This window comes from Solanum verrucosum, unplaced genomic scaffold, assembly GCF_900185275.1.
Source record: "Solanum verrucosum unplaced genomic scaffold, falcon-dt-bn FXZP01000195.1, whole genome shotgun sequence".
NCBI classification, from domain to species: domain Eukaryota; kingdom Viridiplantae; phylum Streptophyta; class Magnoliopsida; order Solanales; family Solanaceae; genus Solanum; species Solanum verrucosum.
The window spans coordinates 206,099-278,187 of NW_026020164.1; the positions used below are offsets into that span (position 1 = coordinate 206,099).

The window sequence follows — 72,089 nt, forward strand, 5'->3', positions numbered from 1 at the left end:
TTTATAAATTTATATTTAATAAATTTTAAATGATTACAGTAATAACTAAGAGAATTTATAATGTTATAACTAAAGGATTAATGTGCAATAGATGTATTTCTAATAAATTTTATACTTACATAAATAAATAGGACTTTTAATATATGTTACTATTTTTTCTTATAGTTATTAGATATTAGTTTAGTGTAGAGGCAAAATGAAAATGTTTATTCCATATTACTGAATATAAAATTTATTTTGTAATTGATAAAATTTTAAATGATTCATATATATTCACACATTTTCACTCTTGAGAAGTTTAATAATTTTGAAAAAAGATGTTCATAAGCATATATTTACATCACAAGAGAAATTGTTAACAAAAACAAATGAATTTAGACTACATCATGTTAACTTCATATATTGGAACATTACATACTAATGCATATATTCAGCAAAAAAATAATTATTATATCATCAAAATTATTTTCCTCAAGTACTCGAGGTTATGGAATGTACCCTCTTAGGATAGAACGATTTACTTCCTCAGAATAGTGGTACCTCATATTCCGCTAAACTTCAAACTCACTCAAGGATAATAAATCACACGAAATTTTTTAAAATGCAAGAAGAAGAGTAGGAGATTAAAAAAAATTGTGGTTGAAAAATGAGAGGAAACCCCTCTATTTATAGTCAACAAAGAGTAGTATGAACAAGTGTTTTTTGTGTCTTATCTGAAAAGTCATGACCTTTCCGAGAAGTCACAACCCTTTTAGAAAAGTCACAACATATTGAAAAAGTCACAACTCTTTGGAAAAGTCACAACTCACAGAAAAATCACAACTCTTTGAAAAAAGTCACAACTTATCGAAAAAGTCACAACTCATCGAAAGAGTGACCTTTCTTAGAAGTCACAACCCTTTGGAAAAGTTACAACTAATTGAAAAAGTCACAACTCATCGAAAAATCACAATCCTTTGAAAAAAGTCACAACTTATCGAAAAAGTCACAACTCATCGAAAAAGTCACAACCTAAGTTAGGGATATTATAGTAATTTAACATTCAAGTTAGGGGTTCATGCTTTTAAGGGTAATATAGATATAGATATAGATATAAATATAGATATAGATATGATATATGATAATCTCATCCCAAATCAGGCCATATACAAGATTATATCAAAAATTTCTTATAATAAACATGTCACTTAAGATTTTTGTTTCAAGGCTCCCTTTGGCCTCTATCTTTCATCTAAGAATTTCAAGTGACTTTAAATTAATTGTTACTCGATATAATCACCCATTTACCATTATTCTCCATACATCTTAGTGATAGTTGACGTGAAACACAACAAATTGGCTCATCAAAAATTAACTTATTATTTTAAACATTATAGACTTATGTGGTGCCGCGTTACATCCTTCCCCCTTAGGAAAATTAATCAATCCCCAAATGGAAATCAGACTCATAAGATTAGGTCTTAAGTATTGCCAAAATTTCAGCAATCTTATTTATAAATGGGATTACCCAAAAACTTGAAACATGGAAAAGTAGAGCTCATGCACTTTCTAAGACGATGCAATGTGTCATCAAACTTACTCAATATGAACAACATTTAAGCAAGGCATATCAAATACTTAAAATCTAAATTTAAAAGGTCCACTCTACCCCTTTTCCATGAACTCGATCCGAAACTCAACTAAATCTAACCTATGTGTCTACAAGAATGTCCCAAATTATCATACAACACGATTTACAATTTAGAAGGGTCAACTTATCCTCTTCTACCTTCTCAAGCTGGCCTACCTCGAAAGGTATCTAGAATGCGAGCAATCCATTACACTAAATTCATATCGATCAAGAACAAAGACATATACATAACAACATTCATGAGAACTCACTGATGAAGCCCTTTTACATGGCACTCATGAAAGTATGCACACCTAGTTAGACCATACATAGGGACATATAATCTTATATTCAATTGAGTCCTAAACTAATTTCCTTGAACGGTTCTCTCCACCCTCACGCATGCTTCAGTTGAGGGATGAGATTAATAAATTTAGCCAACTACTGGATGAATCAATCCATGAAGTGTGGCTAAGATTTTTAAAAAAGTGGCCTTGTGTCTCAATCATGGGTTATCTGATGAATTCTTGCTATATAATTTCTATTGTTCTTTGGATGCGGTCAATTAGTCTGTAGCAAACAACTTAGCGGGAGGTTCTCTCATGGACCTAAATTATGTTAACTTTTGCTAGTGTTTTCTTTGAGCACATGACAAAGATAAATAGGGTATGTCATACAAGGGACACCAAGTTTTCTTTGGGTGTAGAAGTTGCGGGTACGACCAATGAGATGAGGAGAAAGAGATGAACAAATAGCGAAGGTGATGATGCAAGTTGAACTTTTGGCTCTAAGCTCAAGCAACTTTACCAGGAAACTTTAGCTACCATGCATAATGTGGGAATTATGGAAGAGGAGGAATGTTATTGTGTATGGGGACACAATATAAAGACAAGGTAATTCATGAGATTAATTACAATCTCTAGTTAGTAGCTACAATAAGATACCCTAGTCTAAAGAACATCCTCAAAAGTTGAAGTCACATAGTTCACTATTTTAAGGAGTACACACCAAACATTGCTTGTAAACTTGTAAAATAGATCTTCCTTTCCAAGGATGGTATAAGTGCAACACAGATAGAGCATCAAGGGGTAACCCTAGACAAAGTTCAAGATGACAAAGGAAATCTAAATTATGCATATGCTAAGACTATCCCTCATATTACAAGCATTTATGAAACGGAAAAAGCTATTTTGAAAGTTGTGTTGTCAATAATATTCTGTCAATAGTAATTGAAACACTCTCTTACCATGAAGAAAATCTTGGATGGGGAATGTGAGATTCCATGGAACATCAATATAGAGGTTCACATGATCAAACATGCGCTTGGAGAAGACAATAGGTTTAACCTATAGAAGCCAGACAAATTATAAATGCATATAAACTTAATCTTCCTTATCTTAAATTCAGCACACAAAAGACAAGAGAACCAGATTGAAGAACACAATCAAAAGCATTTACAACAGGGTTTAGTACTCATCACATTCCAAATTACTACAAGTTCCAACAAACAAATCAATAGATATTGTTGGGAAAAATACTACAATAATGATATTGGACTAAAATTGCAAAATAGTAAATAACTTATTACAAACACTGTGTCGTGGCAAGCCACTGCCTTGAAAGCGTTTTCGGCCGACTCCAATGCAAATTGTTATAGCCGGTCGCTCCCCAAGATTCCACAGTTACTCTCAAACAAGTGCACTTATGGCTGAGAGTTAGGAGGTTGCCCAAAACCAATTGCCCAAAAAATATTCTAAGAATAAGATAAGAAGAAAAGAGGAAAAAAAATTATCTTCTTTTTGTTTGTGTTGGTGTGTTATTTCTTATGCTCACCAAAGCCACTTCTTATATAGGATTGCAAGAAAAGGAGTTTAATTTTAAAAACATATTGGCAAGGTTAATGGCATTAAAATCCATTACATCACTTTTGTTTTTTGGAACGGATGTATCATATCCTTTTGAAACATATTTTGCATTTGTTTCTTTGCATTACACTTAGTTAATAAAGTCGGAATATTCAACTAAAAAATGTAGAGTAATTAAATTAACAATATAATTAACTCAACAATCCCCCACTAATGCAAAGATAAAGAGTAGGAAATAAATTTTGGACAAAAGGAAGGAACATGTACTTAAGTGTCAACATCTTTTGATTTGAATTAACACATAGTGACATGGGGCAACAACTTAATACCCACAAAGTGAAGTACTCTTGAACTAAATGGATATAAATTGAGACCCCCATAACACATACTATATCCTTAAATTTTAAGCAACCTCCGCGATACAAACAAAGTGTTTTTATGGTCATGCACACACACCTTGAGTCTTATGAGTGCTCGAGAAAGATGACCCAAGTCTTTCATAAAAGGCGACCATACCTTTACACTCACGTAGGTGATTACATCAAGTCTATCTCAAATAGACCACCTTAAGGCTATAGAATCATTAAGAGAAAAATAACCTCAACCTTATAAAACATTGCCTCACGCTATAGGGATAGAAAAATGTGGTGTATATTGAGGCCTAACAGGTACACAACATTACCTCAATCAATGGGTTTTAGCCCCATCCCCATCGACATTTCAAGGATTATTTTCCTTGTCAAGCCCTTGGTCATAGGATCCACCAAATTTCTTTCGGACCTTACATATTTCAAGGAAATAACACCCAGTTTCAACAATTGTTTAACTGCACCATGTCTGATGCGAATATATCTTTTTTTTCCATTGTACACACTATTTTTGGCAATTTCAATTGCTACTTGTGAGTCACAATAAAGAGAGATTGATGAAACTTGTCTTCCCCACAATGGCATATCCGTCAAAAGATTTCTCAGCCACTCAACTTCTTGCCCTGCCAACTCGAGAGCAATGAATTCTGATTCCATGGTAGAACGTGCTATACAAGTCTATTTGGAAGATTGCCACGAAATAGCACATGTACCCAAAGTAAATACATAGCCACTAGTAGAACTAACTTCATCATTGTCAGTTATCCAATTTTCATCACAAAACACTTCTAAAACAACAGGAAATTTATTAAAATGCAAACACCAATTCATAGTGCCTCTTAAATACCTTAGCAACCGATAAAGAGCATTCCAATGTTCACTGCTGGATTATGAGTATATCTACTCAATCTACTAACAACATAAGCTATATCAAAGTATAGTTCGTGAGAAACATTACATTCCAAATTATTTTAGCGTATTCAGTTTGAAAAATACTAAATTCTTTATTCTTCCTCAAATATATGCTAGAATCATAAGGAGTTCTCACTAGAACTACATCAAAAAAATCAAAAAATTTCAACATCTTTTCAATGTAATGAGATTGACACAAAGAGAAACCATTAGCAGTTCTTTTGATTTTAACTCCAAAAATCACATCTGCTTCTCCAAGATCTTTCATTTCAAACTTAGAAGATAAAAAGTTCTTAGTCTCATTAATGACATTCACTTTAGGGCCAAAGATTAACATGTCATCTACATATAAACATATAATCACACAATCTGAACCTATCATCTTAGAATAAACACATGTATCAGAAATCTGTTAATATGATATTAAATTTTTCATACCATTGCTTAGGTGCTTTTTTTAGTCCATGCAAGGACTTTCTCAATTTGCATACTTTATCCTCTTGTCCTGGAATCACAAACCCTTCAGGTTGAGTCATATAGATCTCTTCCTCTAAATCACCATTTAGAAATGTTGTTTTGACATCCATTTGATGTACCACTAAATCATGAATAGCGGCTAAAGCAATAAGAGTTCTAATGGTCGTTATTTTAGTCACAGGAGAATAAGTATCAAAGTAACCAACACATTTCTTTTGGTTAAACTCCTAATCACAAGTCTAGCCTTATATTTATCAATTGTACCATCAGGTCTCAATTTCTTCTTAAATATCCACTTGCTACTTAAAGGCTTACAACCTTTAGGTAAATTATATAAGTCTCAAGTGTGATTAGAAACTATAGAGTCTAATTCACTTTTAATAGCCTTTTTCCAAAATATAACATCTATTGATCGCATTGCTTCATCATAAGTCTTAGGGTCTTCTTCTATTAAATAGATAGACACTAATTCATCATTTAAAATATTTATATCAAAATTTTCAGTTAAGAAAGTAGTGATAAAATCAGGACCAAAACTTGTCTCAATTCTACGTCTCTTACTCCTTCTAAGTTCATTTTCATGCTCATTAGAAATAACATTAGAAGAAGGCACAACATGAGAATTAACAGACATAGATGTAGAAGCATTATTTTACACATTACTCAACACATTATTTTTCAAAGGAAAAATATGTTCAAAAAATTATGCATCTCTAGATTCACAAATAGAATGATCATTTAGAGACATAAATCTATATGCAACAATATTTTGAGCATAACCAATAAAGACAGTATCAGAAGTCTTAGAACCAACATTTACTCGTTTATAATCAGGTAAACCAACCTTAGCCAAACACCTCTACACTTTTAGAAATTTCAAGTTAGGAGCAAACCCTTTCCATAACTCATATGAGGTCTTGTCTAACTTCTTATGATGGACTCTATTAAGAATATAGCATGCAGACAAGGCTGCTTCTCCCCACATATTTTCAGATAGACCAGAGCTTAAAAGCATAGAATTCATCATATCTTTAAGGGTTCTATTTTTTTGTTCGGCTACACCATTTTGTTGGGGAGTATAGAGAGCACTGACCTCATGTATAATACCATTTTTCTCACAAAAATCTTCTAGAGATTTAGTACTTTATTCACCTCCCCAATCAGATCTAAATCTCTTGATTTTTCGGTATAATTGATTTTCCACTTCTATTTTGAATTTCAAAAACATGCTTTCAGCTTCATCTTTAGACTTAAGAAGATATACCTTAGTGTATCTAGAAAAGTCATCAACAAAAGCAATATAATACTTTTTTCCACCTCTGCTAACAGTGTTCTTGAAATCTGCTAAATCTGAATGTATTAGTTCAAGTAATTCGGTCTTCTACTAATAACATATTTGAAAGGTTTCTTGCCATGCTTTGCTTCTACACACACAAGACATTTAGAATAATCATTAGTTTTTATCATAGGAATTAATTCCATTTTTCTAAGTCTTTTTATAGAAACAATATTAACATGACCTAGTCTACCATGCCACAAATTAATAGACTCAACAATATAAGCAGAATTTGAAATACTTGCATTAATGACAATCTCTTGAACAATGTTCAGTACAAATAAGCATCCACTAAGATATCCCTTCCCAACAAAGTCTCCTCCACGAGAAATAATTATTTTATCAGCTTCAAAAACAAGTTTAAGGCCTACTTTGTTGGAAGTGCTCCGGAAACTAAGTTTCTACGGAGAGAGGGAACGTACAAAACATTGTTCAAGGATAAAGTTCTTCCAGAAGTTAATTTAAGTAACCTTTTCATTTACCCATAACTCCAGCAGTAGTGGAGTTACCCATGTAAACACACTCTCCATCAGTGGACTCCACAAAGTCATGGAATAAATTCTTATTAGCACAAAAATGTCTTGAAGTGCATGTGTCTAGCACCCAGTTAGTTTTGTTAGCCACCAGATTTGCCTCAACGGCTACAACAACAATCACTTCATTACAGCAAGATGAACTTGGACATCATTTTGTTCTTCCTACTTTGAGTCCTGCCCTTTTCTTTGATAGCACTTGGCAGCCCTGTGACCAAGTTTTCCACAAACAAAACAAGGACCCTTAGATTTTTGAATTTGGCTCTCCGGCTTGTTGAATTGATTTTTCTTCTTCATATGTTCCTTTTTCAAGACTTTCTTCTGTTTGCCTTTGAACCTGTCTTTCACAACAGTACCTGAAGATTCAACAAGACTAACTTTAGAAGAATTAAGAGAAAGTTCTTCAATCTTATCTTTTAGATGGTTCGCCTCTTCAGTCTTCATATGACTAATAAATTTTTGGAGAGTTAAATTCTTTTTCTTATGTTCTAATTGATTTCTATAATCACTCCAAGATGGTGGGAATTTTTCAAGCAGAACATTAGCCTGAAATATCTCACACATCTTCATGTCTTCGTTGAGAACATCAGCAGTCAAGTTCTCATATTCGTGAACTTGTTCCATTATTGGCTTATTATCAACCATTTGGAATTTAATCCATTGACTGACAACATATTATTTTCTTTCCTGCATCATCAGCACCATATTTCTTTTCCAAACTATCCCATATTTCTTTAGTAAATTTATAAGTAACAAATAAATCAAATAAATGATTAGTCATATGATTTAGCAAGTGTCCTCTTACAGTTCTATTATCCTTTTCAAACTTCTTTTTAGCAACATCATCAACAACCATAACATTGCTAGAATCAATAGTAGTATTAGGACCATTCATAGAAGGTTTGTTAAATAAAACACAATCAACTTCTAAAACCAGTGTTTAAAATTGTTTCCATCCAAAGGCTCAAGTTTTGACAAATTAGAAAAAGTTTTGTTCAAAGAAATAGCCATTTATAAATATTGTATGTTAGAGAAATCGCTTTCAAATTGTTGGAAAAAATACTACAATATTGATATTGGACTAAAATAGCAAAATAGTAAACAACGTATTACAAACACTGTGTCGTGGCAAGCCATTGCCTTGGAAGTGATTTCGGCCCGACTCCGGTGCAAATCGTTGTAGTTGGTCGCTCCCCAAGGTTCCACAGTTACTCTCAAACACATGCAATCATGGCTGAGAGTTTGGAGGTTGCCCAAAAAATATTCTAAGAATAAGAAAAGAGGAAAAAGTTTTTCTCTTCTTTTGTTTGTGTTGATGTGCTATTTCTTATGCTCACCAAGCCACTTCTTATATAGGATTGCAAGAAAGGAGTTGCAAGTAGGAGAGTTTTTTAGAAACGTATTGGCAATGTTAATGACATTAAAGGCCATTATATCACTTTTGTTTTTTTGGAACGGTGTATCATATCCTTTTGAAACGTATTTTGCATTTGTGTCTTTGCATTACACTTAGTTAATAAAGTCAGAATAATCAACTCAAAAATATAGAGTAACTAAATCAACAACAGAATTAACCCAACAGATACTAACTGAATCAATTTTCTCACCATTTTTAAGTTACTTCGAGGTATTATCTATAGTTATTGACTTATTGTTCTATACAACTATATTAACTTCCTTGAAGGTGCGGAGGTGTTTGGATTGGATTGAATAAAAGTTGGTCAAACGTCAGTTTTTGACTTCTGAAGGTGTTTGACAAATAAAAAAAAATTCTTAAAATAAGTCAAAAATAACTTACAACAAATTAGAAAGTGTTTGATAAAATTAAAAATAACTTAAAATAAGTTTAAAATGACATAAATTTAAAACCAAAAGTAGGTCTCCTCCTACCTTTTTATTTTTTGAATTAACATTCATTTAATTTGAATTTGAATTTTTTAACTTAGAGGGTATTTGGATTGACTTAAAAGTTGGTTTTTGACTTCTGGAAGTGTTTGACAAATATAAAAATGACTTAAAATAAGTTAAAAAGTGTTTGGCTAGGTTAAAAATAACTTAAAATAAGAGGGTTCTACCATTTTAAAAAACATTAAACGTATAATAGCTTTAGTAAAAAAAAAAATGTATATATATATAAGTGATATAGCAACACACGGGACACTATAAAAAGAATTATATTTTCAACATATATAAAAAATTTCTAAAAAAATTATTCATGCTAATTAGCACAACTTGAAAATAAGACAAATCTTCTTTCAAATTTTAACTATTAAGTAAAAGTTTTGATCAACAAAATTATGATAAAAAATTTATATATTTCAATTAAGAGAAAATATATCAAATCACATTTGAACTTGATATCTAAACCTTTTTTTTTGGTTAACTAGCATATTTCATTCAAAGCCAAATTGTTCTATACAAAACAAGCAGTAATAGACTAACTGCTTACTCATCAACGCTCCTACTCTTCTGATCTATAATGAACTATACAATCAAACTATATAGAGATTAGTGAGATCTACTACAAAACTGGCCACTATTTATGGATAGACAGGAAGGTGTTGTAATGCACACTGCCATGTTGCTCTAGTTTGTCCCTTAATATGCATATGCATCACAATTTTCTTTAATACGTTCTCAGCTTTCACCTTGCCATGTTGAAATCTGATTCTATTCCACTCCCTCCAGATGATATACCCCAGCATTCCAAAAACACTACACGTTATTTCAGCTCGTCCCGACTTCTTTTTGGCCATTAGACATACCCATCGCACTTCTGTCTACCAATCTTGAATGACTCTAGGATAGCCCATCCATATACACAGTCTTCTCCACAAGTCCTTGGTAATCTGACAATCAAAGTACAAGTGACTAAAAGTTTCATCTGTCAATCCACGATAAGCACATTCACGAGGAACTTGGATCCCAAACTTTACAAGTCTGTCCACAATTGCCAGTCTTTTGTGTATCGCTAGCTATATAATAAATTTAAATCTTGGATGAATACTAGGATGTAATGTTATACCCTTCCAATGGACTTTAGGATACTGGGCATCAATCTTTTATACATCATATGTGTTGAATATTTATCTCCAATTTGGGTTATTGCAAAAGCATTGTTCAAAGCACCATGCCTTACCCAGTTTCTAGCTGTCAGGATCTTCCTCACAACCCAAGAAGCACTCTTAGGTATTTGGAATATTTCAATGTGCTGCCTTCTTATAAAATAAGTGTGTACCCACCGGATCTATAAACATTCTTTGCTCCTAGCTATGTTCCACAATTATTTCAGTATTGTTGCTCTGTTCCAAAGGCACAAGTCCATGATATTAAGGCCCCTAGCTGCATGAAGCTTATATATAGTCTCCCAAGCCACTAATGCTTTCTTGGATACAGTTACAGATCTAGTCCACAAAAATGTTCTACGTACAGATTTGCTCTATGCTTTTCATAACTTTCTTGGGAATTAAGAAAATCTGAGAGCAATAGGCTTGTACCCCAAATGAAACTGATTTGATCAATTGCACCCTCCCAGCATATGAAAGTAACTTTGCATACCAACATGTTACCTATGCAGCAATTTTCTCTATCAGGGGTAAGAATTGATTAACACTAAGTTTTTTGGATACTAGAGGGACTCCCAGGTATCTGAAGGGTTGTACACCTGCAACATATCCAAGTTCTTTTAGCAGTTCTTCTTTGGTGTGGTCAGCAACTCCAGCTATATACAATGAACTATTCTCCAAATTTGCATGCAAACCTGAAGCCTTAGAGAATCTCAGGAAAGCTTCATTCAACAATTTAACATAGATAAGGTCTGCCCTACAATACATCAATAAATCATCTGCTAAGCATATATGAACATTGTTCAATTTCCTGCATCTTGGATGAAAATTGAAGTTGCCATTCATGCTCAGTTGGTTAAGCTCTCTTCCCAAATACTCCATAGCCAAAACAAAGAGGTATGGGGACATAGGCCCCCCTTGTCTAATACCTCTTTTAGCTTTAAAAGGCGTAGTCAAACCCCCCATTAAGTATCAAGGAGTAGGATACTGTAGAAACACAAGTCATGATCCATTGTATAAATTTTGCAGGAAATCTCATGTCAATGATCAACTTCTTTAGAAAACTCCACTCTAAGGTGTCATAAGCTTTTCTTAAATCAACTTTAAGAACACACCTAGGTTATATCCATTTCCTAGAATAACATTTGAATATCTCATGACTTACTTAAGTAATTTAACTACGTGAGTGTTTATTTACCCTCTTTAACATTTTTCAAGTGAATTCAATATCACTTTTAAATTATAATACCACTCTCACCCATCATGTCATAGTCATGTAAGCACCATGTCATTAATTTTTTTTAATTTCTTTCTGCTTATTCACCAATTTATCTTTTTCTTTAAATATTTTTTTCGGACTTATACACTAATTAATTAATATCTAAAATTATGTGGGCTCATTTGTTTAACAAAGAGCTTCATCATAAGCCCCAAATTGGAGGTAAATTCTTTCAACAATGGAAGTAAAAAATTAAAGCTAAATCTTTTCAACAATATCAATTAAAAATTGAAAGCTAAATATTTTCAACAATGCCAACTGAAATTGACGCTAATTTCTTTCAATAATGGTCTATTTAGCTATAGCCCTTCACATCTTTTATCAATAAGGTTTATGCCTAAATCACAAGTAAAATCTTGATGCTTACATTTTATAAATATTAACTTTCTTGAATTTTAAGTGATCTGTTTTTTGAGTTTCTAATCTTCATTCCATTGGTGAGATTGAAGTTGTAAGAACATTAATTGGAAATTTGGATCTATGAATATGTCCTCACACTGGGTATTGTGAAATTGATGTGACTATTGAGTATTGAATTCAATTATTTAAGAATATGTTTTCCTCATCACTCCATTCTTCTCCATTATTATTTTTATTAGTGGTGGGTGTTGTGGAATTAATGGTTGTAACAATGATATTGGCGTTGGATTATGTGAAATCAATGTCAACAATAATAAAGTAATGAGGAATAGAATAGTGAATTGCTAAAGGGCAGGTGGAATGAAAGTAATGGGTAGAACTGGGCATTTCTACGGATTAAAGGTAGGAGGAGGTGGGGAAGACAACAAAATAAAGAAAAAAAATATTAAAATTTTATTAATAGAATGGGATCGACAAATTTCATTATCTCTAAATAAGAAAATTCACATTTTAAAATAAAAGTTAATATATCATAATAAAAATTAAAAATATTATTATATGTTAGCCAATAAAAAAATGACATGTATAATCTTATAATTTAATTTTTCATTTTCCCTTCACACGCTTTTAGAAGAGTGAGCTCACTCTCCATGTCACGTCATATAGTTTAAGTGCCAAAATTATTAAAGGGATTAAATAAACATCACGTAGTTAAAATGCTAAAGTAAAATCTTGTTGCCAAGTAAGGTTGATTTGATGTATTTTCTTTTTATTAATAGCATAATATTATTGGACCGGACGAGCTATTTTTTACTAGTATGTATATGAAGAACCATAAGGTTATATTAAAATTTTAGAATAAAGTTAATTATCTAAAACTAAAAACTTATATTAGACAAGTAAGAGACTTTATAAATGATATATATATATATATATATATATATATATATATATATATATATAAAATCTTTTGGAAATATATTCATCAACAAACATATATTCTTAACTAATATTATAAAAAATTAATTATGTTTTTCAAATTAGTATATATTAATTAAATTAATAATAAAAACTAAAAGTACTAGATTTCTATGAAAAACATAAAATACATGTTTAAAAAAATATTAATATTATAAATATAATGTCATAAATTATGAAAATATTTATTAAAAAGATAATCTAACAAGTCTAACTAAAAAATAAATGGCATGCAATGTGAATATCAAGTCAATACTACTAAAACAAATTAAATTGAAAATATAACATAAGTTCTAAATTTGCAAAGAAATGTAATGTATGTCAAATTTCAACATAAACATACATAAATATAATTCAAAAGAAAAGAAAAACATAAATCTATAACCTTATTTAACAATGAATTTTCTTTCGATTTAAAATTAGAATACTAAAAAATAATGCTAATAAAAAAACATAGAATACATAAATAAAATAGATAATATGAAAAATTGCATGAACTCACAAGTCGGTAAAGGTTGAGAATGAGAAAGAAATGGGATATAAATAATATAAAATAAAATATATTTTTAGAATAATAATAAAAAAAAGAATTTAAATTAATAGAACTAAAAATAAATTAAAACAAACAAAAAAATTAAAATACTAATCAGCTTGTGATTACACTATTTAAATTACCAACAATTCACATCCGATGACCCCTTTCAACTACATCTAATTACCTACTAACCAAATAATTACATGACCAATTAAATATGTCAGTTTGTGAAATTACACCCAATTATACCAAATCTAATTAATAGAGTGACTTTCCAAACATGCCCGTGGTAAAATCAATCCTCCACAGGCCTTTTAATAAGAAAAAAACGAAAAGAAAATAATGAAAAGAAAGAAAGAGTGACGAGAGGAAGTTACTCGGATAAAGCAATCCTCACTTCCAACCTTTTCAATCCGAAGGTTACGAAGAGAGTAAAAAGGGTGGGAGTCAACTTGCGAGTTTGAGTGAGATAAAAGAGAAAAAGAAAACTATTTGTATCACTATTATTGTTATTATTATAATATACATATGAGAACCAAAACAAGTATATTCTAATTGGACAAATTACAGAAATCACATACTTTTAAGGCAAAATTACAATTTATCCCTTAAAAGTTTATAATTACAGAAATCCCTCATTTTTGCGCATCAGATTAGTGTATCAGCACTTATATTATTGTATCTCGCGCATCAAATTAATGTATCAGCGCTTATATTATTGTATCTCTCGCATCAGATTAATGTATCAACGCTTATATTATTGTATCTCGCGCATCAGATTAATGTATCAGAGTTATATAAGTGCTGACACATGCGCGAGATACAATAATATAAGCGCTGATACATTAATCTGATGCGCGAGATACAATAATATAAGCGCTGATATACTAATCTGATGCGCGAAAATGAGAGATTTTGGAGATTTATAAAACTTATAGAGAATAATGATAATAAGTAAACTAAAATGTGGATTTGTGTAATTTTTCCATGAATTTGACCTTTCGATAAGTTTGTCAAAGAGTATACAACTTGACCTGTTGGTGGTGGGGCGGCTTTGAGCAAATAGCAATGCAGAGTCGAATATTCCCAGTGAATCCCTCTTGCACACTGACACAACCTCATTCTCCCTCTCTTCGCCTTTCCATCACGATGAGTTCCTTCTCCCCTAAAGTTTCAACTGTTTCCATACCATATACCCAACTAAAGGTGACCTTTTCATTCATGGCGTTTCCTTTCAAAATACAATAACAATAACCAAAATATGATACTGATGTTCTTCGTTTTTGCAATTCAATTTTGTCAAATATGCTTATTTTTGTCTCTTGATTGTGGATCAAATAGGACAAAAATGCTGATTTATCGGCAAAAATAGAACAAGGTTTTGGCCCAAATGGTCTTGGAATTCTATCCATATCCGAGGTAACTTTTCACCGCTCCAATACGTTACTAGTATTCACTTCTTCTACATACTGCCTCAAACTTACTTTTCTTCTGCTATTGTGAAGTTTTCTGATTCACTTCGAAAATATTCGAATTTGACTATAGTAAAATACTTGATGGATTTCTTCATTGGTTTGAATTTCAATTGTTTGTTCTTTTGTGCAAGTGTTTACAGAAATTAAGTAATGTGTTTGTCCTTCAGTATCTTTTAAATTCATATCTATATACATACCTAGTACTAGTGGTGGAGCCAGGATTTTCGATAAGAGTATTCAAAATCTGAAGAAGTGAACACACGAACTAGTCCAAGGGGGTTCAACATCTATTATATATACCTAAAAATAATTTTAATCATGTATATATAGTAATATTTTCCGCCGAAGGGGTTCTGAACCCCTAAGAACATGCTGGCTCCGCCCCTGCCCAGTACCCACACACATTCTTATGGGTGATAAAATCATTTGTCTTGACATGTTGTCAGCAAATATACATATATATATATATATATTTTGACAAGAAGGAGTTGCTCGGATGGTAAGCAGCCCTACCTTCCAATCCGAAGGTTGTGAGTTCGAGTCACCAATGGAGCAAAAAGGATGAGAATTCCTAGTGAGGGGCGATCAGCAAATACTTTAAGTTCTTTGTTAGTGTGGGAGCTGTTTGGTCCCTAAATTGAAAACTCAAACCCTTAAAAGGTTTGTTAACATATGTATATTGTCAAACATGATGCATCTGGTGCTATTTTTGCATCAAAAGGGAAAGGATAAACTAACTAGTTGGTAAACGTAAGAGAGTTAATATCAGAAACATAATTAGCACGTAAAGAGGGATCCAGCCTAACCAACTCAAGATCTAGACAGATTCAAAATCTGAATATCGTAAGATCTGGACATCTTGTAGAAGTTGGTTGAAGTCTCATAAAAGCCCAGCCTTGGAGTTTTTGAAGAGTATTGATTATAGAAGTGCGTATTGTATCTGTTTCATGTTCACGACATGAATGTGAATTTACTTTTCTTCATACCTCTTTTGTTTTTACTATATTCTCTAGGTTCCTGGTTATTCACTGTGGCGACGGAATCTTCTCCACCTTGGTCCCAGGTACAAAATTCAGACATCAAATATTATTTGTATATCAAAGATAGGTAGACGCATGAAATTGTATGTGTATAGGAAAATATTAGTGAACTGTTCATATAATCAGTGTCTCTTCTTCAAAAGGTTAGCCAACCTTCCTGAAGATGTGAAAAGGGAGCTTGAAGACCCTAATAGCAGGTGAGCCATAATCTAATGCTTTATTTTTGTTTCTTTGATCTTGAATATCACCAGCTTTTTGCAATCTATTTAGAACTCCAACCATATCTTTTTTTAAAAAAAAATATGGTTATGCAGTTATGCTTATGTACGTCCATGTATTCTCTTTGACCCACATCTTCAACAACTTTTGGCAATGATGTTTAGGTACAACTTTGGATGGAGTCATGGAAAAGAAAAGCTCGAATCCGGAAAGCTAGGTAGGAGTTTGCCTACTAAAATTTGACTGTTTTGTTGTTTCATTCAGCAAATAGTCTAGCACACTAGATTACTCAAACAAACAAGGTGTGATTTCTAATGAAGATGAACTCATCATTTAGTCAAAGACTATAAAGGGGTCATTTGGTAGAGTTTATAAGAATAATGTTGTATAAGGTGGATTATTAGTAATGCTGGTAGTAGTTATGCGGACATTATTTCGTATAACATCATTTGGTTTGATGCATTAGAAATAACAAGTCTTTCATAACTTCTATGAAAATGTTTGTTTACCAAAATACCCCCCACACTCTTTAGCTTTGGAAAATGGGAAATGTCTCAGAGAGGGATTTGAGGGATAGTCATGTCATTAATCAATCTAATGCATGTGTTGAAACCCTTTGTATTACTAATACATGAAAATCCATGGTATTAGTAATACACACCTCAATACGCAATAGAGTGTACATAGGCTAAAACTATGTACCAAACAAGATACTAATAATACACAAAGCTAATGCATGCATTTTTTTTCTAATACACTCAACCAAATGATCCCTATAACTAGAAAAACGCCAAGTATAGGTTGGTGTTTTAAGTGCAATATACAATTCAAGCATGCTTTAGTAAAGAAAGGGACTGGTGAAAAATATAAATAATATCATGTGAAGAAAACACAATTACATAGATATAAATAAAATCATATGGACCAAGAAAGAAAAAGATGAAATTAAGTGAAATATATGGAGTTTACCATGTTAATCATATTCAAATCATTTTGAAATTGTTATTAGTACAATATTAAGTTTCTATTTGGATTAGCTTGTACTGAATCTTATATTATATTCCTAATTACTAACATGCTAATCTTAATTGTCCATGTTGCTTTTACCAACTTTATTTATTTTTCGGCGTTGGCCTTAAAACATGGAACTAATGGCAATTGAGGCACATACTTTGATGTTTGAACTAGAGTACTACCTTTGCGAGGAGAAGCATCCAACCTTCACTGCACCTAGCTTCTGGACTTTAGTGTGCCTCAAGTGATCCTTTAACAACATTGGAACTTAAAAAGATCCACAAAATTCAGCAGTTTAAATTATAATATCAACTGAATCCATAATGGGAATGATTGGTAAAACTGATATCTAAAGCTACTTGTAGATGTCCTCCTCTCCATGATGTTATTATATAACCCTCTGGTTCTATGTTCCCCTCGACTAGGAGGTCTCACAAATCATTCAAAAGGACATATGAAGGCCTTCACCTATGATGGGTTATAGGAGACAGATACTAGCTTTCAAAATCCGGATGAAATGGATTGCTAAGTTGTTTTATGGTCAAACTAGAAGTACCCATGTCACTGAATAACCCCTAATAACAATGAGTATCATCTAACAAGTGGCAAGTAACTTATCAAACTAAAAAGAGACTGGAGGTGTAGGAAGACAATTAGAGAATTTGGTATGACAATGCTTAACCAATGATCACAAACTGTTGTTCCAACACAGTGGACATGCCAGAAATTTTGGTATGATTCTACCAGGTCACCATTCCATGAGCAGTTTGATTGAAAGTTGTCAGAAAATGTGAGAACAGTGCAATTTTGCACTTTATTCCCTATATTTTCGTAGTTCTCATGCAAGTTGTTGCCTTTGGTGTTCAAAGTAAAATGGAGCATTCTCTGCATATTTGTTTGAACACAAAGTTAAGAAACTCATAAATTCGTCTTCTGTTGCTGGTGGGAGGTGGTAGGTATCTCGTGGAATTAGTCGAGATGTACAAAAGTTGGCCCAGACACCACGGTCCTAAAAAAGGAACTCATAAATTCGTCTTACTTATTCAAGTTGCCATATGAGTGTAATTGTTAATTTTGGAGTTAGATTAAAAGAACACGGGATTAACAAGTCAATTGGGACAAAGAAGTTTGAATAAACTATTGCTGCACAATGGTTGCATTTAGGGTGCTGCAAATTTGTTGTGATACATCTAGAAAAAGTTTACCCACCCTCATTGATTACAAAGACATTGCTTCACAAAGTAAAATAGAGCATTCTCTGCATATTTGTTTGAACACAAAGTCAAGAAACTCAAAAGTTTACTTATTCAAGTTTCTTAACTTTGTGTTCAAACAAATATGCAGAGAATGCAAATTGCTGGAGAAGTGACAATTACTAATAAGCTATTTGTCTACCATAACATTGATATCTCTTTATTGTATATTATGTGTGCAAATATCTTGGTTTCACTTATTTAACTTTTCCTCAAAAATGCAAATTGCTGTTGTTTAAATATATCATTCTGACGAATTTAAAATGTGTCATGGATTTGCCTGTGCAGATTTGCTGAAAGGATCTTTCTATGCAAATCCAATATTAGATGTACCTACAACAGAGCAATCCCTCATTGAACGGTAAATTTTTCACTGCTTCATTCGTAAAGAACTGAGTGAATATAGTGTAGAATTGAGAGCTGAAGTGAAGTCTAAGTCGTCACACTACTTAGGAAAAGAAAGATGAGATGTAGTTGTTATTCTCTCTGTTTCACTTTATTTGTCATAGTTTGACTTGGCGTAAAGTTTAATAAAGAAATGAAGACTTTTGAAACTTGTGCTTAAATATGCCATGACATTCGTGTGGCAATAGAACTTTTGAAATTCGTAGTCTTTATACATGTCATAGCATTTGTATGGCTATAAAAGCTTCTCATTAAGAAAATATAGGAGTATGTCATTCTTTTTGGAATAGACTAATAAGGAAATAGTGTCAAATAAAGTGGAATGGAGGGACTACTTTTTATGCTTTTACTTTTGAATTGAGATAAACTGCATATGCATGCTTAATTTTCATGCAGCTAAATTTTAGTTGTGTTGAAGGTATCCATCATATTGTGGGTCAAATATATGGCCACATAAGGCTCTGCCAGAACTTGAAACAGGTAGATACTAACCCAATTTTTGTCTTATTTTTTGTTAGTTGGTGGGTTAAAGCTTGTTCATAACTCTGATCAGATACCAAGTAGATGTTTTGTCCTATAATGTCCTGGTATCAATAAGAAATCTGATTACAGGGGAAGCTTGTGAATGCTACAAGTTATCTTTATTTTACTTAGAGGGAAGAAAAAATATTATTGTACAAGTGGAGAAGTGGATTCTATGCAAACTGTTATGGTTATGTAACATTTGGTAAGCAATTTTGTCCTTTTAGGAAGGGCAATTATTTGGGATAGCATGAAAGATAAGTCATCATGCAATTTTTTATGGTTGAATACATATGTAGCCGCTAATACTTGTTTGGATTTTTCATTTAGACATCTGAACTAAGGGTTGTACCTATTTAGTACCTGAACCCAAGCCAAAATATGTCTATTAGACATAATTCGTTGATGTGGCACTACGCTTGTAACATTAAGCGTGTGATACACTTTTTTTTTCCACTTCTTCCCCTTCTATCTCTTACCACCATTTGCACCGCCATCCTTGACACCCTATTGGCACCACCACCTCCCGTTCTCCTCTCTCTCCCCGCCGCAATTGTCACTGCCATCCTCCATTACTGGCACCACAACTTTCCCTTCTCCTATACCTTCTCTCTACATGCCGCCAGCCCGCCACTGTCACCACCATCCTCAACACCACTCACTACCAGGATCTTCAAGATTCATTTGAGAGCTTCTGGCATAGGAGCTTGTCACGTGCTAATACAACAACTTATCACATGCTAATGCAACCACTTGCCATATGATGATGAAACAAACTTATCACCTTATATTAGTTGTCAACCTTACAACAACATAACCAGTGTAATCCCACAAGTGAGGTTTGGGAAGGATGGTGTGTCCCTACCTTGTGAAAGCAGAAGCTGTTTCTGATAGACCCTTGGCTCAAGTAAAGCGTATAAAATCAGTAGGATAGGAAATACAATAGATACAATTGTGAAATTAATGGAGAAAAGACATTTGTTCTAGCCTTAGTGGATAGAGTTACGTAGTACATGTTGGTAGACGAAATTAGTTGAGGTGAGTGCAAGTTGGCTCGGACATCAATGTCATTAAAAAAATAATGAAGAAAAGAAATAAGTAGCAAAAATCAATACTCTCCCCGTCCCATTTTATGTGTCACCGTTTGACTTGACACGGTATTTAAGAATAAAAGGAAAAGTCTTAAAACTAGTGATCTAAAATAATCCTTAGATATTTGTGTGGTTGTAACTAATTTCATTAAGGGTAAAAGATAAAAGGAAAATCTTAAAGTTTAGTTGTTTCTAATTATAGTAAGGTGACATTCTTTTTGGGATGGACTAAAAAAGGAAAGGGTGTCACATAAAATGGCATGGAGGGAGTAGTACAATAACAAAAAACGGAAACATGTAATAATAAAATCTAAGCATTAGATAGTAGGGAATCTAAAAATACTATTGATAGGGGAAAGTAGACAATGCTCGACTAGCTACTAACCTTCTACCCTAATCATTGACCTCTATATCTTCCTATCTAGGGTTTTCTCCTTGGTATATAGCAGGTGTGCTATGTCCTGTCTAGTCTCTTCTCTCCAATACTTTTTTGGCCTACCTCTACTTGTCCTAAGATCTACCATAGCCAACCTCTCACATCTCTTCACTTGGTCATTGGATACCGATGCACCTCCTCTTCATATTAGTTGTCAACCTTATCTAGATAATATTAGTTGTCAATGTTATCTAGATAATAATAGTTGTCCTTATCATGTAGTAAGTTTTAGTTCCACATCGGTAGGTAACTTTTTATTCTTAGATTTTGTAAGCCTATACAAAGGCTTCTGGTTGCTGATTAGAGTTATGTAGGGATTAGTTATGCAGAGATTAATTATGCAGGATTAGTTATGCTAGGATTAGTTATAGAGGAATAAGTAATGCAAAGATTACAATGCATGAATTACTACTTTGGTTGTTTGGTTTGTTGTATTAGAAATTTATATACATTATATACTTTTTAAAATAAAATATTTGTTTACAATGCATGATAAATTTTCTGATCTTCAAAAATGAGGCAGGGTAAGGTATATAGTTGGCATATGATGCACTACAATCAAATCCATAAACTTAAGTATGGCGTGACAGAGGGTAAATTTGTCATTTTAATTGTTTTATCCATGTATTAGATATTTCATCTTCTATCCAATATTAAATAATACATAAATCAACTTATAACTTATACATGTTTTATGTGTGTGGGATTGTAAAATGTTAATCAAACATCATACTTGGAATGCTGAATTTTGTACAAAACAACTAATGCTACCAAACATGGTATTAGCTATGCTAGTTGTATAGCCAGCAACCCCTTAATGTACACATCTTGAATTTGAGTAAATCTTTTATATAAAGCTTTGAGCTTTAGTTTGCTTCTTTTAAGATAATGTATTTCCTCTTAAGGCCTCATTTGTTTCCGTTAAGATTAAGATGTCTGAATCTGAATAAGCATCTGAATATTAAGATGTGCATTAAGATCTACATGACTAGATTTGAATATACATCTGAATATTAAGATGTGGTCTCTAGATGTGAACACTGAATGATTAAGACAGTTTGTTTTCGATATTTGAATGTGCATATCAAATTAAATATTATAAAAAATTTATTTCGTCAAAATAATATTAATTTTTAATAAAAATAATATTTTAAATGTTTATATTTGATTAAAAAAATTAAATTATATGATATGCTAATAAAAATTATATTTCAATATAAAAATTATTATAACATGATTTTTTAAAAAGAATTCAACAAACATCTTTTAATAAAATAAATTATCAAACTAATCAATAATAAAGAAGGTTTCACATTATCAACGCCTAACATATATTCTAGCTAATTAGAAAAGTTAAAGAATTCCTATTGTTTTCGATGACCTTAATTCAATTCTCTAACTTGTGAACCTGTAGCATCGTCCATGCTTTTTGTAGCTGATAATTTCACAAAATATACTAATAGTTGTACGGTATAATGGTTCTTCCCATCCAAGACCATCTAATATTCCCTTTCATTCTTCAAAGCTAGGTATATTATTTTTTCTAGTCAATAACTCTAAAACAATACTCTTCTTCTCATCAATTTCCAATTGAGACAACAAAATTTTTCTTTTCATCTCAAAACTTTTCTTTCAGTCGAAATTGAAGATTGAGATACAAAATTACTAAGACTTCCATCATTTTTGTCACCAACTACATCTTCAACTTCATTAGGTGTATTTATATCTATAGTAGTAGATACAAAACATACACTAGGACAAGGATAGGTACAACTTCTTGTTGCAGTAGAACCTTCAAAAAGTTTTGTATACAAATATTGAAAGGGTAGATGTGAAGTGTTCTTGATAAACATCAATACACCTCAAAAAAATTGTTAATATAAAAAAAACAATGAAAACTTACCAGTTCAAAGAGGAAAAAAAATGATGTTTGATTGAGAAAAGAGAGGAAGAAAGTTTGTAATGAGAGAGAAATAAACCGCACAAAGAGAAACAAAAGCGACGTGTGATTATTTTAGAGCGTATTAAACAAGTCTGGATGTATTAAGACTCTCCTACAAATCTGATTCGTTCAGATCTTTTTAGATCCATTAAGAGGTTTTCTTAAAAAAGAAACAGATGGACTTAATAGGCTTAATCTGAATGATTAATTGGGGTGTGAGAATTTGGGAATTTCAAAAGAGTGAACTTTTGGTCATCTCAGGATCTGACCCTTCTATTTCATTTTTTGTTTGGGCATGGGGATGTTATGTTTAATTGGGGTGTGAGAATTTGGGAATTTCAAAAGACTGAATGAGAAGAAGAAGAATGCATAAACGTTTTGTCTTTAAAAGCAACTTATATACTCGTATAACCTGATGCTAGATATCAAATATTAAAAAGGACAGTACAAATTCATATCATGTTGCCGCCTGCCTTGTTTTAGAATGCTGAAACAATTCTCTGTGCCTCTGCAATATTCTCGCTCTATGATGCATCAGTAATATTTAAATAATACCAATTTTAACAAGATTTGGTAGTTGAAAATGGTAAAAATATTTTTTTGTTCAGGATATTACCATTGCTGAGTTTTTCAACATTTATGTTTTGCTTTGCAGCCTTTAAAACTCTTGGAAAGCTGATACTGGATGTGGGATTACTCTTGGCGTATCACTGTGATCGCTATGGTGCGTCTTTTGTGCTATGTTTGTACCATCTATTTTATTTCCATGGTTCTGATCTGGGTATTCAATTGCATTCCTACGTACAGTCACATAGCCAACTTAAATCCAAAGCCCATTAATGATAAACAATTCCAAATTTAAATGGAAAATTCAAGTTCAAGATACCTTAAAGATTTCAATGTAGGTTGTACTTCTCTAGAGGCCTCCAAGGAATTGGCTTGAGATCTCAACTCATCTATTGCTTTCTGTAGTCGACTGCAAATAATTGCAACAGGATCTTGACACTACTTATATCAAAACGACCAATATCAACAATTATTCGACCTTGTAAAACCATAATCCAGTGGAAAAGAATTGTGTATTGATAAGAAATATAAGCTGGGTTGAAGACATGATGTATTACGCGTTTCAGCAGTTAGGTTCTTGACTCCCAAAATTAAAGACGCGGTTCTTTGCCATTTCTACTGGCCTCTATCATGAGAGAAATTATTTAAATTCCAAAAAAATTACAGTGGGATAAATTAAAAAGAAATTAGAATTTCAAAATTCAGAATTTTATTTTATTACAAAAGTAGTTAGGTATGTCCTCTTTCTTTTAGCAATGCTAAGTGGCCAATTGTGAGGCTGCCACTTGGCTTAATATGGAGGATTCTTTCCGTCTTTTTAATAATGTACAAATTTGATTGTTTTTTCTTTATTGATGTCAAAACCAGTCTCTTCACTTCCTGTCTTGCTTCGTACTGGTTCATGTACTGGCTTCTTTAAACAAAGTAATGGTAAAAGATGTTTGGTTTCCTTGACATGCTGTAAATGTGTCCTTAAGTCTTTATTTTCACTTTGATTCCTCCTGCAACAGATATGAGGAACAGTTTTCTTGAGTTTCTCATTTGGAACCTCGACAAAATCATTATGGTTGTAATTGAGCTTTGTTAACAGAATTGCAATAGTCACCCTGATGGTCTAGATTTTGATATGTTTCTACTGTCAAACCGCTTTTCATTTTAAAAAAGAAACTGCTTTTGCTTCCTTATTTTTGTTATGCTTTCTTTTTGTATGAACATTATTGTAGCTTGAGGTGATGAGTATTAATCACATCAGTTTAGTCGCTCAATGCAAATAATGCAGCATCCAGAGAGATGGTGATGCTTGAGGGTGAAGGCCTTGAACAAACACTTGTTCATTCTAGATGTCATAAAGGTCGTCTGCTTTACTATTTTCCAGCTCAACATAGGTAATGGTCTTTCCCTCTCTATGATTATTCTTTTGGGAAAAATAAGAGAAGGGAGGAATTGAGTGAAAAGCTCAACTTGATTATTTCCTCAAGTCATTCTAATACTCGCCCTCAAGTTGATGGATATCAGTCATGTGAGACATAATGGAGCCCTATTTATACACACTACATTACAATCATTTTCCACGTTTGATACTATATACCAATTCTATTCCTATTTCTATTCTAACGCTCCCCCTCAAACTGGTGATTCAAGCCATATGATCGGACTTGTTGCATATGTAATTAATATGAGAGACTTGGTGAAAATATCTGTAAGCTGATTACTTGATTTCACAAATATTGTAATAATATTTACGCGAAGTATCTTTTCTCTAACAAAGTGGCAGTCAATCTCAGTTTGCGTAGAACCTGCTGGCCACGCGACTAAAAACTGTGTATTTTTATGAACACTTTTATTAAAGTAACTTTTCATAAAAGTGCTTTTGAAAAAAACAATTTGTGTTTGACTAATTCATTTGAAAAGTGTTGTTTGATAAGCTAATTGTGTTTTACTAATCTTTTTTAAAAGTACTTTTGAGAGTCAAATTATGAAAATGGACAATTTTCAATGCACTTTTAATATTAAGATTATTTTATAGAGAGAAATTATTTTAATTATCTATTATAAAAAATTAATTAATTTTTATCTTTATTTAATAAAAAAAGTACATATTACAAATTTCCAACCAATATTGTACATAGATAAATCAAAGAAAATATTAAATATTGATATAATATTAACATGATGATTTAAATATAATTAAAAACATCAAACCAAATAAATTAAAAAATCATTCCACAAATTAAAACATAAAATTAAATAAAGAATCTATTGTGTAAAATGAAAATAAAATTCTTAAATGGAAACTTATGAGATATGCTCTAATTAACAAGGGATATATTAGTATATAAGTATAAATAATAGGGGTACTTTGATTTGAAAAAACAATTTTTTGATTCTGCTTTTTTTAAGAAGCAGAAACTTTTAGCTTCTTCCCAACCTTAGAAAAACTGCTTCTGCTTCTATTTGAAAGCCGTTCTACTTATTGGTCAAACACTTTAATTTTTTCAAAAAAGTGCTTTTGGACTATTAACCACCAGGCCAAATAGGCTCTTAGTCCTCATGAAATATCGATGTGATATGAAGGACCGCTTGGTTATCACACATAAGTTCCATCTATTGATTTCTCCAAAAACTGTTGAATCCAAACTAGCTCATAGGTTGCTACAATTGTTGCTTGATATTTTGCACCTACATTAGATTGATCAACCACACTCTATATCTTACGTTTATAGGACAACAAATTACCTCCTACTAAAACAAAATTTTTTGATGTAGAACGTCTATCAAAAGGTGATCTTGCCAATCAACGTCTGTTTATCCAATGATTGCTCATGGCCTCAATCGTCGATCTTCATAGAGTGTTTGTTTGTATCCCGTTATGAAAATGGATTAACTCAAATATGATAAGTTAAGAAGTTTCAGATACTTAGGGATCAGAGTAGAACCCTTTTAACTCTTGGATTACTAGAAAACAAGGGATTAGTTTCCTTTTTGATTTGATTTATTTCTACTATAAATTGTGTACTCTTTGGATGAATAACACGTGTGGATTTGTTGTCTTGTAAATTTGCATACAATTCAGATGAATAAAACATACTCCTCCGATACCAAAATTTCCAACCTTATTATTTCTAATATCTAGAACTGGTACTGATTCTGTTATGTAATGGTCTATATCTTGTTGAACATATGTCTACAACACTCGTAAGCAACCTAAGGAAACAAAGATATATCAAGATACAGGGGAAATAATCAAGTTAAGACATCCCATACAATCCTGTCTGATTGTGAACACCCTAACATTCTTGTTTCCAGTAGTTGCTTTCATTTACTTCGATATTAGAAGGCAATATCAATGAGACAATGACATTGCAAAGTTGATCTTGACAAGAGGAAGTGTGTTTCATTTCAAATTTCAAAATATATTGGATTTTGTGCATATGATATACTGCTATTAGATGCAAGTAAAATTTTACTGTGCATTCTGAAGAAAGAATAGCTGCTTCTATAATGCTACCAGTAAAGGGGCACTAAGCTTTGAATTTCCTTAGATTTAGAAGACATATTCACGGATTAAAATAGACTGTTATCATCTATGTTTCTTAGACTCAGGTGTGGGTATCCGATATCGGTGCAGATCTAGATGTCTGATTCTTCATCACATAAACTTTAGTATTTGGGGGGTATGGATTCCTGTGGGGATACGGGTGCTGAGCCTGAGATACAACCAATAAGTGTAAATTACGACATATATAGTATATATCTCGATTGATTAAAGTTATTGAACTAAAACTAATAAATTTACTTATTTATAAGCATCTAATATTTTATGCACACGAGATCTCGCTAAATAGCAAAGCATTGTAATATTTTATATATGACATATAAACTCAAATATCAAACCAAATATCCAATCAATCTATACTTTTCGATCATAGACATGGTCAAAACACCTACAGTAAATTGACCAAATCTGGTGTGGATCTCACACCCACATCCATGTCGTGTCAACACAGGTGTGGCAGGGATTTTGAAGAGTCCTAGCCACATAGGTGATCATTGCAGCAGTGACTTTCTGTAGACAAGTGCACATCTAGTTACAAACTGACAGTTCCCAGGCGAGCAAAAGCTCAAGGCTGTCATTCACATTAGATTTTTGCTTTACGTCTTCAATGCTGCTTGAGTAGTCTACTGGAGTTAGTTTATTCATACAATAATATTTTATGGCCTTCTGTTGGCACACATAGTTTTTTTTAACTATATTGATTCTTGCAAAGGTTTAGAATATGTAAACTCCAATAATATAAATGCAATAATCAAGGGATGATACATTGATTCAGAATATTTGTAGTCTTCAGCTAACGAAGTGTACAACTTTCTTGCAGCTGCCCCGCCCATGCTTCCATGTCATCATGGTGTGGATGGCATACAGATCACGGTTCTCTTACTGGTACTTAGTTTTTTGAAATCCGCTTTTAGTAAATTTCTTGAATTGTAGGTACATGTAGCAAGATGGTATTACAACTGCATTACAACTCAATCAGGAAGCTGAATAATGTAAAAAACTTAATTAATGTTTAAAACTTGGTAAATGATTTACAGTCACCACTTCACATACCATCTAATCAAATGGTATTCCTCAAGGAACTCCAACTGCAAATTTTATCTGCCTGTTATTAGTACTAGTTTGACATTAAGACAATTAGCTGGTCATTAGTAGTGAAAGTTAAGCCTATAACGATTTTAATAAGTTAGTGTCAAGCTGCTTCATATCTGAAACATTAGCCTAGAGAACCATGGATAGTGATTGGTATCGTTGATCATGCCGTATTATCTGATTTTGTTGAGTATTTGTCTGTTTGATTCTGTGTTTTTAGGTATATGGGTAATTACCAATCAGTTGGTGATCTTGTAACTGTAAAAGACAGGTTTGTAGTGATGATAAAACCTCCATTTTTCCAGTATATATGTTGTCATTTAGTATGTTGGTGGGGTCAATGGAGGGATTTATGTGGAGAATGGAAGATAAGTCCAAGGTAACAGGGGTTGTCATCAAAAAAAAAAAAAAAAGTGTCATAAAAAAAAACAGGGGTCTGCTATTTGTAGATCTAGCTCCATATTCTTTCCTAAACGAAAATGTTAATTGAAAAATATATGGTTTCTTTACCTGCACAGATGCAGCTTCACCCTTCAATCGAGTTTTTGTATTGCCATTTACATCGCCAAACCATTTTGCATGAATATAAAGATCTTTGATGACATTGTAACTTGGGTGGATATTTTTAATGTTAGTCTTATTTTCTTTTCTGGGATATTTACTTGTTCGTTGCCCTATCTCCTGCTTTAGCTGATTACTGGTTGATTTCAACTTGTAGGTCTTACTTGTGGCATGTTTACTAGAGATGCTGTAGAGATACATAGCCCTGATAGTGATGCTGGCCTTTACATAAAAACACGAACTGGTCAAATAGTCAAGGTATATTCTTTCTACTCATTACATGCTAAAGCAAAAGGATAGTTTAGAACTATATAGGTCCTTGATAAGTTGTTCCTGATTTCTTATTCAACTACTCTTTTCATTACGCCTTGTCATTAAAGATTATTGCCTGTATTGCACATTTTAGCTGATCCAGTACAATATAAAATCTTCTTCTGATGATCAAGAAGTCATTTTCATCTAGCCATATTTAAAATGATCTAGTTTGTAGAAAGAGGTGATAAGAATCGAGTTAGGATTCAAGAATTGAATAAATTGCTCTACGTAAATCAACAACAACATACATAGTAATAAAAATGTGATGTTGTTACATGTATCCCGTAGAATTAGTCGAGGTGCGCGAAAGCTGGCCTAGACACCATAGTCATCAAAAAGAGAAAACAACATACACAGTGTACACACATGTTAACCCTACCCTATGTGAGGTAAAAAGGTTGTTTTTGATAGTCCCTCGGCTCAAGGAAAGCATTCAAAACAGGTTTGAGAAAAATACAAGAGTGCAAGAAGTTCTAATGAAAATACTAAGAAAAGAAAAATATTAGATAACCAAAGAAAAAGAAACAACAACAGTAAAAAAAAGAACTGTAAAAGCAACATATCAGTGTGATTTCATAAGTGGGGTTTGGGGAGGGTGGGGTGCACGCAGGCCTTACCCCTACCTTGTGTGAGGTAGGAGGATGTTTCCATTTTCCAATATATCCCCGACTTAAGAAAAAGTATTCTCGAAAACATGTTTGACAATTACAAGAGTAAAAGTTATAGTGAATATTTGATAAAAAAGTATTGACAACGAAAATAGTAAAGATAACCCAAGTAAAAGAAACAACATTACAAATACAGTTGAAGAAAAAAAATAATAATAGAAAATTATATTGATACAAATAAGAAGAGGGAGCAGAAAAGGTGATCTAAGCTAGAACCATGTTCTCCAACCGGAGAGAGAAATGACTCGACTACCTACTAACCCTCTACCCTAATCCTTAACCTTCGTGCTTTCCTATCTTTAAGGTCATGTCCTTGGTGAGCTGAAAATGTGTCACATCATGTCTAATCACCTCTCCCCAATTCTTCCTCAGTCTACTTCTACCTTTCCTTAGACCTATCACTACCAACCTCTCGCACCTCCTTATCAGGGCATTTGTGCTCCTCTTTACATGCCCGAACCATCTCAGCCTCACTTTTCGTATCTTGTCCACTATTGAGGCCACTCCCCACCTTGCCCTATGTATCTTCATTCCTAATCTTATCCCTCCTAGTGTGTCCACACATCCATCTAAGCATCCTCATATCTGCTACATTTCATTCTTCTGAACGTGTGAATTTTTGACTAGCCAACACTCTTCCCCCTATATAACAATGTTGGTATAACAACTACTCTATAGAAATTATCTTCTAATTCTTGTGGCACATTTTAATCGCACAAGACACTAGATGTGAGCCTCCATTTTATCCACCTTGCTCCAATATGGTGTGTAACATCATCGTCGATCTTTCCATTTCCTTGATTATTGACCCAAGATACTTGATGCTTCCTGTCGTGGTGATGACCCGTGCATTAACCCTCACTTCCACATCCGCTTCATATGATGCGTCATCGAACTTGTACTTCATGTACTCAGTCTTACTCCTGCTCAACCTGAAACCTTTTGACTCTTAGGTCTGTTTTCAAACCTCCCGTCTATGATTAACTCCATCATGTGTTGTCAATCAATAGTATGTCATTTGTACATAATATACAATTGTATCAATTATAGGGTCAACTCTCTCTGGTTTAACTCCATGCAACAATCACACAACTATGACTCAACCCACTTTCTTTTTCCCTCAATCTAGTTTAGCACTTAGATTAGCCTAGCATAAGAAATTACAACACAAGGCACATACATGAATCACTTCCCAATTTTGTATTTAACTCGTGCTACAAAGAAGCACACAAACACTCAGCCTTACAAAATTCATCCACAAGCCAAATCTGGTATATGACAATAAATAGGTGACAACACCTTGTCACATGCCATACACATGTCTTATCCTATGTAGTTGACATCCCCCTACTGGTAGGCCTATTTGAATTCAAAATACAAGTCTTATTAATTGTGCTGACAATGCCACAAACAACTAGAAACTATGTAACTGCCCAATTGCAACGCATGTGCGCAGTACATGTAGGCAACCTTCAAATTTGGTGCCAAAAGCCCACCTAACATGCAACTTTGCGCCTTATCCACATGCCTATGTTGTGCGCAGGTTCTTTCCCACACATCTTACCATTGGTGCCCAATCTTCTTAGTCATTTGCCTTGCCTCGCTCATAGTCCACAAACTTGTCTTAGCCACAATCATGCCACAATCATAGTCTTGCTTTTCTTTAGCTTGTCCATCCCTTGTCATGCCTTGACGGCACCTTCCCTTGCATGCCTTAGCCACTCCACTGCCAAGGTCTTGCCTTAAGTAAATTTGATCTTAACCAAAGTTATTGGGTCATGGCTAGGTCCATCATGTAAATCCCTAGCCAAGCCTGAGCCATCCGAACTATCAACCTGAGGGTTTAATAGTATTTTCCCTTGAATATGTCGTGTCAATTCATCCATCACCACCAACAACATACCTTGAAGAATAGGAGGCTATGTGATTGCAAAATACTACTACTAGGTGTGTTCACGGGTCGATTATTGGTCAAAATCAAAATCAAACCAATTTAATCGGTTTTTAAATTATCAAAACCAAACCAAATATAATATACATTTATCGGTTTGATTATTATTGGTTTCGGTTCGGTTTGGTTCGACTATTCGGTTATTAACCATACACAAATTTTAAAAAATTCATTCAAAACGAAAAATTGTTGGAACGACTAACATTCCAGAACTTTCGATCACTAAATTTACTGTGAATAAAACTTAAAAAATTCATCATTTTGGCCTAGAAGGAAGAGACAATGACATTTTTAGTCCCACAAAAAATTATCATAGACACTCATATATGAACCCAATAAGATAAATGTTCTCGTCTTGGACCTTTTTGCTTTCATAAATAAATTAAGTAAATTTTGATGAAAACATATAGTATAAGATATTTAAAATTGTTTATAAAATAATATATTATGCTTGTATAATAATATATATATATATATATATATATATATATATATATATATAGTTTTGATGCACGTGCGTTGCACGTGAATATCAAACCATGTACTACACTATTTTTAAAAATAATGTCAATATCATTAAATTAAAAAAAACAAACAATTATAAATGAAAAGATAAACTATAAGTTCCTATGAATAGTGGATGTAAAGTTTCTTTTGATTACTACTGAAAGTTGTCAAATGAACATCCGAAAAACACCTATAACTATTTATAATATAAAGTTAGATATAGATAAGGTGATCTGACACTTCTCTATGACCTCCACCAATTAAATTTATCTTTTTCCATTTTTTAATTTTTTTTCTCATTTTAAAACTTATTGTAATATGTAAAAATAAAAGTCACTCTTAAAATATCTTAGTTACACCTCTTAAATATACTTTTTTCTCCCTCTCCTATAGTGCAATACTTAGTTATTATTGTATTGTTTGAGTTCTTACTTTTAATATAATATAATATAATATAAATAAATATTGATATAAAATATAGAAGATATACTAAATTGAATGTTTTTAGTTTGAGTATTATATCAATTTAACATTCATGTTAGAGAGTGTTCATACTCCATTGAACTTTGAGATTCTCAACGTCTCTAAATCACACTTGAGTTTTTAAGAAGAGAAGAATAGAGAACATAAAAAATTGTAGTTTAAAAATGTGATGGGACTCCTCCATTCAAAGTTAACAAAACAAAGGGTAGTATGAGCATGTGCTTATTGTGCCTTATCATAAAAGTCACAACCCTTATGAAAAGTCACAACCCCTCGGAAAGGTCACAACTCATCGGAAAAGTCACAACCCCTCGGAAAGGTCACAACTCATCAGAAAAGTCTCAACTCTTTAGAAAAACCATAAGCATTCAATGTGAAGAGGCCTTCTTTTAATATACTATAATATAAATAAATATAATATAAAATATAGAAGATATACTCAATTAGGTGTTTTAAGAAGAAGAAGAACAAAAGAAAATTTCAAAAAATTGTAGTTTAAAAATGTGAGGAAATCCTTCTTTGTTGGCAACAAAGGGTAGTGTATGAAAAAATGCTTGTTATGTCTTAAAAAAAAAGTCAGAATCCTTAAAAAGGTCACAACTCATCGGAAAAGTCATAACTTTTTGGAAGAGTCACAACCCTTCAGAAAAGTCACAACTCTTCAAAAAAGTCACAACCCTTCAAAAATGTCACAACTAATCGGAATAGTTATAACTCTTTGGCAATGTCACAACCTTCAATGTGAAAAGGTGTCTGCTTTCAATATAATAAAAATAAATAATTCTAATTAATATTATATTAAATTATATATTACTATAAGTGGGAACAAAAAAGTTAAAAGTTGAATTATGGTTTTACCCCTACTATAAATTAAAATGTTATAAAGCATTTAACTATTTAATTTAAACATTAAATTACTTCATTTTAATTATCATCTAATTTAATAATACTTATCATGTATAATCTATATGTGTATAATAAGAATTTAATAATCATATATCATATCATCGTCATCTCATATTATACTAATAGTGAAAAGAATGTGAGGCAAAAGTTAGATTACCATTTTTTCCCTATATCAAATACAAATACTATTAATCATCTAATACATCGTTAATTAAATATTAAGTAGTAAATTTTAACTACTACAAGGGAGAGTTACACATTAAGCCAATATCAAATTTATCAAATTCTTTCGGATACAATTTATTCATGTTGTATGGTGAATTAATATTAAATTGTTATAAGTAATTATTATCAAGAAGACAAAAAAGACTCCTAATTATATTGTTTAATGAATTACAGGTGAAGACCAAAGGACATAATTAAGTAGGAAACTGATGGACCTCTTTAATTCTTTTTCCTTTCATATCCCATCACCTAAGGTTTTCCTATTTAAAGTCACCTAGAAAGGGAAATGAATTTATAAATCTCTTATCTGATCTTCTTACTAAAGTATGTTAATGCCAATGCTCTCTTATAAAATAAGATCCATTTTCTTATCTTTGGTAATCATTTCTTTCTTTTTTTTTTATTTCCTTTCTGGTCATAGTCATAGACCGCATAAGAAAAGTTGTCATCGATCTTTGTAAAACTGTGAAGGGCAAGAACATTATTGTTGTATTTGGAATGAAGACATTATGATTGATTGATTGATTAATTGTAAAAAATGTTTGGAAGAAAATAATACTTTTTTTTTAATCATGTTGTATGAATTACAAAAAAATAATGAATTATTTGTACTATTTTATGTAAAGTGCTTATAGTGATGACCATTTGTCAGTGAATTTTGTATTAGTTTTAAATGTTCCTTTATAATGTATTCTTTTTTTTATTCCTTTTTAGTTAAATATGTTCTCTGCTTATATAAAGAAATTTGTGTCTAGATTACAATTAAATAGATATTACTTATTTAGATTTTATATAATTATTGGCGTGGAACATGTACAATATTATATTTCTTATTTCCAAATGAAATTAAAAATTATCTCAATGAAAGATTAGATATTTTATTATATGCCAGATCATTTGTGTTTTACATGGATAATATGAAATATTTGACAGATATATTGAATGACTATAAATGCATTTATTATTAGTTCATTATCTCATGAATTAGTATATTGCCTCTTAAATTAATAATAAAGAGATCTTAAAGTATAAAGTTCATTATCAATGATCCATATAAAATTAGATAACTATTTTAATTTTCAAATGAACAAACACTCTTACTCTAACAATATCTATGTAACACTAATTGGTAAAAATTCTTCATATATCCACCATCATGTATATTTTTTATTTTTACTGCAACATAAATAAAAAATAACAGTTACAAGTCAAACATATAATAAGATGTCTAAGGACTTATGTGGAGCACAATTGTCATATACTATAAGTTATTGTAATGGGTACACTTGGCTATACGCGCCACACGCGTACCCAGAAACTAGTAATACAATATATATTATAGAAGATATACTAAATTGTTTTAAGTTTTTTTTTTTTTTTTTTTTTTGGGGGGGGGGAGGGGGAGCATTATAATAATTTAACATTTAAGCTAGGTAGTTTATACTTTTAAGGTAGTATAGATAGATTTATCGGTTCAGTTTGGTTATTTCTTCGTTTTTTTGGCAATCTTGAAGACAACTTGCTAGTAACTTGACAACCACTTTTCTAACAATTTTCACACCTATCTGGTCCTTCTTGTGCCGCAAGTGAACCCATTTTAAGGGCCGAAAATGTGGTCTAAGTGGGAGTTTCTTGTGGTGCAAATTCGTCACATTTTAAGTGCCTCTGCTAATACTCTGGGTTGCAGAATTGAGAAATGCCCAATTATGTATCTTGGCATGCCATTGGGGAACAAACACAAGGAACAGGTGATTTGGGAAGGTATCATTGAAAAAACTGAAAGGAAACTAGCTAACTGGAAGGCTCAGTACCTATCTTTGGGTGGGAGAACTATTTTGATAAACTCTGTCCTAGATTCCCTGCCTACCTATGTTACGTGTCTCTTTCCTTTGCCTGCTAAGGTGAAAGAAAGATTAGACAAGCTAAGAAGAGACTTCTTATGGTTGGGTAATAAAGAGGGAACTGTATGCATTTGGTAAAGTGGCAAATTGCACAGCTGTGCAGAAGTGTTGGAGGTCGTGGCATCAGATACTTGGGGTTACAAAACAAATGCCTATTAACCAAATGAGTATGGATATCTGGAAATGAGCAAACTCTTTGGAGGGAAGTGATTGTCAGCAAATATGGTCAAAATGGGCAGTGGTGTTCAAGTCCAGTCAACAGTACCTATGGGATTTCAGTCTGGAGAACAATTTGGAGCTTGTGGAACCAGTTGGTCAGGGACATTACTATCAAATTAGGCACTGGCACCAAAATTAAGTTCTGGAAAGTGCTATGGATTGGTCAGGAGCTCCTAATGGTTTCCTATCCTGATCTGTTCATTCTTAGTACCAATCTAGAAGCAATGGTTAATGAGGTATGGTCTCTCCATGGATAGAATCTGAGATTTAGAAGAATCTTGAATGACTGGGAAATTGGGAGAGTAGCTGCTCTGTTGCAGGTTCTAAATGATTTTAGGGGCACAAACATGGAAGTTGACTCAGTAAGATAGAGACATAACAGTGATGGAAAGCTCTCAGTAACCAGGCTATACAGAAGGAAAGTGCATGCGTTACCAGGGAAAATTAGTGGCCCTTGGGGGAAGATCTGGAAGAACAAAGTGCCAGTTAAGATGTTTTTCATGACTGGTTGCTAGAAGAGCCTGCCTTACCCATGAAAAGCTCCAAAAGAGAGGCTTCCAGATAGCCTCTTCGTATTCCCTTTGTAATGGAAAGCAAATGATGCAAACAGTCATTTGTTCTTACATTGCAAAGTCACTTCCCAGTTGTGGGCATTATTCTTGGACATGAGACAGACTAGATGGACCATGCCAGAACATACTGCTGATCTTTTGAGCTACTGGATCAGGAGATGGGGGAGTAAAAGTTAGAAGAAGTGGTGGAATATGATCCTCCTGCATATGGTGGACAATTTGGAGTAAAAAACATGAGATGTTTTGAGAGTACTGCTGAATCAGTTCAGAAAATCAATTGGAACTGTATGAGGACTTCTTTTTTTGGTGTAAAGAGGAGGGTATAGAGGATGCTGGATAGATTTTAGATTTATAAGATCCTTATAGGTTTTTGTGTTGCAAGTTTTTGTTTTAGCTTTGAGCCAACTGTAAATCTCTTTTGATGGTAGCCATTATCTCCTTAATGCCTAAGAATACAACATTACCTTCATTTAAAGAAACAACTAGGGACAAGTCTAAGGGTCTTTTTGAGTCAGTTTTTCCTCACCAAAACTTTTTTATTCATTCAAACCCTTTTTTCTTTCTCTCTACCTCACAACCATCCTTCTCTTTTATTATCTCATGGCCATCTCTCTTTTCTTTTCTCTCAAACACACTTTTTCTTCTCACTTGACATGCCATTCTCTTCACCCAACATACACTCCTATACTCCTCTCAATCTTTTCTATCTCAAATTTTTCCATATTCCCTCTATGCGCTTTTTGTTCTTCACAGACTTGTGATGGTGTCGATGATGCAAGAGAGGGTCTCTTCCTATTCATATTGAGAGTGTATCAATTCTTTTCTATATTGTATTAAGCTCCATTACAAGCATACCATGGTTTGCCCAACAAGATATGACAGTTATACATGAAAATTACGTCACACCAAATCACATCCTCATATCTCCAACTCCAAGAGTGAATGACAATAACACAATTTTATTTACTTTTACTCTTTTCAACATGTAAGGTAAAATATGCTCAGCAAAAGGTATGTTCAACCTCAACAGTATAAGTACTAATTAAATTGTAGCCAAACTCTTTGTCAATTCTCATGGCACTTATTAACATTACCTTGGTCCTCATTCCATTCTTCAAATTGTACATTCGACCTTCCAAACAGTTTAAGCATGCCCCATCCTTAGTTTTTAATTCGGCTTCTACAAAAGCCCTTGCTTCCTCTTTACTACCTATACAAGACATTTAAAATATATAGGTGTATATCTCAAAAAAAAAAATCTCGGTTTTTTTGCCTCTAATGATGTCACACTCTTGTCTTCATCCTCTCAAAGTTATTACTTTTGGTGGTTCCTTTTTGGATTTATCGTTAAACCTTACATGTCACAAACCCCAGAAGGAAGATGTGGAAAATAAAGAATTTACCAAGTCCTAGGATGAATTGGATTGGTGAAACAAGAATCAACTCCAGAAAAGAAAAAGAATTTTCAAGAAACTCTACCAACAAGAATTTGTAATAGTTGCTCTAACCTTCAAGCTCTTGATTTTACCCCTCTTCTTGGTTTCCATTTTGATCTTGGACAAGAATATCAACTGGTAGCTTATTTTTTAAGCTACTGAATTTTTTTTGACAGTTAGCTTAACTTTTTAAGCTACAATTTTTTTAAGAAACACTCGAGATAATCAAGAACAAAATGTTGACCGACCCGCGTTGATATAGCTTGATAAGAATTGAATAAATAAAAAAGAATATGTAAAATCTAAAAACAAAGTATAAAGTAAAAGAAATAAAGATAAATAAGAAATTTTAGAATTAATTCAAGAACTTCAAGAATGATGCTAAGAATGTGACCCAAGTGGGGGTTTCTTGGGGTGCAAGTTTGGCACATTTTAGACTACTGATCGTCCTAATGTGGCCTGATTGTGACCTATTTCAAAGGTTGATTCTTTACACACACACCCCCCCCCCAATCTACCTCATGTTGGACTTAAGTTTTAGACCTTAAAATAGTAATAGCACTTGGGCAAAAGATCCTCCTTGGCTTGAGCTCTTCCTCCAAAATTAGACTCTCTTTTTTCCAGTTGAAGCCTAATTAGCTTGTTTTGAAGTTTCTATATTTGACTTCTTTTAAAATGGCCTTCTAAGAGATTCCAAAGCTTCATTCTTGTCCTCGAATAAAGTTGATCTTCCTAGGATGCTATCAAGAATTCACCTAGTTGTGTCGTTAGAGGCTATTGCTGTGTGCCCTGTTTGTTTTGGGTTTATATTTAACTTATGATGGCATTTGAATGTTTTCCATTAACTGTGTTCCCCTGGTACATCTTTTCTTCCCTCCACATGAATTGGAGTTCATTTATTTATGAGTTTGTGAATAGGCATAAAGTTAGTGTATGACTTAATGGTAATTAGGATGTAGAGTAAATACTCATGAGGAAGTTGAGGGCATAGTTACTTCTTTTATATTTTCTTATCCTCTGATCATCAAATGATGGAGAAGGCAGTTTCACTAACCTGAAGCACAAAAAAGAAGACATGTAGGGGGAACACATCTGGAAGTATAAGTTGAACATCCATCGAAGAAATATAATGGATGCTTAGGATGCTATCTAAGTGTTTCTCTTTTGTCATTGAAGAGACAATGGCATAATATGATTCTCATGAATATTACTTCCTCTGTTTCAATTTGTCTATTTCAATTTGTCTATCCTACTTCCCTTTTTAGTCCGTTTAAAGACGAATGTCTCTTTACTTTTTTGGCAACTCTTTAATTCAACTTTATACATGGCATGCTCAAGACCACAATGTTAAATGACATTTTGGTACATTCTACATATCTTTAAATTAAGCCCACGAAATTCTAATGTCTTCTTTACTTTCTTAAGCTTTTTGCCAAGTCAAAACCAGTCAAACAAATTGAAATGGAGGGAGTATTTTTTCGTAATGGTGGCGTTTGGGTTAGCTTGTGCGCACACAAATAACTCCACTAGTACAAGTCTGGGTAACATTCCCACCAAATTTTAGGAAATGGGAATAAATCATCTAGCTTCTTTAAATCTGAACTTTGATTTTTCATTGCTTTCATCTACTTCATTGACCCTAAGTCACATTTTGGGTGCGATTCTTGTGATTATACCATGCACAGTATGGGCACCTGTTATGAATTTCCTAGAAAAGAAATTGGAGCTAATACCCATCTCCTCTTGATAAACACTTCAAGTTGCATTGCAAGAATGAGTACATTTGCTAATACGCTGATGCACTTAACAAAGAAAAATTGAATGACCATCTAATATCATTTAAACATGCAAAAAATCTGTTTCATGTTGCATTTTGTCAACTCTTTCATTTTAATTTTTTATTAATTTTGGCATGCGGAGTTATATTGCAAGTATGCTAAATTTCTTGTCTCTCATGTACATTCTTGACTTCAGAGCTTTTGTCTCATTTTGAGTTTGCCGTGATTATTCATATATTGAAGGTGTATGAGGAGTTTGCCATGATTTTTCTTTAAGGTTTGTAATCTATCTTCATGTACTATTTCCTATTTTAGGTGGAGTATGGGGTGGATGAAATAGCATACCAAATAGGTGAAACAACTGAGATCCTCTCAAGTGGTCAACTTTGTGCGACACCACACTGTGTTCAGGTAAAATTTTTTAAAAAAATATGTTTTTTTCTATTGAGCTGTTTGTTATTCTTGTTACATATGTGCTTTTATGAAAAATTAATTGCTGGGTTTTTGAGAGATGCTACTGAAATAGAGAATCCATGATTTTACTCACTTCCCAACTAGATCCTTTCTTATTCATTAAAATATTACAGTTGCTGTATTTCACTTGAAGCATGTGGTACGACCTCCTCATTGAATGCCTAATACCATAAGGATAAAGATGATAAGTAAAATTTCCCATGGAAGATCAGGGTCCTGACAATGATAAATGTTAATTTCCAGTAGGAATTCATCGGTCCTGTTACGATTCTGTCTTGGAATTGAAGAGCGTCTGTAACTCCCCAATCTATAACCTTTCTGCCTACCTCATGTAACCAAGTAATTTTGTTGGGAAGCTATGCGTTAAGTGGTTTACAACTGTAGAATGCTTGTTAGTTTCTCTTTTAGTGTAACTATAGAATAATAGGTGAAGGAATTGGTTTTTTGTCAGTGAAACATTTACAATAAAAGAAAACAGATATTACAAGTGCCGTTCTTTAGGAATCAACAAATATTGACTAGGAAAGATGATCTTGGAGCCCATAATTCTGACATGGGGCCTCGGTGGACACCAGAAACATGAGAAGATGACCCAGGTAGTTAACAGATTATGAGAAGGATGTATGGCTAAGGACTGAGAGTTTACAGGAGAAATTCCCTGACAACTACAATCTTGTACTTCATCAACATAATACAGTGGCAGAACAGTGGTCAAACCAAGGTTGGGATAGTACCTTCAGAAGAATGCCTAATGACTGGGAGGTGAGTCCGTGATTGCTTTCTTCAATCTGCTGGGAACTTTTGGAGATTTACAAGAAGGGGCTGACAGATTATGGTGGAATGGACACAACAGTGGTGCTTACAAAGTGAAAGCAGCTTACAAACATATGAACCAAACCAATCATCAAATGGTAGGATGGCCTTGGAAGCACATTTGGAAGGCTAAGATACCATATAAGGTTTCATGTTTTGTCTGGCTTTTGGCAAGAGAAGCAGTTCTTACTCAAGATAATTTGATGAAAAGAGGGATTACTATCTGTCCCAGATGCTGCCTATGTGGGGAAACTACAGAAACAGTTAATCACCTTTTCCTCCACTGCAAAATAACTGGTCAAGTATGGAGGATGTTCCTGGCACTCAGAAGTATCACATGGATAATGCCTGGAAAGATTTCTGAAACTCTAGCATGTTGGGAAGAAGCAGGTTTGGAGGTCAGAGATAGAGGAAGATGGAGAATGGCTCCAGCTTGTATATGGTGGACAATAGGGAAAGAGAGGAATTCTAGATGTTTTGAAAATAGAAGCAACTCTATCCAACAGATGAAGATGAATTGTATTTTGCTCTTCAGTTTTTGGTGTAGACAGTCTCACTCAGTAGAAACTGTGGAAATTGTTGATGTATAAAGCTCCCTATAGAAGACTAGAATAGCTCCAGTTTCTTAAGAGTCTTTTGATGTAAATATGGTGCAAGTACAACCAATGTACTGAATGATCTTAATTATTGATAGAAATACACAAAGTTACCAGTTTCAAAAAAAATAAAAAATGAGAGCAATTGACCAGTAAAATTGCAGATAATGTGAAATCTGGCCAATTGCTCAAGACATGATATAAGCTTCTATCTTGCTGCTTTCTTTCTATAATATTCATTTGGCTTAGACATGGAAGGCTGTCACTCAAATTAGGCCAGTCAAGTGCTTGTGCGTTCTGTATGTATTTATATTTGGGTGGACAGAGTAATTCGTCTTTCCCAGTTCTTGAATAATTAGAGGTTTTATTTCCCATAGAAGACAGTTCTTGAAATGTTTGGTGTTGTAACTTCTATCTGTTCATACTTTTTAACAGGCACCAAGGGGTGATGCAGCATCTGGTGTTGATCGCACAACATTTGCATTATTCATGCAACCTGATTGGTATGGAATTTTCAATTAAAAATGGCTGACCCTATGTCTTGGTTCATGCTCATAGTGTTCCATGGTTCCCTCTATCTCCTGCCACTTATACATAAATCTAATCAAGTTCAAAGGACGTTCCTAGTTTATTTCTTTCTCCTGGGGTAGAATATTTTTACACTAGTCCGTCCCTAGCATTAGACCATAGAAGAGACATTTGTCCACCTAAATTTCAATTTTGAGAAGTGCCACTGGAGAAAGAGAAGTAGTTTAAATAGAAAAGAAAATTTAATAAGCACTTTTGAAAAATCTGATTTCTGAAAGTCTTTCAACCGTTCTTCTCTGAGGCATGCTTGAAAAATAATTTACTTTTAGAGTTCTAGGAAATTCTATTTTCTAATTTGGAGTCCTATTAAAATTATGGGGCATAATTTTTTCCTTAAAATTCACTTTTCTCATCGTGTATGTCAATGACATAATAATATATATTTATTTATTTTTGATAACCGAGAAATCCGTCCGTGACCCGCCCTTTGGACCAATCACAGCCTTCTAAACTCGGTGGATAATGGGCCCGCCCCTCTACCCTTCTCCACTTAAATATCGGGCTTCGCTTTGCATGGTGTGGGGCTTGAACCTGCGACCTAAGCCACAAATCCTCCACCTTTTGCCACTTGAGCTAGGCCTTGGGGGCACAATGACATAATAATATTGGAGATAACAAAGAGGAGATGACCCGATTGAAGAATTTGTTAGCACAAAAATTTGAGATCAAAGATCTAGGGAAGTTGCATTATTTTGGGGGATTGAGGTTGCTAGATCAAAAGATGAATCTTTATTTCTCGAAGGAAGTATATTCAAATCTCTTGAAAGAAAGTGGTATGACAAGTTGCAAGCTAGCAGAATCGCCTGTTGAAAGCAATCAAAAGTTGCAAATGGGGGTTGAAGGGTCAATTCATATTCATAAAAGGTTGTTCGGAAGACTCATTTATCTCTCTAGCACTAGACCAGGCATAGCCTTTCAGTGAACTTAGTGAGTCGGTCATGCATGATCCCTGAGATCCTCGTATGCAAGCTGTCATTCAGTTTTTATGGTATTTGAAGTCACTAGGTAAAAGTTTGCTTTTCTCTAAACATGGTCACCTCCAGATAGAAGGTTTTACAGATACGGATTAAAATGGATCTTTAGATGATAGAAGATCTACATCCGATTACTGTACAATCATAGGAGGGAACCTAATTACTTGGAGAAGTTAGAAGCACAATGTAGTTGCACCATCAAGCATGAATATAGGAATACAATATTTCCTTTTATCGTAATGATGGTCTCTCCTTAATTAGTTAGGATTAACTTGTATAAATTCCAATTCTCATGGAATGTAAAAATATATGCAAATACAAGAAGTCTTTCTTCTAGTAAAATCTTTAGAGAGAACAAGACAAAAAGAAGAAGAAAAAAAGAAAAAATTTCAAAAACTCTGTTATTAGTAATAACATAAAAGAGGACCCAGTTATTTGTTTATTCATTTATTTTTGATGAGTATAAAGGACTCATTGTTAATAAAGAAGTGAAAATAGACGACTCATTTAAATGAACTCCAAACTACATAAATTGAGGAAAGTTTCTCTTAATTCTTGGACTTCTGAATTGTGTAATATAGAGTTCATATATTCTACACAACACCCTTTAACAATTTATGTGCCAACACAACCATTTACTATATTTATTCAATATTTTTATGATTCTCTTGACTTTAAACACCTATGTCACTACAAGTATTTTCTTTTGCATGCTTAATCCAATTATGCATGTAAATATAACTGATACTTGACTTGTTCTATGATCTTTATAGGGACCAAAAGCTTTATTTTCCAGGGGAGGTGCATATTCATCGGGAGGTATGCATGTGACTTGTATATTACTATATATAACAGATATCTTGCTTGGATAAGTGGAAACCGCATTCTAATTTAAGTAAAAAAAAAGAGAAGCCATTACTTGTGAGAATTTTTGTTGAATTTCCATCTCTTCACATAAATAGTTGTGATGATGTCCCACCAGCCCTATGACCATGGAAGTCCTCAATTCTTTGCTGAAATTGTTTGTAGACAGTAGACTACTCCCCCCCCCCCCCCCCTTTTTCATCCTCCACCCCCTGCCAGAGAATATATAGCTACAGTTGGCAGGTCTACAAAAAGTATAAGCAATTTGATTTTTTGCCTTGGTTAACTGTGATGTCTGTTCTATTTATCAGTTGATTCAATCCAATGAGTCGCTTACTTTTGGAGAATACACCGAGAAGCTCCTTGACAAGTATTACCACCTCAAGATGTAAAGCTGATATAGTTGTTACCACAGTAGATTTGAAAAGCTCCTTCATTCCTCTGTTTGAGGATACACGTAACAGTACAAAAACAGTTACTTATAATTGCAATAGTGATATTATGAAATGGGACATTCTAATAAAGACAAGCTCTTGTCCTTACAAAATCTAGTGATTAGGTTTTGGTAAATAATGCTTTCAGTGTTGAACAATTATAATAATGCCTTACATCTTCATGTACTTGGAAGAAGCCAATTTTGATTTATCTCATTACCATATGTGATTTGTCCTTTGTTGATTTTGTAATTCCCATGTATAAATACAATTAAGGAGTTTCATCTTCCATTGATGTGATCTTGTCATTGTTTAGCGGTGGTCCTCTCTCCAACCTGCTTAGCAACCTAGCTAAGATAACTGAAATTTGTGACTACAACTTCGAAGCTATGTTGCTCGGTCTCTTCAAAAATGTCAACGTGTGCATGTTGGATTCGCCAAAAGTAGTGTATTTTTGGAGAATCAAACATGGATGCGGCATCAAAAGTGAAGATTCCGCACAACTAAGACTTGAAGTACTGAATTTCAAGTTAATCTATATAGAATATCTCTTTTGATTCATTTGTGAATAGCTTTTATCGTTTTTTTTTAAAACTGGTAAATGTGTATTCCTCAGCATTAAGGACATGCTGGACACCATCAAAAAGTGTTGGATAAAAAAAAAATAACTAAAAAACAAGATACTTACAGAGATCTTAATAAATCTACAAACTGATCTATATCCTCTAAACCTACTTCTTTACACCAAAAGTAGAAAGATATTATACAATTCCATTTAACTTTCTGGATGGAATTGGATCTATCTTCATAACACCTCCCATTTCTCTCTCTCCAAACTGTCCACCAGATGCATTGTGGGATGATCCTCCACCACTTCTTTTGACTTTTGCTGCCTCCTCTTTTCATCCAGCAACTAAGCAAATCTGCAGTATGCTCCGGCATAGTCCAGCTTGTCTTTGTTATGTTGAGAAATAGAGACCAAAGTTGTGCTGTAAAGGTGCAGTGCAAAAATAGATGACTATTTGTTTCATTTGTCTCATTGCATAAGAAGCACCTGGAAACTATGATGGCCCCTTTCTTCTTCAAAACTTCATAGTCCAGCTTTTATCGTTTGTACATGTGTATGTTATCTAGAAACACAATTACACTGATAAAGTAAACAGAAGATTTCTCAAGAAATAAAGAAACAAATGTATTAAACTCAACAGAAATGGCTTTCACCAATACAAGCAACCCCTCTCAGGATAACTGCATTTTCTTCCTTTTCTTTTCCCCTCAAGTTTATTTATTTATTTACTAGATAACTTATATTCGCTTTGCGCAGTAATCTATGACCTCATTTAGATTATGAGTGATCATTTTTTAATGTTCGAATATTAAAAAATTGGTATTGTCACATATATTAAGAACTTGAAAGATTGTAAAATTCTTACTCAATGAATTTTATCTTCTACATATTTTCAATTATAATATTTGTTCTTTGATATAACTCACTTTTCAATATTGAATGATTTTTCATAGACTAGTCAATTATCACTTTCTCTATTGTTTTGTACATGTGCATCCAAAGTATAAGATACTCAATTAGATGGCCTATTATTCATTCTTTAGCCAGTAACATCTAGTTTTCCTTGCTCTTCCATGTCATTGTCCATAAACATTCCTAAATATGTCATAACAAATTTATCATGTGAAAGATATTAGTCCTCGTATTCTCAAATGTGAAATGTGTGTTTCTTGATTATTCTAGAGCTAGTAAACCATTAAAGGATCTCATTAAGTGTTTTTTTTTTAAAAAAAATTAATCATATTTAAAAAACTGAAAATATTTTGAAATACATTATTTTTGACAAAAAAAAAACAACTAAAGAATTATGAAGAAACTAAGTCACATGTTTGTTATTTTGGAGGGCATGAGGTGGGCAAAAATATAGGAAATAAAAACAATTACAAGTAATTAGGAGAATAAAGAAAGGTTACAAGTAATAGTAGTTATAATAGTTGAGACTCTCCAACTTTTTCTTGCATTAGCCATAAACAAAGAATAAAAAAGAAGTTATTGAAACATTTAAACTTTTTTGAATAAACAATGTAAAAGGTTAAGAAGCAATATGTGAAATACGTGACAACTCTTAAGTAGCCTTTTTCTTACGTTTGGATGTTTGTTATATTTAGCTAAATATTTTTCGTGTATCCTAAGCTAATCGCATGTCGTGTTATTTCATTTTGTTACGTCCAACACATAAAGTCAATTCATATAGTACTAGTATATATTTCCTATATTTTGACATTAAGTCAAACAAGAGATGCAAATATAAAAACTTGTTATGACTTATGGGTAGGGGTGTTCACGGTTTGGATAAAAATCGATTCAAACCGAATAATCGAATCAAATCGATAAAATAAAATTGATTTTATTTGAGTTCGGTTTGGTTTGGTTTTAGAATTTTGAAAATCAATAGTATTTGGTTTGGTTATGGTTTTATTCGAAAAAATTGAAGAAATAACCAAACCAAACCGATGAATTATATATATATATATATATATATATATATATATATATATTTTATTAATATACATACTTAATATATTATTTTTATAAACAACTTTAAAGATCTTATATATATTTTTATTAAAATTTCTTTATAATTTAATTATTAAAAGTAAAAATGCCCAAGATGAAAACATTTATCTTATTGATTTCATGTATATGAGTATCTATGACAATTCTTTGTGGGACTGAAAATGTTATTGGTTGTTCCTTCTAGGCCAATATAGTGAATTTTAAAGCTTTATTGATAATAAATTTAGTGATCGAAAGTTCAGTAATTTAAGTCATTCTAACTATTTTTCGTTTTAAATGGATTGTTGTCACTTTTTTCACATTTTGAATGAATTGTTTCTTTTATTTTTGTGTATGGTTAATAACCAAACCAAACCAAATCGAAACTGATAACCACCAAACCGATAAATGTATATTATATTTGGTTTGGTTTGATTTTGATAATTTTAAAACCAATTAAGTTGGTTTGGTTTTGGTTTTGACCAATAACCGATCCAAACCGACCCGTGCACACCCCTACTTATGGGTAGTGAGAAAAAAAATAGTTGTCGGATGTTTATAAGGATAATAAATTATATATAAAATAGTTGATAAAATATAAATATTAAGCGGGGATAGCTCAGTTGGGAGAGCGTCAGACTGAAGATCTGAAGGTCACGTGTTCGATCCACGTTCACCGCATTATTTTATTTTATTTTATGTTTTCCTTTGATTTGGTTTTATTTTATAGTTTGTGATTTAACAATTTTTAACATAACAATTTCTTTATTGTATTTCTTTTTCTTACCTTATTTAATATATATGTTTATATTCAACCCTCTCTAAACTCCATTTATGGGATCACATTGATATGTTGTTGATTCATTGTGTGGTCAAACATCAAAACTTGTTAAACTTGCACTTTTTCTATAGGTGAGCTAGATCAAAAGTTCAAGATCATCGGCGAAAATATATCGAATGACCTTGGAAATGGGTGAATTCAAACTTTTGACCCCTATTTATATATAGTATCTCAAAAGATCACTCAACTTTAAGAATTTGTATCAATAAAATCACTCAACATACACATATGTATCAATAAAATCACTTCACTAAATTTATCATTAAAATAAATTTGAAAATGACCAGAAGGGAAAACCCCACAAAAAGTAGGAAGAAACCAAAAAATTGTGATGGTTGTGATTAGTTATCAAGAATTGAGCAGTTGAAATAGTTTTTCTTTTGACATGTTGAATGGAGGAAAAAACTATGAGGAAATTATAGTTTTGTTTCATTATTTATTTTGTGAAGATCCAAAGAAGACTTCCAAGGAATTGACGAAGTTCTACAGATATTAGGGATGCAATTTGTCACGAAGAAGAGGACATACAACAAGTATGATTTGCCTAGTTTTTATAGGTAGTTTTTGAAGAGGCACAACCGAAGGGATAGAACAGTTTGAAAGGACGCAAGAGCTGAAGAAACCAGTTTAAAGGTAAAAATAAAATAGGAGTAAAAAACCTAAAAGTATGAAGAAAACCATAAAAGTAAATTCCTGAATTTTAAGGATGTGGGCCTAGGATTCTCTTTTATGTATATACTAGTTCTCGAACACGTGTGTTGCACGTGTATTCCACGCTTAATAGTATAATTTTTAAAAGTTAAAGTACTTCAATTAAATTATTGGCCTAACCCATCGGTGGCCTCCTAAAGTTGACATCAATTTTCACTTGGACACCTCAACTAAGCTTTGTTCGTTTTAGACACCTCATGTCATGTTGTATTGTATCATTTTGACACTTTTTTCACAATCAACAAAAAATTTAAAGGGAGTGTAACTCACTCGCCGATGATGTGTCAAAGTACCAAATTAAATGAAGACATTTGTCATTGACACCAAAACAATTCTTTAACAATGAATTTTGAATAAAACTAAAAATTAGCCAATGAATCAACGACACTTGGCATTTTCCCCCAAATAATTATTAAAGAGGATTAAATCATTTTAAAATTACTTTGCAGAACTCCCCCCACCCACCCACCCCCGACCCTAGTCGTCTTCTCCAGCAAATTAAACCCGACCCCTTCGTCTTCTTCGCCGACCGTCGTATCTCAATGCTTTTTAGTTTTATTAGTAGGAGGATTCCATTATATGCACTAACAAAATGGTCATTTTCTCAACTTCTAAACTAAGGACTGCCATTTTAATGAAGAATTGAGATAGTAATTAAGGCCAAATATCACACAATCAATGGTCAAATCTACAACTGCACTTTTTAGAAGCTATGAAAAGTGATAAGCTGAGAAGAATATCAGTAGAAAAAATTGTTAGTGAAGTCGTAATGACGACTTTCAACCACATAATTTGAATTGTCATGATTTAACAATAAAATTCTTCACCAATTTGATCATCAAATCTAATCCACATAGAGATGTGAATTCAACTCTAAAATCACTCTCCACACTTTTCACCATTGAAGGACCTTAAGGTAGGGAAAATGGTGGCCAAAAAATAGAAAAGAAGAAGAAAAAAAATAAATAAAAATTGGCTAAAGATGCCTTTCACACGCTTTTTATAAGTGTATTACACTCACCATATCATGTCAGCAAAAAGTGTCAAAATGACACAACAGGACCTGACATAAGGTGTCTAAAATGAACAAAGTCTAGTCAAAGTGTCTAAGTGAAAATTTGTGCCAACTTTAAGGGGTCACCTATGGGTTCAGCCTAAATTATTTATATGTCATATGAACATGTGAAGAAAATAACTACATTTATTTTTTAGAGCTATTTTTCCGTACATTGATTTTTATTTTATAAGGTACATAATAGATGATGTTCTTGTTTTTTGTTTTCATAGTTGACTTCTCGATTGAATGTTTATATAAATTAAACATTGTTATTTGACTTTTCATTTCTTTTTCCCCATTGATAAACTAAAAATTAAACATATAAAAAATATATTCAATATGTGAAATCATATATATATATTCACTTGTTTACCTTAAACTCAACAATGATATTGTTCATATCTTTGTACATGGTTTTTAATTTATTCAACCACACATGATTCGTTCAAGGGTCAATAAGTGTGTTGCACGTTTATTCCATATTACTTAATAAAATTTATTTTGCAAATGATAAATTTTAAATGATTCACATATTTTCCTATTTGCTATGCTTGATGATACTTTCATGATATATATATATATATATATATTTTAATGTAAATACAAACCCAAATATATATCTATATTAAATAAAAATATTTATCTCATAAAAGTTAGCAATTAAAGAAAAATAAAAATTAATTAATACACCCTTCAACCCAGCGTCATTATAAATCATATGAATTTTCCTTCGACTAAAATACATAAATATTTTTCTTTAAAAAAGTGAATAAATAAAATAAAAGGGAAATGTTTAAATAGTAACAACTATTTTGAAACAAACTTCTTGACAGTCTCAATCACATAAATAACATTGTAAGTAAAATCATTCTTATGCCTTGAGCATCAATAAAATAACTCGTGACAATTCTCTGACTCATGAGAGGCTCAACAATTTTTGAAAAAGATATTCAAAAGCATATGTCTGCATCACATGAGAAATTGTTAAGAGAAACAAATAAATTTAGACTACTTCACGTTACCTTCATATATTGGAACATTACATGCTATTGTATATATTAAGCAAAAATAGAAAAACGATTATTATATCACCAAAAAAAAAATTCTTTGAGTACTCGAAGTTCTGGAATATATGCTCTTAGGATAGAATGATTTACTTCATCAGAATAGTAGTACCTCAAATTCCACCTAATCTTCAAACTCACTAAACTACAATAAATCACATGAAAAAATTTAAGTATAAGAAGAAAAAGAGTAGAAGATTAAAAAAAAAATTGGTTTAAAAATGAGAGAAAATCCCTCTATTTATAGTCAACAAATGGGTTGTATGAACATGCACTTATTGTGCCTTATCTAAAAAGTCATGACCCTTCGGAAATGTATCCTTTGAAAAAGTCACAACTCATCTAAAAAGTCACAATCTTTTGTAAAAGTCACAACTTATCGAAAACGTCACAACTCATCAGAAAAGTCACAACCCTTTGAAAAAGTCACAACCCTTCGAAAACGTCACAACTCATCGAAAAAGTTACAACCTTTCAAGAAAACTTATGCTATTCAAATAGATATAGATGGGTGTTTTAAGTAGGGGTACACTACTAAAAAACTGTCAAAGAGAGACGAAAAAAAGCGACGGACTGCGTCGCTTTTATTTTTTAAAAAACATATTTTTTTGAAGAATGTGACGCTGTCCGTCGCTTTTTTTATTTTTTTTATTTTAAAAAAGAGACGAAGTCCGTCACTTTAATTAATTTTTAATTTTTTTAGAATCTTGAAAAGTGACAGACAATGAGACGTCGTCCGTCGCTTTTTGGAAATAAAATTTGAAAAATCCAGAAAAGCGACGAACTAAAGGACCCTGTCCGTCGCTTTTCTGGGTTTTAAAAAAAGTGACGGACTAAAGGACTCTGTCCGTCGCTTTTCTGGATTCCGTCGCTTTTTCTGTAATTTTTTTGACAGCAGAAACTGTCATTTCTACTGCCCACCTGCAAATTCAATTCAGCCTCAATCAAACACAAAACATTATAAAGAAGCTACACAAAATATAAAACAACAAACTAAAATTAACATTCAAAAATATCTAAATCACAATTTAAAGACTTATAAAGTCTTTCAAAATTTGTTTTAAAATTACACAAAAGTCGTTTCAAAATTACAAATAGTTCATAAAGACTATATTTTATCAAGATTTCTAAAGTTCAACGTATTAATTAGTTCATAAAATCTATGAATCAAGATTTCTAAAGTTCACAACCTAAAGTTTAAAATCCTACAATAATTCAAGATTTCTAAAGTTCACAACTTAAAGTTCTAAAATCCCACAATAATTCAAGATTTCTAAAGTTCACAACCTAAAGTTCTAAAATCCTACAATAATTCAAGATTTCTAAAGTTCACAACCTAAAGTTCTAACCCTACAAAAATTCAAGTTCTCTAAAGTTCACAACCTAAAGTTCTAAAATCCTACAAAAAATCAAGTTCTCTAAAGTTCACAATTTAAAGTTCTAAAATCCTACAAAAATTCAAGTTCTCTAAAAGTCACAACTTAAAGTTCTAAAATCCTACAAATTTCAAGTTCTCTAAAAGTCACAACTTAAAGTTCTAAAATTCTAGAATAATTCAAGATTTCTAACGTTTCACAACCTAAAGTTCTAAAATTCTAGAATAATTCAAGATTTCTAACGTTTCACAACCTAAAGTTCTAAAATTCTACAAAAATCATGTTCTCTAAGGTTCACAACTTAAAGTTCTAAAATCCTATATAAATTCAAGTTCATATGACTTATCTAATTTCTAGAATTTCTAAGTTGAAGAATTTCCAAGTTCAAGAATTTCTAAGTTCAAGAATATAATTCAAGTAACCCAATTTTCAACAACAATATAATACATATAAGCACAAATACAATAGCAAATTGAAAAATTCAACTAATCTCTAACTTCTAGCTTCTAATTATTTGTTAGTTCTAACTTCTAATACTTAATTTGCAATCATATCTTAAAATCCCCAATTTTTCTAACTTCAACTTTCAAACTTACTAAATTCAAGAACTTCTAAGTTGGAAAATTCAACTAATCTAATTTCAACTTTCATATACTATCCAATATTTTCAAACTTCAAAGTAATCTAACTTTCATATACAATTCAATGTTTTTCTAACTTCAACCATCAAACAGACTAAATTCAAGAATTTCAAAGTTGGAAAATGCAACTAATCTAAATGCTAACTTTATAACTTCGAACTTCTAATTATTTGTTAGTTCTAACTTCTAATAATCAATTCACAATCATATTTTAAAAAATCCCAATTTAGAAGAAAACCCTAAAATCAAAAATCTCCAATCATCTCCCTAACTAACAATAATCAAATATACAAATTAACAATTGAATAACATAATTCATCAAACTAAAACAATATACCATAAAAAATCAAATATTACTAGAATTGAAAAAAACTAAAATTAAACCCTAACCTTAACAAGCTAAGGAAAAGAGGCAGTGGGGCCGACAGGTGGCGGCGCCGACGGGGTGGCGGCGCCGACGGGGTGGCGGCGCCGACGGGGCAAGGTGCCGACGGGACTAATGCTCAAGGAGAGAAGGGCGATGACGGCGTGGGGTGGCGGCGGCGGCACAACAGTTTGATTTTAGAGAGAAGGGAGAGAAGAGAGAGAAAGAGAGATGAGAAAATGGAGGGAAAACCTGCTTTTTGGTTCAACATAATTTAAAAAAAGCGACAGACAGCGTCTCCTTGTCCGTCGCTTTTTTAAAAATATTTGACCAAAAAGTGATGGACTAAGAGACGCTGTCCGTCGCTTTTGACTAGTCATTTTGACCAAAGAGCGACGGACTTAGAGATGCCGTCCGTTGCTCTTTTAAAAAAATAATTAATCAATTAAAATTAATTAAAAGCAACGGACGGCGTAGTTAGTTTTTAATTTATAAATAATTCTTTTAAATAAAAAGCGATGGACTGCGTCGCTACCTATATAAAATAATTAATTATTGATTATATATATATTTGGCGCAAAAATTCGCGAAAAAAAGTGACGGACTAAGAGATGCCGTCCGTCGCTTTTTGTAAAATAATTTTAAAAATAACTTTTTTTATTTAAAAGAGACGGACGGTGTGGCAATTGGCGTCGCTTTTTGGAGCAACGCCGTCCGTCGCTTTTTTGTCCGTTGCTTTTTGGCAGTTTTTTAATAGTGATATTATAGTAATTTAACATTCAAGTTAGGGAGTTCATGTTTTTAATAGATACATAAATATAGATATAGATAGTTTATTTCTTTTTTATCATTTTATTGTCATATAAAATAAGTCAGCTTGTGTTAAGTGCTTTGTTGATCTTAGTAGAGGGGTTGGTGGAAGAAGAAAGAAAAGGTATTACGTGAGTGTATAATTGGAGGATTCAAATTTCATTAAGTCACGATGACACTGCAAACCATACATCATGAACATACCCAAAATGGAAAACAATAAAATACATAAAAGAGTAAAATACCCCAACAAGTGATATGAATTACAAGTTAGATATGCCAAAAAAAATACAAGTTAGATATGCCATCTTTTGAATACAAAGATGAATAAAAGTGAAAAACTCTAAGATACTATGATGAATTAACAGTGGTAGATTTTCAAAGCTCTCTTATGAAGTTGTAAACACTTCAAAGTTCAAATATTAGTTTTGTAAATACTTCAAATATTAGTTTAGCTATGTTAAATACAAATGATCGATAAGCTTCGGGTAACAGTGAAGAGCATAATGTGAATTTATAAAATACTAACATCGCATTCAAACATGCCAATAATATACACTATTATTTATATTTATTGATAATACAAATATATGATTCAGTGTTTTAAAAGACTCTGTTAGGACTCGGCCCTGGGCACGCCCTAGGGTGGGGCTCTAGTAAAACGCCCCGAGACTCAAGTGTGGGGCTTAGTTCTATAAGACTTACTCTCTAGGCACCCAACTGTACGCCCCAAGCAAGCCCAACGCCCAACGCTCGGGGCTCGCACAACAGATCTTACATAAATTATGGGTTAAAATCTTTAGTTAACTTTATTGACCCTAATAATTCTTGAATAAATGAATGATACTTAATAATTTTTAAATCTATAGAGATAAGAATATTGAGTGTAACTCAAATAACAAGTTGTAGTATCGCATTTTTACTATTAACACTATGACAATGATTATATATTACATAATATTTCTTTCAAAAATCGTAGCGAAATTTTATTTTTTCACTTATCACAGGTCTTTATGGTTTTGTCATATGTCTCAAAATTATCATATTTTATTTAACTATTTGAAAGTAATTTTATTTTTATTCGATGTTTTTCTTATAATACTAGTAAGTTTTATTGATTATTTTTTAGAAATAATGTTTCTTTTATTATTAGAAAGTTAAGATATTAGATTAATTATACTTGAATAATCATGTTAGAAGTTTTATTTTTTCTCTAAGTTATTTTAGTCATGTTTATAATTATTTCAAACTATTGATATATTTTTGTAATTGTGTTATTATAATATTATAAATAAAAATTTTAAAGATCCATAAGACTTACGCCCCACGTCTCGAGGCTTACGCTTCACCCTATACTAAGTAAAACGCACTGCCTCACGCCCCGCCTTTTAAAACAATACGCAAAAGTTATTGGGTTTGTCGTAGTTTTGCCCTTGCCGACCCCTGATCTCTTCTTTTTATTGTAAATGCATATGCACCAGGACATAGCTTTTCAACTCATTTATCTAAAGTTATGTCTCATTTATAATTTGTGTATTTTTTATGTGCGCAAATATCACAGACCCATTTTGTACTACTAGTACTACCTTCATCACTGAACCAAAAGCAACTATTTCTAATTATTTTATATTAATAAAAAGTTACAACTAAATAAGCTATAAGATATCAATTAGATATTTTATAAATGAACATTTCTAGGAGTTGGTCATGGACTAATGACTAAAGGTTGGTGAGCCTCAAGTGCAACCGCATTACAAATCTAGAGATGTAGAAACTACAGTTTCTTTCTCAAGGCTTTAGACTAACTGGTATCACTTCTTTCTTTTTTTTCAAAAATTTCTTAAGGTACTCAAGCTATTAGAAGAACTCGATCATTAAGAAACTTGTCCACACTTTCTCCAGTTTAAAGTTTTAAAAAAGGAGGTTTCTAGTATTATATCTTCTTAACTAATTTAATGAGATTTATCTTTCGTCTTCATTTTCACATGGTATCAGAGCCTAAAGAGAAGCAGAATTACTCAGCAGAGAGAAAATACATCCGGCATTGCACAACCCAAGGGAGAGAGTTCCAAATTCCTCTCCCTTAAGGCTTATTTTCCTGATTTAGCAATCTGTAATACACTTCCAAGAACAAACTCCATGTGTTCCATGAACTCTATGTTCTTTCTCTGATCATTAAATCTTGATGATATTATAACAATATGTTTCTCCACATATTCCCCAGAAGCATTGCCTATTTACCCCTCCAGAAAATTAGGTCATCTTGTTGCTTCTTTCTCTCCTATCATCAAAACTTTCCTACTTATGGCAAACAAGTATTGAACAACTCTATCATGACGAAGAGCATCCGGTGGTTGTATACCTCAGTCAAAATTATCAATTTTGACGGGGGTAACTTCATCAGCCACTTCAAAATGTCCCACCAAACGCGCAAAGAACACCATCTGTTGTTCAAGGGTGAATTTAATGTTTTCAGCCTGCATATGGCCAAAAAAAAAATCAGCTAATTTCCTCCAAGGCTGACAGGTTATAAGTTATCCTCAAAGTCTGGAATACATACCTTACGGAAACCATGCTGCTCTCCTTCATATTCAACGAGTGCAACAGGCAACCCTTTTTCCTTCAACGCTTGGTAGATTTTGCGTGATTGATCAGGTGAAACTACCTGTAAAAAGGGATGGAAAGCTCAATTCTACCAACAAGCAACAACAATTAAAAACAGAGGTAGATTGCTTCATTTCTCCCATTTCCATTATCATGTTGTTTAAGGTAGAGGCCATAACAAACCATATGAAATTGACTTGAACTGTTTTAAAGATCCAAAAGTTATACTAGCTAAATATCCAACACTTATGATGAGCAAGGAAAAAGACCATGCACTTCGGTGCAAGCTGCATTTATCAATTGAATGTATTTGCATCAAAACAATTTTCCAGAAAGATGGTACTTAGTCACAGGATGAACATGAATAGAAGGTTTAAGAACTTACTATTTCTGACAAGTTCAGCAGATCAACCTATTGCATAAAATACAAAAGGCCATTTAACTGGGCCTCATCTGGCACCTATGCCCTCCAACTTTGGTGTGCACAAGTAGGCATTTAGACGTGTATAAAGTTGAACAAATAGACACACGTGCCTTACGTGGCATACTATAAATCAGCTCGAGTGTATCTCACGCAAATTACCATGTAAGACGTGTGTGTCTACGTGTTCAACTTTATACAAGTTTAAGTGTTTACTTGTGCACACCCAAAGTTTGAGGGCATAGATGCCAACTGAGGCCAAGTTAAAGGACACGATTATGTATTATGCCAATACAAAAATATATCCAAAGAAAGAGGAAATATGAAAGACTGAGCTTGCCAAAGACTAAATGAGGTTGTCAAATATTTATGGGGAAGAGAGTTGAGGGAAAAGATCAATGTAGGCAATTCTTCTATAAAAGAATGACATGTGCACGAGATTATGAGGTAAACTCACATATGGTCACATAACTATCACTTGTTTTTACAAAAGTCACTTAACTATTTTTTCCAACACAAAAATCATCATACTTTTTGATACTAACTAAAAAGTCACAAAGCCGGAAAATGCAAAACTTTCCAATGCTAACTCTTTTATAAAAATCTAATAAATAAAATGGACCCAAAATCCAAACTCATATGAAGAAAGTAAATATCAAAAGAATAGAACCAAAAAAATTTGAGGGGGGTTGATCGAAGTTGTGAAGGATATGTACCCTAATGATGATCATAAGAATTGTGTTAGACAAGTATCAAAATTTCAGACAAAAACATAAAGCCAAGACTTTGAAAGACTAAATTTGGAATGGAACAAGAGCGAGTAATGAGCGTTGTTTAAGAGATTTATGGACGAATGCAAAAATGAGGATAAGGACCGTCATATCATATTATCATATATACATATATATAAAAAACAAAACCCTAGGCCCGCCTACGTGGCGCCACCACAAACCAGGATTTCCTTTTAATTTATTTATTTCCAAAACTAGCCTTCCCCTTTCATGAAAAGTTGTGACTTTTATTAAAGGTTGTGACCTTTCCGAAGGGTTGTAACTTTTCCAAAGAGTTGTGACCTTTCCGATAAGGCACAATAAGCATTTGTTGACACTACTCATTGTTGTCTATAAATAGAGAGATTTTTGAACTTTTTCTTCTTCGTGTACTTTGCTCCTGTTGAGTGGCTCACTGACACAACTGTTTTAGTATTAATACACTGGTGAATAGAATTGCTCCATCCTGAGAGGATCTATTCTTTTAAACCTCGGGTACTAGAGGAGAATAATTTCCTTAAGGGGACATTGTGCATTTAGTGGGCTCAATTTTTTCCTTACTATTTCATTCTATTGTTACAGATCATGGTATGTTTTTTTACCGTCATTAATTTATGCTTATGATATTAATTGTTGTTTTTGAGACATGTTTCAAACTTTGTTGTTATGTTTATGCAAAGTTATTGTTATAAGTATTTGTTAGTACAGATTAAATAACACACGTTAATTGAGTATTCTTGCAAGTTTTCTCTACTGAAATTGTTGAAGGTACAAAAAAAATCCTTAAAGATCTATACTACCATCTCTTGAAGACAAAATTCAAATTTGGTATGCCATTGTAAGGACATAAAGACCTTAAAAACTTTATCGCACCTTGATGTGCGAAGTGAACCAGGAAAAGAAAACAAGAATTAATAAACTTTTGACATGGGTTCAAAGATATGCCAGATGACCTATAGAGGAATATGACTAGACTGGAGCCTCTTTTAATTCCAAATACATAGATACACAATAAACTAATTGCTCATATTCAATATGAAGTATGGACAGATTCTCAAGTTTACTGCAAATTGTAAATACTTTTCTTGAAGTAATAAATGTGTTTCTCGACACTGCGATTGGAATAGAAGTGTAGTTTCAAATTGAACTTCATCACTCTTGTATGTTGATTTTTAAAAAACACCCAAACAAACTGAATAGTTTTGTGTAATATTTTTCCCTTTCAAGTATATATAATAAGTTGAATTGTTGTCCAATATGATACATTCTCCCTTTCATTTTCCATTTTAATAATTACTTATGATACATTTAAATGGGAAACTTTAAAATGATATATGTAAAGCAAAAGGTAGGGCTGAACTTTCTACACGTTAGAATTAGAATATTTGTTCACTTTTTCAGCCTTTTAAAATCTATTTATCCCTTCACCAATGATTATTTATTTATTAGAAAATTTAATATCTTAGGTTGATGTTCATTTGATACCCCAAAAATATCAAATAGTAACAGTTCCTGGAAGCAAAAGGATAAATTATAAAATCAAATTAAAGATGATTGATTGAAGAATAAATGATAAGATATTATAATTATCATTTTTCTTTACATTATTAATGTCCGTTACTACGTAATCTTGTATGTAAGATAATATAGTGTTTTAGTTTTAATGACTGATAGGTTTTAAGTATTAGTTTATAAATTCTGTGATATTAAATTCCGGCGCGAGGCGCACGTAATTTTACTAGTTCTTTTGATATTTTACTTTCTTCATATGGGTTTGATTTTTGGATTTTGGGTCAAGTCAGGTCAAAGCTTTAACTGAATTTCAATTTGTATTTTTTTTTTTTAAAAGTAAAAAGGAGTTCGCATTGGAAAGTTTAGCATTTTCGGGCTATGTGACTTTTTAGTTAGTATCTTAAGTTTAATGACTTGTGTTAGAAAAGATAGTTAAGTGACTTTTGTGAAAACAAGAAATAGTTATATAACCATATGTAAAATACCCGAAGATTATGACATTAAAAGGGACATGTTGTGCTTGCCTTGTCCTCCAATCCTTGAAATAAAATAATGGGGCAGGAAAAGTGGTCTACAAAATTGATAGGCGACCTCTCAAAATATGCCTTCTCGTCCCCTGCAATTATTCAAAAGGCCTCAACACATACTGATAAACATCAATCAGCAGAAAGACTTAAAGCAAATAGATTGTTAACGTTAATTGATTAGATAATTACCAACTAGATTGTCAGTATAGTGAGATTCGAACTTGTGAGTTTCTGCTCTCAGCAATTGCAGATCACCAATCTGTTCAATGAAAGATGATGGCATAAAGCATTGAAACTAAAAATTGGTTGATAAATGATACATAAGACGCTTTGAGTAAACTTATGAACCAAACTGATGCTGTTCTACATTAAAGATGATCATCTAAGATAACATTATGCCCATATATATAGGCACCAGCCTTAACTACAAAATTTTCTATCATATATTATTTTTTTGATGACCGTGGTGCCTGGCCTAGCTTGTGCGCACCTCGACTAATTCTAGGGGATACCTGCCACCTCCCACCAACAACAGGTACCATATCACTATGTCCACCAATTCTATAACAAATGGAAAGAAATCAACCAGTGTTTTTGTCAAAACTAGAACCTGAGACCTCATGGTGCTCAACCCACTTCATTGACCACAAGGTCACACCCTTGGGTGTATTTTCCATATTTTTATGATCAGTTTCTGGTTGCACACGCGAGATCAGGTAGGATATGGAAATGCGATATTACTTATCACAAACAAATTTCATGATTCACTCACACCATACAAGGAAGCTCCAGCCTTGAAAACATCTTTAAATGCGAGTGCAGCTAATGTTGTATAACCACCAGCTGAACTCCCTGTAATACAAAGTCTTTCACCGTCAACCCTTCCACTGTCAACCTGGATGAACAGACTAATTTACCATGACTTACAAAATTATTAGCAGCATTAAAGGAATATATGAGTGAACTCAATTTTTTGATGTTACCAAAAATTTGGCACAATTGCAGCAGTCGTTAACATCCACAATTCCCCAACTTCCCAATAGCCTTTCTCTATATTCTCTGCCATAACCTTCATATGAGCCAAAAACAAAATGATGTTAACAAACTTAACAGCAGCTAACTAATCTACCAATGTGCCATACGCCATCTTGATTCCTTGGTCGCCTCTGCTTTTTCTACCAATATAAAGTAATTTCGTACATTTCCTTTTTATAAATATCAAAGGTTCTGACAATCAGTCAATAAATGCAGGAAATGATGTTCCCTCAAAAAACTTAAAACTCTCAAAATAGTCCCCTAATCAAGAAACAATATAGAAAGAATAACAAGCCAACAATGGAAGGAATAAAAAGGCCATGTGTGTACCAGTGCTTCCACCATAATTCACATCCACATAGGCCCAACCACGACTGGTCCAATATTGAATGCTAAGATTTAAACATCCCCGTGCTTCAGCTGTAGGACCTCCTGGATCATCATAAACTATACATTAACATCTCATACAGAAACCAATTAGTCCAGCGTTTTAACTAAGAAAATAAGACAGGAAGAAGCAGTTCTAATGAAGGAAGCAATAACCATGACTTCGCAAGAGCAATGGAGGTGTTTCTCCATGACTAGCTTGAAAGTCGGTGTTTGTTGGTGGATAAAAGTATGCATATGCACATTGACCGGGCACATCTGTTGGGAACTTTATCAACTCTGGCCGACTGTAATAGGAGTTATACATCTCACTAACAGATGACGACGACCACATAATCTTGAAATCAATTACTTTTGTTCTCTGATCATCCAAAGTAACCTGCAGAAATAACAGAAAAAATGCTAAAAGAATGATCTAGAATAGTTTTATAAGTACTGTTTTCAAAATTTCAAGCAACTAGAAAGTTTGTCTAAAGAACCTTAGCTATTGACGATGGATGAACAGAAGATGCTCCTTCAACATACAAGCTATGAACCCCAGAAGTCTGTTTAGGTGATAAGGTATTTATCAAGACCAGCACAATGATAAAAACTCATAAAGGACACTAAGAGCCTGTTTGGATTGGCTTAAAAGTTGGTCAAATCTACTTTTCATTTTTAGCTTTTGAGAGTGTTTGACAAAGTTAAAAATAACTAAAAATAAGTTAAAAATTACTTTAAAAAAGTTAAAAACCAAAAGTAGGAGTTTATCTACTTTTTATTTTGACTTAAAAGTCATTTAAGTTTGACTTTAAAAAGTTAATTTTTGAAAGCTGCTTTTTTCAGCCAACCCAAACGGGTTCTTAAGTACAGCTTGTGCTACCAAGAACTTACTATGTTGTTTATATCTGTGAAAGGAATATCAAGCACTGATATTTTGCCTAGGTTAACATCCAAAACTCCAAGATATGACTTCCCATTCTCCCTGCACATATTTTTCAATTTAGATTAGATGAACTACATCAATTTTCCTCCCAGAATGATTCCCTTCCCCTGAGCGAGAGGAAGAGGAAAGTGAGAAACCAGATAAAGAACTTCTTTGTTACCAAAACAATCAGAATAAAAGCACTATGATTTCAAATATCATGATACACACAAAAATATTAAATAGCAAACTACTTATCAGCTTGACCTGTAACTGCAGGCAATTAAAGTATCTTGGTCGTGGTTCTTAAGAAAGTCATAAGACTTCATCCCAAATACCCATAAGGGTCTTGTAAACTCAGCATCGAGGGAGTAAACTGGTAGCACCTCGTTAGAAGACTCTACCTGTCAACAATAAATAAAACAGGCCAATCAAGTTTACACTGTCTCACTTAATGTATGAGTTCAGTGCCAGCAACAATAACAAGGATGTGTTACTGGTAGATATTTCATTATTTTTCCACATAGATGCTGAATCTTTGATGCATATTCCAGGCCCAATATCCAGCACCATAAATAACACGAAAAATGGAAGTCTGCTTGTGCAGAAACTGAAATAAGCACAAAAGCTTGTTTTTCTTTTTCACTTTCCCTCTGTACCTCATTACTGGGTCAGGGGAAGGGGCCGTGGCAGAACTTCAGATTAGCTTTTTGGCATATAGTATCCATAAAGTTGGATTATGGTTAGCGTGGGAAGGGTAAGGTAAATTCTCTCTTTTATTATGCAAAAGTTCATGTAAAAGTTAAATGTTTTGCATTTTCCATCCAAATAGTGTTTCAGCGGAGGACTGAAAGTGTAATGCTTATGTGCATAGGAGTTGTTTGGCCATGAGAATTATTCACATTTATTCTGGAATACTTTTTCACTTTATTTCAAAATCAGTGTTAAGTTATAAAATTTCCAAATCCAACTTGGAGCTGGATTCTAAATTAGGAAAAGTGCTCCAAACCTATATTCCAAGTTCCAACTCCATCTCTATAAATTCCAAACAAAATGTTCTCTTCCCTTCTTTGCAAAAAGTACAACCAAATCCATCTTCAATTTCACTTGATAAATTCCAAATAAAGTGAAAAATATTTGAAATAAATGGTCAAACGCTTAATAAGGTAGTGTCTGTTAAACACTAAATAATACGACTAAGTTAGAGTTGGAGGCCACTATAGCAATAATTTTTTTCATATTCTTATAATTGCAGTATCTAGCGAATTGAAATTTAAAGCCTCGACTCCAAAATATCAGAGTTTTAACCACTTCATTTCTTATTAATGCAACTTCACATCTTCTATAACAAGAATGTGGTTAATAAAGGGCCAGACTGAAGGTTCCCCATATTTGTAATGCAATAGAATTTAAGCTAATGCAACATCTACCAAGTATCCACAACTTTAAGTCTTAAGCAAGTCAAAAACACAAGGGTCAAATTCGTAAAGAGCAAAAGAACGCAAGTTTAGGCTAGAACTCAAAGAAGATGAGATGGTTATTAAGAAAACTTTTAAGCAACTATATGCAATCATACCCTAGAAGAGAAGTTCAAGTTAAGCCAGTAGGCTAGACAGAAGATAGACATAAGAAGTTCAAGTTTAGACATTAGGCACGATAAAAGATTATACAACAGATGGCAGAGATTTAATCAGTATGACACTATGACATCACACGGATGAGGACTTACCCATTTGTAGATATTCCAAAACCCACTTTTCCTGTCAGTTACAAAGTACAGCTCCCCTGCACCCGAAAAGAATAGCAACTAAATGCAATGAACAAGAGAAATCAGTCTTGGCATATTGCAAGTATAGAGCTAATCATGAAACAAGATCTAACATGATCAAATCACAACACAGGATATAGAATCTTACAGTTGAATACTAAGGCATATATGAACTCAATATTACCAGTCAAAGTATATCCTTTTTTGTTGATAATTCAATAAGCTTGATTCAAGAAGATTTTATCCCCTAGCTTAATTATAGATACTATTTTATTTGATTAATTATCATCCCTAAATTAGAGATAGGACTAATTTACAAATACTCAAGCTCATATGTTGTACAAATATAATGGAATACAATAAAACTTTCTAATTCTCGAAATCTACATGGTATTAGAGCCATTGTTGTCTTTTTTAGGTGAGTTTTCTCCCTCACAACACTAGGGTTCGAAGAGGTTTGAGTTTTTCTCTCTTTTACTGCTCCACTTTGTTTCCAAAGGTTGTGCATGTCGGAGTTGCTTTCTGACAGTGGTGTCCAAAAACCAACACCACCACAAGCTTCCCCTTGCACCGACGACCAAAACCCAGCAAGAATCTCTGCTAAAAAACACTACACCCGCTATTGACAACACTGCCAATCACAACGTGTCAATAACACGCACCAGAGAGTAGGACCTTGTCCAACGACTTACTCAGGGAGATCTTTCCTCTGGTGGTTGCTGGCCTATTCCAAGCCTACCCATCCAGGTCCCACTATTTTCAAAATATCGGATCTAAGTTTTCCTGCATACCAGAGCACTGAAATGCTGGGAATCCTTATTTGATTTTTTTGAAAGTTTTCCTTCCTTGGATTAGTATTGGGAAGCATATATAAGAGAGTCAACGAGGGTTCATGCTGTACTCAGCACCAACCGAGAAGTCTGGGCTAACTGTCTCATGAGCAACCAAGGGCATCCAATTCCAATAATGACCACCTTCACTATGATTATTGCGGAAAGCCAAAACATACAAAGGACACATACTTAAAACTACATGGTATTACTAGAAACTCTTATCCTTTGAGTGATAATAAAAGTACAACTCCTTTTGCGACTATACATGATGTATAAAGTCCTACTCAAACAATTTCTTTGTCTGGTACTTGATGGTTTGTTACTTAAATTGACTGTTGCACTAGGATGAATTAGGTGTATATTTGTTAGAGGCCAAATTTGAGGTTTTTTCGTGCTTTAAGTCCTTTCATAAGATGATTTGTACTTAATTAGTGGCTAAGATAAAAATCTTGCGAACTGATTATGGCATAGAGTACTTGATTAAGGATTTGGTGCTTATCTGGAGTTCAATGAGATAATCCATCAACCTAGGTGTCCCTATACTAGTGCACAAAACGTGGTTGCTGAAAAGGAAAAATAGGCATTTGTTAGAAGTGGCAAGATCTCTTATGTTAAACATGAATCTACCAAAAACCTATTGGGGGTGTCATTCTAGTTGTTATCTTATCAATAGAATGCCACTTAAAACCCTCAATTTTCAAATTTCTCTAGAAACTTGAAAGGGTGAGAATAAATATATTGTTCCTATGGAGGTGTTTGGCCGTGTGTACTATGTTCACACCATGATCTAGGAAACTTGATAATAGAGTCCTTAAGTTTGTCTTTACTAGGTATTCTCCTACATATATATAAAAGATACACATGCTATCACCCTCCCTCCAGGAGATCCTTTGTCCGCATGATACCTTTAGAGAGTATGAGCCCTATTTTAGTATTACATTGTCACCTCTTTAGGGGGAGAGCAATAGAGTTCTCCTTATTTCCATTATTGAAACCAATACCGAGGGAAAGTGAAATTGGAGAAAGAATTCAAGGGGAGACTATTGGGCATTTGAGTAGACCTAATTTGATAACATGCACAAGGAGAAACAGTGCAGAAAAAGAAATCATGCAATTTGCCGAAGTTAAATCCTCTTCTACTTGCGAGTTATCTGCATTCCTTAATGAATTAGATTTGCCAATTTCTCATAGAAAAAGAGTCATATCTTGCACCAAATATCCTTTATCTAATCTTCTCCTATAATTCTCTGTCTCCCTCCTATAGATCCCTTGGCATTGTCTATTTCTTTTATGTCTATTTTCTAGATTTGTAGGGAAGCTTTGGAAATCCTAAATGGAAGCAGGCTATAATTGAAAAACTTAAGGCCTTGTCAAAAAATGAGACTTGGGAACATGTCACCTTACCACGTGACAATGAGTTGGTTGGATATGAATAGGTTTATACCGTAAAGACAAAGTTGATAGTTTGATTGAAAGATTCAAAGCAAGATTGACGGCAAAGGGATTGACTCAGACTTATGGAGTGGATTATCAAGAGACATTTGTCCATGTTGCTAAAGTGAACACCATTAGAATTCTTTTGTGTTGTGTAGCTAAGCTTGATTGGGACTTGCAACAATTTAGAGAAAAATGCATTTCTTCATGGAAACTTAAAAAAAGAGGTGTATATATAGATCCCTATAGAAAGTTTCACTGTGTACTTGGTGTGTATTGGGTAATGCCAAGGACTACTAAGGACGTATTATACAGCTGGGAGGAGATAGGAAGAAGAGGTTCTGGTGAAGATTGGTGGGAGTTAATCCCAGCTTGCATCTGGTGGACTCTGTGGAAAGAAAGAAATGCAAGATGCTTTGAGGATAAGAGAAACAACACCCAGGAGATTAGAATGAATTGCCTTAGCCTTTTGTATTTTTGGTGTAAGCAAAATATGGTGGGGAATATAGAACTTTTTGTTGATTTCATAGGAAATTTGTGATCTCCCATAGGATAGTTTTGACATGCTCTGATGAGATTGTAAGTGACCTATGCTCTGTTTGATGATGAACCTATTGTGAATACACAATTACCTTTATCTCAAAAAAATTATAAAGATCCCTATTGGATTTGATACTGAACTAAGTAAAGGTAAGGTGTACAGATTGCAGAAAACTTTATACGGTCTTATGCAATTCCCTAGAGCTGGTTTGATAGATCTTGCAAAGCAACGATCTTTTATGGCTACCAACAAATCAATGTTGACCATACCCTCTTCGTGACAACAAAAGAGTAAACTCACTCTTCTCATAGTTTATGTTAATGACATAATAGGAGATGAGAAAGAGGAGGTAATTCGGTTGAAAAGTTGTTGGCACAAGAATTGGAAATCAATGATCCAGGAAAATTACATTTATTGGGAATTGAAGTTTCTATGTCAAAAAGAGGGTTCTATCTCTCAAAAGGAAGTAAATTCTAGATTGCCAAGAGACTGGTATGATAGGTTGCTAACCAGCAAATTTGCCCATCGAAAGTAATCACAAGTTTCAAACAGGAGTCGGAGAACAAGTTGATAAGGAGAGATATTAGAGATTGATTGGAAGAATCATTGCTCACACACTAGAGTCTAGACCAACATAAACTATTCAGTCAACCTGATGAGTCAGTTTATGCATGACCACAAAATATCACTATATCATCAGCATACTGTAAATGGCATACCTCCATTGTCGCCCTACTGTCTTCTATCTCAAAACCTTTAACCCACCTATTCTGCAATGTTATCCTCATCATGCTATCAAATCCTTCCATTGCTAGTATAAACAGGAAAGGAGACAAGGGGTCACCTTGCCTAAGGCCCCTTTCAGAAGCAAAACACCCACAGCTTCTAGTTTCTCCATTCACCAGAAAAGAGAACCTATCAGTTTAAATGCAAAATTCTATCCATTTCAACCATTTCTCAGCCCATTTGTCTAAGAATATTCAGCAAGAATTTCAAGTTGACATGATCATAAGTTTTTTCTATGTCTAGCTTGCACATGACACCTGCTTTTGCACCTTTAAGTCTAGAGTCAATAAATCATCGGCAATTAGAGTTGCATCCATGATCTGCCTCCCTCTTATAAATGTCATCTTATGCTTGTTAACCAAATTGTTAACTACCTTGTTAAGTCTTTCAGCTAGTAACTTTGCCACAATCTTGTACATTCCACCTATGAAACTTGTAGGTCTACAGATTTTCAACTCTGAAGCTCCTAACTTTTTCTGGAATCAAAGGTATGATGGTTGCATTGAAGCTTTTCTCAAACTTCTGATTTTCATGAATGTATCAGAGTGTCTTCAAAATGTCCTCTTTCATGAGCTAGAAAAAAGGACATATGAAATCCATCAAGCCCAGGTGCCTTCTCCATTGCAGACAATTTATTGCTTCCTAGGATTTCTGCCTCATCAAATTGTCCGTGTAAACCCTCTTGTCCTTTGACAGAGATCTCTGTAACTTCATGTAGCACTAATTCTGGACTTCACTCTTCTGTCTCCATGTTAATGTTCTTGTACAAATTTTGAATAGCTTCTTTGATCCCCTCAAGATTTGTCACCTCAACACCCTCCCACACCTTCAGGTTATCTATGGAATATGCCCTTTTATGAGCAGTAGATATCCTACGGAAATATTTTTTATTTTTGTCTCCTTGTTTCAACAATTGTATCCTTGATTTTTGTTTCCATACTATCTCCTCGTTTCTTGCTACATCTTCAAACTCCATAGCTGAATTTGACTTTCTGCATTATCTAATCATTTGTGAGACTTTGTTCTTGGATAACCTCCAAGTTTGTCAATTGGTTGACAATGTCTTCCTTTCTCTGTTTTCAGTTGCCCTGTTATAACTGTACTTCACAGCGTAAACAAAAGAAATTGTTCCAACTCAGTGCAGTCATTGGCTTACTTTGCTCTCTCAAGCTAAAATACAAGCTTATTCTAAGTGCTCATCTACAGCAAAAAGAATAGTGGCTCAATTATCAAACTGCTGAAATGCTTTTTGCAGGCAGATTAGAAATACCATAGAATACTAGCTCTGAATGTAAGTGGATCAAGAGTACACTCCATATCTTCTACGACATTTCATAGAGAAGTGAGGCATATCGAAGAGATAGTTACAGGCAAAATAACATTTCCAGATTGTACAAGAAATCAACAGCCAGTCCAGTGTTTGCTGAAGAAGAACTTAGTTAGTCCAAATTGCAGAGTGTACATAACAGGCACCTCCCAAATGGTTGTCTCTTTGTTTTGCAATGAGAAGTTATGCTTCAGTTCCAAGAGTTGACACGTAATATCTTCCACAACAAAAGGCCTGACCTTCCGAACCCCATTTTCAGATATAAAGATCTTGAATTCCAATTTATGCTACCAAAAGCCAATAATATTCACTAAAGCACAGGACTAATTTTTAATATTTCTCTACCGAGACTAATCTTAGAAACAGAGAAGAACAATTAAAGTTTATACGATGCACATGCTGGCATTTAGTCAAGAGTACCTTGAGAAGACCATAGGGGTTCAGTAGGAGATTCCACAAGACTAGGATCACCACCAGCAACACAAATGCGGTTTTGCACATCCCTAGGGGAAAGACAAAGAACGGCAAAGAGCAAATCAACAAGTAGATGGTTATGTTCCTCATATACCAGGACTCATAATTTAATTATTTATTTGGAAAGTGGTGATAACTTATGCAGGCCTAAACAAAATGTGATCTCTCGGTGGATGTGCCTCCTCTTGTTGGAAGGAGCGTAAGTGTGTCTTATAGTTGCACATGTATGTGTGTTTGTGACTGTGCGCACATGTGGGAGAGAGGGAGGGAGGGAGGGAGAGGGAGAGAGGGAGGGAGGGAGGGAGAGGGAGGGAGAGCGAAGGGGGAGGGGGAGGGAGAGGGGGAGGGGGAGGGGGAGGGGGAGGGCGAGGGCAAGGGCGAGGGCGAGGGCGAGGGGGGTGGGGGGAGTGAGGGAGGGAGAGGGAGAGGGAGAGAGAGAGAGAGGGAGAGCGAGAGAGAGAGAGAGACAGAGACAGAGACAGAGACAGAGAGAGATTTATTATGGCCGTACCCATTTTCTGATATATAACCAACCCAAAGCTCTGATCTGTCCCATGGCATATTTGGGTGACCCCATTCAATCCATGCCATACGGTCCCCTTTGGGGTCAATCCGAGGAGAAGCATAAAAGTCATTGCCCCCAACTAACAGCCTTGGTTCTGCATTTATGTGCCAAACAAGCAAAAAAAAAATTAAGATCAGAAATTCACTCATTGTACAGTCCACCAAATATTGCTTAGGAAGGGGAGGGGCAATACGAAAACAATTGAATAGCCCTTCATAATGTACAAACATTTTTTGACAGTTTTCTAGCCCATCACCGAGAAACAGATGTAAAAGCAAAGAAAATTCACATTGAATCATGGTAAACCAATACTGACAGATTCTCACCTTGATCGCTGTTACTGCTCAGATCGATAGACACAATTGTGGTAATCGCATTTATACCACTTTCACGTTGATCTACAGAAGGAGCAAGGAATAGGATAAAATTTCTCAGAGAATCAAGCTAAAATTTTGAAGGATAATGAATATAGAGAACTTACCTTCTCTCACTGTCACATAACGGTTAAAGCGAGAGTCAAACACTCCATCAGCATAGCATACACTTCGTCCGCCATAATCTGGAGTGAGGGGCAACGGAGCAGAATCTAGTACCAAAATAACAAGGATCAATTGGAAAGAAACATCTCAAAAATATTGATAATAAATATGATGAAACAACAACAACAACATACCGGGTGTAATCCCATGGGTGGGGTCTGGGGAGGGTAGAATGTACGCGACCTTACCCCAACCTTACAAGGTAGGGAGGCTGCTTACGAAAAAAACTCTCGGCTCAAGTAACACATATCAAAGCAGTTTAAAGTTTTTTGAAAAATTTATAGAAGTAAAGCAGACATAGAAAATAATAGAGAAATCATCACATGGCATTCAGATAAAGGAACAGCAACAACAAAATAATGCCATAACCAAAGCAAAGAAACAATAGGCTGCAATATAAGGACAAGAAACTACGAGACTGGTACTAATGCTATTGGTATGCAAATAGTATATGATGAACTATATGCTAAAATGAAAGAGCTTCAAACTTCCAAAATTAATATGAACCAACTTGCTACCTGCGAGACAGTTTCTTTTTTCTTTTCTGGTTATTTCAATTCAACAATAACCATAAAAACGGACAGATCAAATATGGCACATTTGTAAACGAGCGGCTGCTAATAAACCCAAATATGTACATAAACAAAATTGTCTCCATCGAAGCTTATATTAAATATACTACAAAATAGTAAAACTGGAAGCAATTATATTCAACTGCATTCAATGACATAGAAAACAAAGGAAAATGAAGACCTATGGACAAAATGGACTGTTTATAAAGTCTCTGATCCTTGTAATTAGAGAAGATCAAAATGTCTCCTTGTATACAAAAATCACCACCACCATACTCCTGAGCCAACGTCCTCACAGCAAAATCTTTAGGAGTTACATCTATAGGGTCTTCCCCTGGTTTCCCTGGTTCCTTCACAATAACCGCTCGTCTGAATCCATAACAATAAAAAAAACTCAAACTTCACACAGAATCCACAAAAATATATCACAAACTTTATGGGTTTTGGGGCATAAACACGAAGACAGTAAACGTGAGTTTACATGCAAACTATGATAGTGGAACAATCAAAAATTCAAACTTTACATGAAATCCAGAAGGAGAATATCACAATCTTTATGGGTTTTGGGGTTTACACATGACGACAGTAAACATGTGTTTCAAATGCAACTTATGAAGGCATATGAATAAGCTTTCAAACTCAACATAAAACCTCCTCAAGAAAATATCAAAATGTCTATGTGTTTTTGGATTTAAGAGCAAAGACAGGAAACATGAGTTTCAAATGCAAATCAAGAATGCATAACAATAAATATTCAAACACGACAGTAAAATCCATGAGAAAATTTTACAATCTTTTTGGTTTGAACACAAATCCATAAACATGAGTTTCATAGGCAAACTAACTTTTTTTTTATGACCGTGGTGTCCGGGCCAGCTTTCGTGCAACTCAACTAATTCCATGGGATACCTGTCACCTCCCACCAACAATAGGTACCAGGTAACGTTGTCCACCAAGGCTAGGATAGATGGTAAGAATAACCTAGTGTTTTTTTGTCTCCGTAGAGTTCTAAACCTGAGACCTCAGGATTCTCAACCACTTCATTGACCACTAGGTCTGGGTGACACCCTTAGGTGCAAAAACTATATTTTTTTTGGTTTAACCATCAATTTACATAACCCACTGGTCTGATTAATCTGTATTCATGATTGGTCCATTAAAGGGGAAGCATGTGCCACTCCTCACCCATGATTACCCCATTCTCAAGGCTCGAATTGCTCGAACCCCAGACCCAGACCTCTGATTAAGGGTGGAGGAATCTCCTCTATGGCTCTATCTCACCACACCTCTTGGTGGAGCTAGTGTGGTGTTCAATAGGCAAATTAGGAATGCATATGAATCAGAAAATCAAACTAAACATAATCCTCAAAAAATATCACAATCATTATGAGCTTTGGGGTTTAAACACTAAGACAGTAAACACAGCTTTCATAGGAAAATTATGAATACACAAGATATCAAAACGCAAA

The 72,089-nt window shown here is 33.4% G+C and overlaps 2 protein-coding genes and 1 non-coding gene across 3 annotated transcripts in view; 2 read left to right on the forward strand and 1 right to left on the reverse strand.

Moving 5' to 3' along the window:
* Positions 1-14,385: 14,385 nt before the first annotated feature.
* LOC125828729 (uncharacterized) lies at positions 14,386-44,423 on the forward strand. Its single transcript, XM_049508067.1, has 15 exons — positions 14,386-14,523; positions 14,659-14,736; positions 15,806-15,855; positions 15,976-16,029; positions 16,216-16,268; positions 18,607-18,679; positions 19,142-19,203; positions 23,370-23,438; positions 24,561-24,666; positions 27,658-27,722; positions 28,648-28,748; positions 39,767-39,862; positions 41,770-41,837; positions 43,670-43,715; positions 44,072-44,423. Exons 1-15 carry the CDS (start codon positions 14,386-14,388, stop codon positions 44,150-44,152), a joined length of 1,140 nt encoding a protein of 379 aa, XP_049364024.1. The 3' UTR covers positions 44,153-44,423.
* Positions 44,424-47,365: 2,942 nt separating this feature from the next.
* On the forward strand, positions 47,366-47,438 carry TRNAF-GAA (transfer RNA phenylalanine (anticodon GAA)). Its single transcript has one exon. It is a non-coding gene; the product is annotated as a tRNA-Phe (tRNA).
* An 8,239-nt stretch (positions 47,439-55,677) lies between these two features.
* Positions 55,678-72,089, reverse strand: part of LOC125828727 (uncharacterized) — a 16,896-nt gene continuing 484 nt past the window's right edge. The window contains exons 2-18 of the mRNA XM_049508064.1: positions 70,802-70,989; positions 69,991-70,095; positions 69,836-69,907; positions 69,456-69,603; positions 68,891-68,973; positions 63,511-63,566; positions 62,049-62,185; positions 61,751-61,841; positions 61,357-61,422; positions 61,034-61,256; positions 60,821-60,922; positions 60,439-60,524; positions 60,228-60,350; positions 59,645-59,714; positions 59,453-59,544; positions 56,182-56,286; positions 55,678-56,098 (exon numbers count right to left, since the gene is read on the reverse strand). Coding sequence (XP_049364021.1) covers positions 55,985-56,098; positions 56,182-56,286; positions 59,453-59,544; positions 59,645-59,714; positions 60,228-60,350; positions 60,439-60,524; positions 60,821-60,922; positions 61,034-61,256; positions 61,357-61,422; positions 61,751-61,841; positions 62,049-62,185; positions 63,511-63,566; positions 68,891-68,973; positions 69,456-69,603; positions 69,836-69,907; positions 69,991-70,095; positions 70,802-70,989 — 1,861 coding nt within the window. The 3' untranslated portion in view covers positions 55,678-55,984. The remainder of the gene's footprint in view (positions 56,099-56,181; positions 56,287-59,452; positions 59,545-59,644; positions 59,715-60,227; positions 60,351-60,438; positions 60,525-60,820; positions 60,923-61,033; positions 61,257-61,356; positions 61,423-61,750; positions 61,842-62,048; positions 62,186-63,510; positions 63,567-68,890; positions 68,974-69,455; positions 69,604-69,835; positions 69,908-69,990; positions 70,096-70,801; positions 70,990-72,089) is intronic.

Bases quoted from the DNA above. Each gene is read 5' to 3' on its own strand.
- LOC125828729 (XM_049508067.1), top strand. From the start codon at position 14,386: ATGCAGAGTCGAATATTCCCAGTGAATCCCTCTTGCACACTGACACAA. The intron at 27,723-28,647 runs GTACTTAGTTTT...TTCAACTTGTAG, and splicing joins AGATCACGGTTCTCTTACTG to GTCTTACTTGTGGCATGTTT. The intron at 39,863-41,769 runs GTAAAATTTTTT...ACTTTTTAACAG, and splicing joins CGACACCACACTGTGTTCAG to GCACCAAGGGGTGATGCAGC.